Source organism: Apodemus sylvaticus, chromosome 1 (assembly GCF_947179515.1).
Source record: "Apodemus sylvaticus chromosome 1, mApoSyl1.1, whole genome shotgun sequence".
Taxonomy (NCBI): Eukaryota; Metazoa; Chordata; class Mammalia; order Rodentia; family Muridae; genus Apodemus; species Apodemus sylvaticus.
The window spans coordinates 101,963,416-102,035,504 of NC_067472.1; the positions used below are offsets into that span (position 1 = coordinate 101,963,416).

Genomic DNA, 72,089 nt, shown 5'->3' on the forward strand with positions numbered 1-72,089 from the left:
TAACTATGCATATAAATATTTATTTTATACAGCATGTAGTGCCCATTTGGCCTGTGAAATGAGATAAATGAACTTGTGTATACATTTTATTATGAGATATTTTAGTAATCTTGAAATTCATTTAATTTTGATGTTATAATTTAAGTTGTAAATAAATATATAAAGAAAACAATAATAATATATATCAAAACACATAGAATATGTAAAATCATTTTCTGTATCTATATTCATGTGACTAAATGACTTTGGGGGTAAGTTTTATTACAGAAAAGGAGAAAGTCCTGAATTTAAGGATTAAACTTAAGAACTTATGAAGGAATAAAGTTTTTTATAAATTTGTTGAAATAACTAAAAGAATTACAGTGTATGGAAAAGATGTCAAGTAATGTAACATTGCCTCTCTGATAAACTTGTAGATTAGGCCATCTTCTAGAAAATCTAATTAGATGGTAAAAAAAACCTTGGATTTTCTATACATTTCCATGGTGGAGATGATTCTTTTTAAAGATTTATTTATTTATTTATTTATTTATTTATTTATTTATTTATTTATTTATTTATTATATGTAATACACTGTGGCTGTCTTCACCACTCCAGAAGAGGGCATCAGAGCCACCATGTGGTTGCTGGGACTTGAACTCAGGACCTTCAGAAGAGCAGTCAGTGCTCTTTGACTGTATCTGGAGGTAGGCTGGTAACCAGAACACCCCTGAAATTCTCTTGTTCCTACAAGTTTCCCACTGAATTGCTAGGGTTACAGGTGTTCATAAAGCTGTGCTTGTGTTTTTAGAAATTAAAGTGATATAATCATTCATTCAACATTAATTTGGAAATTTGTCTGTCTTACTTTTAAAGTTTAAGATATTATATATGTGTACTCAATTTATATCATGTCATCCTCCCTATACTTCCGTTCATGTCTTTCCACTCTGCATATTCATGGTTTTCTAAAAATATTATTTTATATGCACTAATAAATATATACATACAACCTGTTGAATATGTAAGTGCTGCTCATGTGTCCCTCTGTATAGAACTGACCACTTGGTACTGAATGACAAATTGGGGGTTCATCTATGGAGAAGACAGATTCTTTCTCTCTCATAAGTCATTATATTTTTAACAGGTCTTCATGTAGTGTTGAGGCCCTGTGAGATTTTCGTCACCCACATTGGTTTTGTTTAGGTAGCCATATTGTTGGTGTTTACAGAAGACACAGTCTTGCAGTGGACATCTGATCTGATTTTTACAGTGCTTCCACCCTATCTTCTGCTCTATTCCGGATCCCTAGGTGTGAGAAATATGTGTAGCTGCCTGTGGCTACATTTGAACAGTTTACCGAGTCACCTGGAAGGAAAGCTGGGACTAGGAACAGAGTGGCAAGAGAAACATGGAGCCAAGATGAATTTCCTGTTCAAGGCTCAAAGTTTAATGAAGGTCTCCAAATATATATATATATGTGGGCAAAACTGCTCCCCCAAAAGCTGGAAACAGAGACTGGAAACAGGTCTGCAGAATTGGTTCTGCTTGCTCCTTAGGAGGATGGCAGTGGGTAGTGTCTCTTAGGAGGTGGTTATCCTTGGGGAACAATAGGCTTCACCTTGGTCTGAGCGCTCCACCCTAGATGAAGGGGATTATGGCTAGCACAGGAATTCCTGCTTGAAGGCTGGGACAGGAACTTTACCTTGATCAATGTCAAGTTGTGCCAGGTGGCATAGCACCCCAATATGGCTCTCTACAGTTATGTTGGATCAAATGGGTCTAGACATCCCATAGTCAATTTTGTTCTCTGCATTTCAACAAATTGTGGCTTTCTGTAGTGTCTCCATCTGTGGTGAAAAGGAGGTTCCTTAAGAAGGCATAAGTGTACCTATCTTTTCCATTGATGTTGCCAGTGACACTCAAGTCTTTATGCTTGAGCAGCAAGTGATTCTAACACACAGCTATCTATCCAGCTCCCGTTTTTTACATTATATTTTTGTCTTTATTTTTTTGGGTATTTCATGCATGTGTACAATATGATCATAAGAACCCTCCATTTCCCTCCTTTACCTCTGCCTGAGTCCCTCTCAACATATTCCTTTTCCAATTTTGTGTTTCTTTTTTCCTTTTGGATACTCCAGTAAATCCAATCAGTGCTGCTCATATGTGCATGGGTTTGGGCCATCCACTGGAGCATGGAAATCTTATCAGTGGCTATTCAAAAAGAATGATTTGCCCAGCCCCAACAGCTATCACAATGCCAGTAGCTTCCCTAGTGGTTGTGGGCACAGAAGATAACTTTCCCCTTCGGTGCAGGAATTTTGGCTGGCTTGATCTTTCATCCTTTTGCACATAACAAATATTAATAAAAATGTTCCTTTTAGGGCTGAGTACTTGGTCTTTTCTTTGTAGCACTTTGACCTCCTATGCATCTCTCTCTGTTGAATGCTAATTAATGTAAATAGGTTTTCTGACTAATTTGAGAGCAGCCTAAGTCTTAGTACATAGACACAAAATTTAGAAGACAATTCAACTCAATAAGAATAGAGCAAAATAACAAGAGGTTTTATTTTAGGGACTGTTTCCTCCTTACTGTGATCAGGACTATAGTATCAATCACGGAATCCCCTCTTTTGGAGCTGGTCTCAGCACTTAGTTACTTCATAACCATTGTTACCATAACCATACAGTCATTTGCATCATTGGGCATACATCCCTTTTTGCAGGCCAATATTATAGCATGGTGCTCTATGAATTCTTATGAATTGATATAACTCCTGGTTAAATTTATAGTGGTGGGAAAATAATAAAATGTAGACTTACTAAGAGTTAATTGGAAATTGAGGAAGAAGTCAAAAGTTATCAATTACAACACAGCTTACATCTAACATACTTTATTACAGATTAGTTTTAATTACTTTTCTACAAATATTGAGAAACTTATCGTTCTTGTCAGGGTACATATTTCTTAAAGTGTCATAGAAGGTAAAAAAGCTATGCAAAGTATAATCTTATTGAACTATACATAAATCACTCTATCAGCAAAACTTCTTGTGAAAATACCATGAATAAAATTAAAAATATAAAATATTGTATTTACCATGTGTATCTGTACATATACACATCTACACACACACACACACTCATCAAATGAGAGAAGATAGTAGGAAAAAGAGAGTGAGAGACAGGGAGACAAAGAGACAGACAGACACACACACAGAAACAGGACAGAGAGCCCTTCTTTATCTCCATAAGTGTTGGGTTTAAGAAATCTCTCTTTCTTTCTTTGGTCTTGGTGTCATTTTAGTATCAGCATGACTGTGACTTCCTAGAATAAATTGGGCAGTCTTCCATGTGTTTCTATTTTGTGAAATAGTTTAAAGAGTATTGGTATTAAGTCTTCTTTGAAGGGCTGATAGAATTGTGCACTAAACCCATATGGTTCTGGGCTTTTTTTTTTTGGTTGGGAGACTTTTAATGGATGCTTCTATTACTTTAGGGGTTATGGGACTGTTTAGATAATTTATCTAATCTTGATTTAAATTTGGTATTTGGTATCTGTCTAGAAAATTGTTCATTTCATCCAGATTTCCAGTTTTGTTGAGTGTAGGCTTTTGTAATAGGATCTGATGATTTTTTGAATTTCCTCAGTTTCTGTTCTTATATCTCCCTTTTCATTTCTGATTTTGTTAATTTGAATACTCTTTCTGTGACCTCTGTTTAGTTTGGCTAAGAGTCTATCTATCTTGTTGATTTTCTCAAAGAACCAGCTCCCAGTTTTGTTGATTCTTTGTATATTTCTCTTTGTTTCTACTTGGTTGATTTCAGCCCCGAGTTTGATAATTTCCTGTAGTCTACTCCTCCTTGGTGTATTTGTTTCTTTCTGTTCTAGAGCTTTCAGGTGTGCTCCTAAGCTGATAGTGTATGCTCTCTCCAGTTTCTTTTTGGAGGCACTCAGAGTATGAGTTTTCCTCTTAATACTACTTTCATTGTGTCCCATATGTTTGTGTATGTTGTTTTCATTTTCATTTAATTATAATTTTTTTTATTTTCATTAAATTATAAAAAGTCTTTATTTTCTTTCATTTCTTCCCAAGTTATCATTGAGTAGGGTTGTTCAGCTTCCATGTGTATGTGGGATTTCTGTTGTTTTTGCTGCCGTTGAAGACCAGCCTTTGTCAATGGCAATCTGATAGGATGCATGGGATCATTTCAATCTTCTAGTATCTGTTAAGACCTGTTTAGTGACAGATTATATGGTCAGTTTTGGAGAAGGTACCATGAGATACTGAGAAGTAGGCATATTCTTTTGTTTTAGGCTGAAATGTCTTATAGCTATCTGTTAAATCCATTTGGTCCATAATTTATTTGAGTTTCACTGTGTCTCTGTTAGTTTGTGTTTCCAGGATCTGTCCATTGATGAGAGTGGGATGTTGAAATCTCCCACTACTGTGTGAGGTGCAATGTGTCCTTTGAGATTTAGTAAAGTTTCTTTTATGAATGTGGGTGGCCTTGCATTTGGAGCATAGATGTTGAGAATTCAGAATTATTCCTGATAGATTTTTCCTTTGATGAATATGAAGTGTCCTTCTTTATCTTTTTGATAACATTTGACCACACAAAGACCCAACAAAGGAAGAGATCTTAGACCAATTTCCCTTATGAATATCAATGCAAAAATATTCAATAAAATACTCACAAACTGAATCCAAGAACACATTAAAATAATTCATCACGATCAAGTAGGCTTCATCCCAGGGATGAAGGGCTGGTTCAATATACAGAAATCCCTCAATGTAATCCACTACATAACAAACTTAAGGAAAAAACTCATATGATTATTTCATTAGATGCTGAGAAAGCATTTGGCAAAATTCAACATCCCCTCATGTTAAAAGTCTTAGAAAGATCAGGAAATCAAGACCCATACCTAAATATAGTAAAAGCAATATACAGCAAAACAATAGCCAACATCAAGCTAAATGAAGAGAAACTTGAGGCAATTCCTCTAAAATCAGGGAATAGACAAAGCTGCCCACTCCCTATCTATTCAATATAGTACTTGAAACAATTAGACAATAAAAGGAGGTCAAATGGATAGAAATTGGAAAAGAAAAAATAAAAATTTCGCTTGCAGATGATATTATAGTATACTTAAGTGACTCCAAAAATTCTACCAGAGAACTCCTACAGCTGATAAACAACTTCAGCAATGTGGCTGGATATAAAATTAACTCAAACAAAGCAGTAGCTTTCCTATACTAAAAGGATAAAGGGGCTAAAAAAGAAATTAGGGAAATGATTATCTCCATAATAGTCACAAACAATATAAAATATCTTGGTGTGACACTAACCAAACAAGTGAAAGTTCTGAACTTCAGTCAAGTGAAAGTTCATGTCATGAACTTCAAGTCTCTGAAGAAAGAAATTGAAGAAGACCTCAGAAGATGGAAAGATCTCCTATGCTAGTGGATTGGCTAGATTAATATAGTAAAACCCCCCCCCATCTTTCCAAAGAAATCTACAGATTCATTGTAATCTCTATCAAAATTCCAACTCAATTCTTCATACAGTTAGAAAGAGCAATTCTCAAATTCATTTGGAGTAACAAAAAATCCAGAATAATGAAAACTATTCTCCACAATAAAAGAACTTCTGGGGGAATCACCATCTTTGATCTCAAGCTGTACTACAGAGCAATAATGATAAAAACTGGATGGTATTGGTACAGTGACAGACAGGTAGATCAATGGAATACAATTGAACATCCAGAAATGTACCCACACACCTACAGTCACTTGATCTTTGACAAAGGAGCTAAAACCATCCAATAGAAAAAAGACAATATTTTCAATAAATGATGCTGGTTCAACTCAAAGTCAACATGTAGAAGAATGCAAATTGATTCATTCTTATCTCCCTGTACAAAGCTCAAGTTCAAGTGGATCAAGGACCTCTGCCTAAAACCTGATACACTGAATCTAATAGAAGAGAAAATAGGGAAAATCTTCAAACACGTGGGCACGGGCAAAGTTCATGAACAGAACATCAATGGATTTTACTCTAAGATCAAGAATCAACAAATGGAACCTCATACAATTGCAGATCTTCTGTAAGGCAAAGGACACTGCCAATAGGACAAAATGGCAAACAACAGTTTGGGAAAAGATCTTACCAATAGTACATCTGATAGAGAGCTAATATCCAAAATATACAAACAACCCAAGAAGTTAGACTCCAGAGAACCAAATAACCCTACTAAAAATGGGGAACAGAGCTAAACAGAGAATTCTCAACTGAGAAATACCAAATGGCCGAGAAGCATCTAAAGAAATGTTCAACATCCTTAGTCACCAGGGAAATGCCAACCAAAACGACACTGAGATTCCACCTCACACCAGTTAGAATGGCTAAAATCAAGAACTCAGGTGACAGCAGATGCTGGCAAGGATGTGGAGAAAGAAGAGTATTCTTCTATTGCTGGTGGGATTGAACACTGGTACAACTACTCTGGAAATCAGTCAGAGATTCCTCAGAAAACTGAACATAGTACTACTCTGAGGACCCAGCTATACCACTCCTGGGCATATACCCAGATAATACTTCAGCATCTAGCAAGGACACATGCTCCACTATGTTCAGAGCAGCCATATTTATAATAGCCAGTAGCTGCAAGTAATACAAATGTCCCTTAACAGAGGAATAGATACAGAAAATGTAGAACATTTACACAACAGAATACTACTCAACTATTAAAAACAATGACTTCATAAAATTCTTAGGCAAATGGATGGAACTTGAAAATATCCTGAGTGAGCTAACTGTATCACAAAAGGATACACACATTATGTACTCACTGATAAGTGGGTATTAGCCCACAAGTTTGGAATATCCAAGATACAATTCACAGACCATATGAAGCTCTGCAAGAAGAAAGTGTGGAAGTTTTAGTGCTCCTTAGAAAAGGAGGACATACGGAGGCAAAGTGTGGAGCAGAGACTGAAGGAAAGGCCATCTGAAGACTGCCCCACCTGGGGATCCATCCCATATACAGTTGCCAAACCCGGATTCTATTTTGGATGCTGGGATGTGCTTGCTGACAGGAACCTTATATGGCTGCCTCCTAAGAGGCTTTGTCAGAGACTTACAAATACAGAGGGGCATGCTCTCAACCAGCATTTGACTGAGCACCGGATCCCTGAAGGAGAAGTTGGAGAAGGGACTAATGAAGCTGGGGCGGGGGGCGTTTGCAGCCCCATGTGGGGAGCAACAGTGTCAACTAGTCTGATCTCTGGGACTCCAGAGGACAGGACTACCAACCAAAGAGTTCACATGGAGGAACCCATGGCTCAGGCCGCATAAGTGGCAGATTATGACCTTGTTGGACATCATTGGTAGGAGTGGCCCTTGGGGTTGAGGGGTTTTGATGCCCCAGTGTAGGGAAATGAATGCCAGGGTGGCAAAGCACGAATGGGTGGGTGGGTGGGGGAGCACACTCATAGAGGCAGGGGAAGGGGGAATGGGGATACAATTTGAAATGTAAATAAAGAAATTATCCAAAAAAAAAGAAATCTCTCAGTATAGTTTATATTTTGATAAGCAAAACAAAGAAATATATATGTAAACAACAGATCTAAAATACCTATTTCACAACAGACTTCTTTTGGTATACTTCCTAATTTGTTATATACTTTATTTAAAATAAGAAATTTAAAAATATTTAAATGAGCATTTACAAGTTTTTGGTGGTATGTTTGATTTGCATGAAACTTTCGAGCTCAAATACTTTGCATATCTCCATCTCTTTATCTGTAATTAATGATAACTGAAACAGCTTTCATTGAACTTTTATCTTACCTATTCATTACCACTAAAATTAATGTCAGACAGTGTTTATAGATTCTGACTTCTTTGTGACTTACAACTTTAACTATATATGTTATTGTTAAATATGTTTATGTTTTTTAAAAGAAATCTTTAGGATGATTAATAAATATATTATTAATTTAGAAGTAGTGTTTAGAAAGATGTAATTTCTATTCATGCAGAATCTATATTTTTTATTTTTGAAAACTGCATGTATCTCAATGAAATAAAATATGAGCTGAAGAGGAAAGGGAGCTAGATGGAGAAATGCAGGCTACCTAAGTGATGGGGAGGGTCTGGGGGCTCTAAAAAAAGTTCTCTGAGCACTGCTGCCCTGCTGGCTTCCAACTGTCCTGCTCTTCCAAGAACACCTGTCTTCTTTAGAGACAAGGATTTACCTTTCTTAGGAGGGCCATTAACTTCCACATATGTGCACTGCTCTATTGTGCTCTACCCCTACCCAGAGGGTCAAAAGGCCTCCTATTCTGTGTTCAATGAATTCAGGGAATATTGGGAATACTTCATACATTGTATCCTCTTTAAAAATAAATCTCCAAAGGACATTGCTGTTAAAATGTTTTCTCTGTAGCCAAAAAAAAAAAAAAAAAAAAAAAAGAGTAACAGGTAATTGATTTGATATAAAACAATAGAACAATTTCTGTATGACATTAATAAAACAGTGCTGCTAGCCCCATCAAATTTCTTCATGGATGCTCTTTTTGCAAGATCCAAAGTAATACTAACATTTCTTTATATATATATATATATATATATATATATAACCACTTTATTTACTTTATTGAACAGTGTGAAAATCTGTTCCTATTGAATTAGAAGCTAAATATATAATCATGAAAGTATTTTATAACATACACAATAAGAAAGATATCCATCATTTCTAAAAGTTCCCAGATATTCTTTTTATTTTTGCTTTCTTTGATAACACAACATGATATTGAACCTAAGTGTTGTACATAGCATAGTTACCTAACATGGGTTTTGGCTGTGTGTCAGAGTTTCAATGCTCAGGATGTAATAATATGTCCTGTACAAAAAAATCCAAGTCTTCAAATATTAGATAAAATTGGCTTGACGTCATACTGTAGATCTCTAGAATGTATTGTTGATACACAAATAAAATTTTGTGCCCTATGACCCATGTTTCCTGAATTTCTCCAAAACTTTTACTATGTTCCAGTTAAAGTTAAAAATATTTTATTATATAGCTATTATTTAAAATACATATTTTATAAATAAGTCTATGATGTATTTAAAATTATATTATTTTAGTCAAAGGCACTGAGGTGCCAGAATTTTATACCTTGTCCAGGATAATCAGACAGTAATTGGGAAGGCAGAGAAAAACTTACATAGACTGACACTTAAAGTTTCATCTGAGTTGGAGACGCTGCCTTGAAAATGATGAACTCTTGCCCCGTTTTAACAGTGTCTATAATCAAATGTGTCCAACAATTTCAGTTTTAGTTTAGAATAGGGACTTGAAAATCATCACATTACAGGGCAATGGTGGTGCATGCCTTTAAACCCAGCTCTTGGGAGGCAGAGGCAGGTGGATTTCTGAGTTTGAAGCTAGCCTGGTCTACAGAGTGAGTTCCAGGACAGCCAGGGCTATACAGAGAAACCCCATCAAAAAGAAAGGAAGAAAGAAAGAAAGAAAGAAAGAAAGAAAGAAAGAGCGAACAAGAAGAAAGAAAGAAAGAAAGAAAGAAAGAAAGAAAGAAAGAAAGAAAGAAAGAAAGAAAGAAAGAAAGACATCACATCTCACATCATAACCAATTCATTTGTTTTTTCCATGACTGTTTACAGAGCATCTGTGGCACCCTAGATCTCATGCTAGGCAGAATGGAGAAACGCCTGAAGAGAATGATAGACGGAGTATGTCTTTTGCCTTCTGAAGTTGAACTTGTGATAATTTCCAATCATGGTTTGATATCTAGGTTTAAATGCTGCTTCTAACATTTGCCTGTTATATAGAGACTATAGTAAAAATTACTTTAAAGTATTCTATTTTTACTTATGTGCCTGTGCCTGTGCAAGTGTTTGCAGGTGCCTACAGAAGCCAGAAGAGGGCATTTATTCTCCTGGAAATGTTATAAGTGATAGTGAACTGCATTGCATTGGATCTGGGAACCAGACTCTGGTCCTCTGGAGAAACAGTAAGAGAGCCATCATTCCAGCCCCAGTAAAGTTATCTGTCTCATTATACTTTGCTTTTATTAGATGACATATGTAGATAATAGCAGACTGCAAATTGAATCTGCAGTTTATATGGGTTAACACAATAAACTCATAGACACACCTCACAATGGAATTGCACAGTTATTATTACTTTAGGATAGGTGTGAAAAAACCACTGAGACATCTTTGTATCTATTTGTGGTACCACAGAAAAGGCAACACCAAGGTAGATGTCAGAGTTTGAGATCTCACTTGTGTGCACTGTCTTTGATTATATAAAGCAGAAATATGAGTCAATTACCCTAAGGTGCTTCATGTTGGCAATGACAAGAGCATGAACATCAAGTAAGGGCTGTGGATGTTTTCAACAGTAGAGAGGACATGCCTTCCATACATAGACCTTGGGTTCTATCTAATGAACCACACATGTATGTGTATATATGTACATATACATACATATGTACATATATAAACATACATACATACACACATACATACATACAGACACACACAGACATATACTTATATACATACGTGAATACATACAAACATACACACATATATCATACATAGACACACACATGCACATACACACATACACACACACTGTTCTTAATTTGTCTTGAGTGTTACTCTATTAGTCAGCATCGATCCTTTCAGATGTATTTGCCAGATTTATTTCCCTCCAAAGGGAAGCTATTCAGAGCTTGTTGGCTGAACACTTTAGTGACTCCATTCTTTATCATTGTACTATCAGTATTTAACCTTACAAAAGTTAACATAATGGCTAATCCCAGTGAGCATCACATGGCAGTCTATAGGTTGAATGATTCTCATGAACTTCTTTTTCAGTCATTCCTGTCACTTTATGATGCTTGTCATTATATATAGGAGAAAAATGAAGTTTATGGAGGTGCATTTGCTTCTCAATCAGTGAGTAGAGTACATCCAGAAATGGAAGTTCTTGGAATGTTTTCATCTATGGGTCTCTCATATCCTTGCTGTCTCCCTAACAGGAATTCCACAGGCATCTGAGAAGAACACAGGGTAATTTCCTCAGTACTTCCTTGCCAGGGCTGATGATATGATGTGATCTGCATTCACAGTCAGTGTGTGACCAGCATTATGAACTATTTCCTCTTTCCATAGTTCAGGCAGGTTCACTGATGATCAGGTGTGACTTACGTAAGTCATGATCAGATTAATGGTTGAAATTTATATGGGGTTTGCATGTTCTATTATAGAATTCAGTACTTTTGTAGCCATACACAGACACACATGTATACTGGAAAGGCTATCAAATATGTCAAAGAGGTAGGTTTAAACAATCCCTCATTATCAAGCTGTATAATTTGAGGATCATCATTTTCTCTCATCTCTGTGAATTAGGGGTGGGGCAGAATCATTGTACTGGCTGGTTTTGTGTGTCAACTTGACACAGGCTGGAGTTATCACAGAGAAAGGAGTTTCAGTTGGGGAAGTGCCTCCATGAGATCCAACTGTGAGGCATTTTCTCAATTAGTGATCAAGGGGGAGGACCCCTTGTGGGTGGTACCATCCCTGGGCTGGTATTCTTGGGTTCTATAAGACAACAGGCTGAGCAAGCCAGGAGAAGCAAGCCAGTAAGGAACATCCCTCCATCGCCTCTGTATCAACTCCTGCTTCCAACCCTGCTTGAGTTCCAGTCCTGACTTCCTTTTGTGATGAACAGCAATGCAGAAGTGTAATCTCAATAAACCCTTTCCTCCCCAACTTGTTTCTTGGTCATGATGTTTGTGCAGGAATAGAAACCCTGACTAAGACAATCATCTTAATGAGTCTTTTCCAATTCTGATCATTTCCACTCTGCCATAACCCCATGAGAGAGGACATATGAAGTCCAGGAGGTGTGCATGCTGCAGATGCTCTGTATTCCCAGAAGTCCACGAGCACCTGAGCTGGTTATAACCTAAGGGACTTTGCAGATCATATTGTTCGCAGGACAGAGCTGGAAGAAGCAGCAGGAGAATGTGCACAGGGCATGCTCCTGAATGATGCTCTTTCTCTCTTCACTCTGGTCAATCTTGTGAATCTCAGGTAGGTGATCTGAAACAACCAGTGCTCCAAAATCAAGTGCTAAGATTCCACCATTATCTTAGAAACCTAGCAGTACAGCATTTCAATTGGAAGGAGAGCCTCTGCTTCCCTCTCCTCTCCAATCATTTCCCCTTTCCTCTCCTCTCTTCTTTTTATTTTTCCTCTGCTTCTTGCCTTTCCACTTTTCTTTTTCCTTTTTTCATGCTTTCTTCATCATCTTTGCTCTCTGTTTTATCTCTGTTGTTCTTGGTCCAAGAAACATTGTCTGCTTTCTGCATCAGACATTACTTTCTCAGAAAGGATACACCATGACACTGCATTATGAATATAGATTTTCTGACTACAATATCCACCCTCCCATATTTTTCTAAGAAAAATCTAGAGTTTAGCAAAAAAAGGGAGAGGCATTAGCAGAGATGTATTCATAAAGGAGGGTCTGAGGGAGGGGAGATAGCACTACTTAAAATAATCTGCCATGTTTCACAGAAGATGGAATCTTCTTTTTTTTTTTTTTTGCCTTTCTGGTCCCCAAACTCTTTTTTTAAAAATATTTTTTAATTGATATATTTATTTACATTTCAAATGATTTCCCCTTTTCTGGACCCCCACTCCCCGAAAGTCCCATCAGTCCCCTTCCCTCCCCCTGTTTTCCCACCCAACCCTTCCCACTTCCCTGTTCTGATTTTGCTCTATACTGCTTCACTGAGTCTTTTCAGAACAAGGGGCCACTCCTCTGTTCTTCTTGTACCTCATTTGATGTGTGGATTATGTTTTGGGTATTCCAGTTTTCTAGGTTAATATCCACTTATTAGTGAGTGCATACCATGATTCATCTTTTGAGTCTGGGTTACCTCACTTAGTATGATATTCTCCTCTGATCAGAAAAAACATATACAATGAGTTTTTTCTTCAATGAGAATTGAAGAGGTAGTCATCATGGATGAATAATATGGTATCTTGGTTCTGAGGCATGGGCTGCAGTTGGAACAATATAAAAGAAGTGCTGAAAGGAGCAGTTTGGGCCAGCCATTTTATCTATTGTTACCTGGTAATGTAGTAAACAATGAAAAAGGTGTTGTGCAGACATTGTGAATGAGTCTTAACCTTTAGTGTAATGGTGAGGTCATTAAAAAAAGATAACTTTATATATGAAAAAAATGTTGTTGCTTAGAGAAGTGACTATTGATTTTATAACTTTCAGGAGCTAATTAAAAATTGATTTTGAACAAAATGTTTATGAATTTACATTCATTAAATCCTAATGTTCAGGGAGAAGAGTAGTCATTAGCTGAATGGATAGAATGATAAAGAGGTAGCAAGGGATCAAGAAAGTGCAAGTGTAATCAATGACTGCCTAAGTGGTTATCACTATGGATGGATGTTTTTAAAGATAGGGTCTTGCAGAAGGATTAATAATTCCCAGTACTTTCAGTCTCCCAGTCTCAGGAGATGGGATATCTATCCTTCTGGCCATTTATCTCCCATCTGGATGAATGGATGGAAGCCATGGGCACTGGTCTATAGGTCTTGGGAGCCTAGAGTGTAAAGTCTCAGTTCCATCTCACTGTAGATAGAATAAAAGATTGTGGTCTGATGAGTAAGTAATTTGCATCAAAAGAGGCTGTAATAATTGAAGATCTTTGGACTAATAGGTGTTATGTTAGTACTAGAAAAGACTAGTTCCAATATATTGACAAGCTGAGTTCACAGTCTTAAAGGTTAAAAAAAGCAATAGACACAGGTGAGAAGGGGGAAAATGTTTATTTCCAGGTAGGTTCAGTATCACAGCTCAGAGTTTTCAGAAATCTTTGGACAATGAGAGGCAATGTTGAGTACTATTGGAATCAATGCTTCTCTAAAACAAAAGGCTATATAGATATAAGAAAGAAAATAATATTGGACTCAGGCCATGCACAAAAATGTGAATTTGTTATCTTTATAGGACCAAGCATCTAAGAAGGAATTCCAGAATGGGAGGTGAAGCCCACAACAGCTCTGGGTTGCCTCCCTTCATCTTGACAGGGCTGCCAGGGATGGAGACCTCCCAGCACTGGCTGTTCCTGCTCCTTGGTGTCCTCTACACTGTCTCCATAGTGGGCAATGCCCTGATCCTGTTCATCATCAAGGAGGAAGAGAGCCTACACCAACCCATGTACTACTTCTTATCTCTGCTGTCACTCAATGACCTGGGTGTGTCTTTCTCCACACTGCCCACAGTCCTGGGTGTGTTTTGCTTCCACTTAAGAGTGATCAGTTTTAACTCTTGCATGTCCCAAATGTTCGTTATCCATCTTTTCTCTTTCATGGAGTCTGGGATTCTGCTGGCCATGAGCTTTGATCGCTATGTAGCCATCTGTAACCCACTGCGCTATTCCACAGTGCTCACTGATGCCCGGGTGGTGTGGATGGGCACATGTGTTTTCCTTCGAAGTTTCTGCATGATTTTTCCATTACCTTTCCTTCTAAAGAGGTTGCCTTTCTGCAAGGCTAATGTGCTCTCCCATGCCTACTGTCTGCATCCAGACATGATTCGCCTGCCCTGTGGTGATATTACCATCAATAACATATTTGGCTTGTTCATAGTCATCTCTACCTTTGGACTGGATTCTGCACTCATTCTCCTCTCTTACATTCTCATACTTCGTTCTGTGCTTGCTATTGCCTCCCAGGAAGAAAGGCTGAAGACTCTGAACACGTGTGTGTCACACCTGTGTGCTGTGCTCATTTTCTATGTGCCCATGGTAGGTGTGTCCATGGCGGCTCGCTATGGCAGGCATGCCCCCCGGTACGTGCATACGCTCCTATCACTTGTTTATCTGTTTGTTCCTCCAATGCTCAACCCTGTTATTTATTCCATCAAAACCAAGGAGATTCGTCGGAGGCTTCACAAAATCCTGCTGGGGACCAAGATTTGAGCTGGATAATATTCTAAAGTCTGGGTTCAGAGGATGCTTGCCCTGTCTGCACGAAGTTGTCTTCTGAGGTCCTTCTTAGACCTGGGATCTTTAACAACACCCCCAAATTCTACTTCTATTAGGATTTCTTTTAGGATTCTGGATATCAGATGCCATAAGTCAGCAGCAGAATAGTTAGGATTCACAACAAAGCACTCTCTCAAAATAAAACAAGTCATGTCATAATTTATTTAAAAAATCATGTTTCATTTCCTTCATTTTAAAATGAAAACTATATGTTGTTCCCTCATTTTCTTTATCAAAATCTTACATCACCTTGGATTTCTTAACATGGAAATATTGTATTAATGGACATTATATTGTTTCTCCTAAAGAGTTTGGTCAAGAGATATTATCTCAAATCTCTCTCTCTCTCTCTCTCTCTCTCTCTCTCTCTCTCTCTCTCTCTCTCTCTCTCTCCCTCTCTCTCTCTCACACACACATATCCACTAGAATTATGCATAACTATTTTATGTAGTATGATATTCATCTGTCCCATTGGAAGACATAAATATTATCTTATGTAAATTATATTAAAAAGCTCATTTTTAGTAATTGAAATTTAGTGAAAATTTAATATTTAACCAATACTGTATATTTAAATTGTATATAATCATATGTTCAACATCTGTTAATAATAGAATTAAAATTATAGGAAAATTTGTGTAACAAAGTACATGTAGTATATAGAGCGATTCAACTTAGGATCTGATAAAATAATGTGCTATTAAATGATTGAAATGTTTTAAAGAACCTAATCGGTGGGTATGGAAAGAGGGACAATCATTCGATTTCAATCCTTTAATAAACTTACAGAGTAGATCCACACCTCTACATAATGCACCCCAATTTAAAATGACACTTAAATATTTTATGTCTTCCCATGGTGGAGGTACAGTATTGTGTGTGTGTGTGAGTGTGTGTGTGTGTGTGTGTGTGTATGGTGAAATGTATATGTTTTATGTTGAGATACATGCCCAATTATATGTCCACGCATTAGGAGGTGACTATTGCTACATTTGTCAGGTTGATTCTCCTTCTTCAGCCCCCTTACTAGCTTGTCCTGCATCCATTATATCATTAAAATGCGTTCTGTTTTTAGAAATCTCTCATAGTAATGAGTAATATGATAAATACATCTGTAATTAGCACTAGCTTTAAATGGATGCCTCCCTCACAATCAGATGCAAGTTTCCCCAATTAATGACTTCATCTACTTTGCTGTTGATCATTGATCTTTTAATTTCCCTGCCAATGATGATTGGATGACTTTCTCTGAGTCTTTGATTCTCTCACTTTTCTACTGTAGTTTTCAATAAAAGAAGCTCTTGGCTTCTAAGGGGACACACACTAAATTTACTTTCATCAGAAACATCCAATTATAGTAAAAAGCATCAATATCATAAGGGGTAAAATTTTAAAAAATATTTCATGAATTCTTTGAAACTTTAATATATGCATACAATTCATTTTGATCATATTTATCCAACAATTTTCCCAATTTCTTCTCCCAGATCCATTCAACACCCCCAATTACCCTCTTGAATATATATGTGTTTATATAAAACAGGTTTTCATTTTTAGTTTGAGGACTTTATATAAGGGAACACTGTATTTGCAACATTCTTCCCATGTCCTTCCAACTAGTCCATCCTGAGTTCATGACTTCTATATCACACACACACACACACACACACACACACACACACACACACACACACACACTCTTTCTACTGAATCTTATTAATGCTATTCTTATTTTCCTGAGCTTAGGACTGTCTGTATAGAATTAGGGTCTCATCCCTAAAGCAGAAGAAAATAAATATGCAAACAAATATTGGTTCTTCCCTCAGCAACCATTGACTGATTGTATCTCTTCATCTAGGTGTAGACTCTTGTGAAACTTTCCTGTACCCATGGTGCAACATTTATAGGCATTGTCTTTTCAGGCAGTTATTTTGTTGAGAATCCACATGAACAACTCTTCTGTCCAGCTGGAGGCAGTATTCTTCAGTTGCTGCCCTTGTCTTTTCTCCCCCTTTCCTCCATGATGTTTCCCCGAGCCTTAGGTATAACAGTTGTGTCATAAATGTCTCCTTTGGGCCTGGGAACCTTTGGTCGATTATTCTCTGCATTTTGGCCAGCTGTGCATGTCTCTCTGCTAATCTCCATCTACCTCAAAATGATGCTTCTTTGATGACAAGTGACAGCTGCACTTATCAATGGGGATACAAGTGAGTGTTTGTTTAGAGGGTAGTTGGAAACTCTGTCATGTTGGTTATGTAAGAGTACTAGGGTTTTGTCCTCTAGGGCCCATGACAAATCCAGGCAAAGACAGTTGGTTACACCAAAGATTCAAGTGTCACTATTGTATTATTGGAGGTATTTTGCAGGTCTTCTCCTGGTTAAGGTTCTCCAGCTTTAGAGGTGGGTAACACTGTTGCTAACTTTTCTCCCTTGACAGCTTGCATAGTGCCTTCAGAGCACAGGTTGAGAATTAGACTTTAGTTAGGACATTTCCCGATCACTATCAGCTAGATGTCTACAACTCCTGTGACTGAAGTGTGAAATGCTTTTAACAATGGGTTCTTATTTTGATGTTCTGGTAGGCAACCAAGAACAACAGCAACAGTGTATGTGTGTGTGTGTGTGTGTGTGTGTCTTTGGGGGTAGTGATGGTGGTGATATTTTGGATTCTACCCTGACCAAAACTTGGAGGGAAGCTTTTATTTACTGATACTGGCTTTTGTTAAATTGTCTATAGATTCTGGGGGGTTGTATTATCCCACTGTGAGGAGATAACTGTATTAACAGTATACATGTGTATTTATGTATGCATCTTATGTTTATATTTTAATGTAAACATATAAAATAATGTTTCTCTATGGATTTTGAATGACTTCTGTGTTATGTATTATTTTCCTCTTTCTCATCTTGTCTATTATCCTCTTATACATCCCCAGTTAAGTTTGCTCCTGTTTCCCAGCATCTCCTTCTTAACACCCTTGTCCTCACCTTCCTAGAGATCTTCCCCCTCCTCCAATGGTCCTTTTATGCTTTATAGGTATATGTAGTTATTCCAGGTTACATACAGCCAAATAGAATTCTACTGTGTATATATACCGCCCATTTTCATTATGCGTTCATCAGTTGATGGTTATGTAGGCTAGGTCCGTGTTCATTGTATTGTGGGTAAAGCAGCATAGATTCTGAACACAGATGCACAAGTACTAGGGATTATGTGGTGTCTCCTGAGGACCATCAGGCAGCCTTGTGAGATGTGAGTCACCAGTTTGTGTTTGGATCTCAGTGAAACAGCTTTGTTTTAAGTCATTCATCTAAGTGATGTTGAACTAACACTTGTTTCCTCTTTGATTTTAAACAGGAAATAAAAGGGGTACACAGATTTTTTTTTTTAGTTTCCCTATTTCCATTTGGCATTGGAAATGGGAAAAAAAACAAACTAGTGTGCTTCAAATGAGGACATTAGAGAGATATTGTTCAGAATGTTTTACTTTCTAGTTGACAATTATGGTTTTGAGTTCTGATGGTTCTATTCCTTTGACACAATGTACTTTGTAATATTATTTAGTGTTATAGGAAAAACAAGATGTGATTTCTAGTGCGCAAGTTCAGTTCAATAAATAAAACAACACACCCTTTCATTTGTGCCTTTTGTTGGCACATATTCATTGTACATATAGGTGAATGTCATGAAGATATTTGTATAGAAGCATGCCATAAGTGTATTTTGAAGATATTCCTTTCTCCATTTTCTTCCACTCCATTGGGTCAATCTCCTTCATTCTCTAAGACTTACTTTTAGTTTCATGTCCTATATATATGTATCATTTTATATAGCTGTATGGAACATATTCACAACAAGAGAAAACATGATAATTTTATTTATCAGCAAGTTTTTTCAAGAGTTTCACAGGGTCTTGCGATGTGTTGTTGGATCACATGTGCCCATATCTACAGGAATTTGTCCTTCATTTTACATATATGGAATCTAAAAACCAAAAGAATTAAATAAACTTGATGGCTGGATTTTAAAAATGTGATTTTAATCGGCTGGAGGGGTGGCTCGGCAGTAAGAGTACAGACTGCTCTTCTAGAAGTTTCGAGTTCAATTCCCAGCAACTACATGGTGACTCACAGAAACCTCTAATGGAATCTGACACCCTCTTCTGGTGTGCCTGAAGACAGCAACTGTGGACTCAAATACATAAAATCAGTCTTTAAAAAAATGTAATTTTAAATGTATTTATTTTCTTATGAGTGTTGGCCCTACACAAATGCATGCACACCACTTGTGTAACTGGTACTCATGGAGACAAGAAGACACCATTAAACCTCACAAAACTTGAGTTACAGATGCTTGTGGGTCCTGACACTGAGTCTGGCTCATCTGCAAGAGCAGTCAGTACTTGTACCCTCTGAGCCATCTCTCCAGACTGACGAAGCTGGATTTGGATATAGGTCTGGCCACATAGCCACAAACTGTCAAGCAGATTCTTGTCTTGCAGGACTTTTAACAGTAAATAAGGGGACTTTTCACACAAACCAAGACAGTTACCCTGTTCGCTGACATCATGTAACTAAGATTTTGCTGGTTGTGTTAATCATTCCTTGAGCTCGTGTTTGAGTCGTGGGAGGGTTAGTGGAACAAGCTCTTCTGGGAACCAGGGGGAATCCACAGGTCTGAGAATCTGTCCAGCTCGGATGCTGGTTTACAGAATAAGCTGTTTCTGAGGCTCAGTTCTAGAAAATAAAGTGCTGAACTTACAGATCACACTTGGACAACCCCAGATGTGACTCTCAACTTCACTGACATCTTCAAGTGGGAGAAATGACAGAGCACAGGGGAGAACATTTACTCAAGAGTTTTCACACTTTTCCTCGCCTGTTCTTACTAGGCTCAGGGGACTCTTAAGGGACAGTGTCATAGATCCCAGAGCAGGAATGGATACAGACTGGCACAGTATGAAGAGCACACCTGCATTCTGAGGATATAGAGCGCTTGGTGTTTTTCTTGGCAAGTACCTGGGCTACTCTTTTCTCACAGCTACCAAATCCACCCTGTGAAGGTAAACAGGGACCTCAGCACTTTTCGCACAGGGATCCACAGGAACCTTTTCTCTAACTCTTGTATTCTGAGATGACCAGGGCACAAAGATTTCAGGAAGCCTATCAATGCAGCATCTAGTCCTAAGTAGTTGCAATCCCACTGTGCTGACCTGGTTTTCCATTTACTGCTCCTGGTATAAAGCCTCGAAGAGGCATCTATTTTGTTTGTTTGTTTGTTTGTTTGATTGATTGGCATGAATAATTTTAATTAGCATCAATGCTTCTGTGCTATTAACTTCAATATTCTCATCAGGTAGTAGACAAGAACTATACAAGAGAGCTTTTGGTTGGAAAATTGGTTGGAATTAGGAAAGCACTTTGGAGACCAAGTCAGGTATTCTCAAGCTCTAAGAAGCTGCTTTCATTGCTACTTTCCTATTTGTCATTCCTTTAGCATGTAACTTGCACTGGAAACCTAATATTTATATTAAATACTTTATTCTGTATTTTCATATTCTTTAAATGTGAAGATAGTTTATTAAAAAGTTAAATATACAGTTGGTCTGAACATTTGTGAGTTCAGATTTTCTAGGTATCAAAAGTGCCAGAGACTGAGGTTACTAAACTCTAGTGAATAAGAGAGGGGCTCAAACAACAAAGAAGGAGTGAGGTACTGGATGATATTTGAGTTCAGGAAAAAGAAGAGAGACAGTTGGAATCTAGTCAAATGGTGTCATAACGTGCATAGGAAAGGATAAAGCAGCCTTAATATATTAAGAACTGACTTCATTGAGCACTTATTTTATGATTATGTCTAAAATCAGAGGGAAGAAAGGCCAGATTATACAGATGCAAACTTCTGTAAATAAGATGGCACAAGAACAAAGGGAAATCTATTTTAAAAAGTGTCAAGGGATGTCTCTGCAGAATGGGAAATGGAAAGGGAATGGGTTTATCCAGTTAGGTTTTTCTAGAGCATTCCACGGCATTTGGTGTAAGAATCTAAGCATCAGTTCCCTCCTATCCTAAGACTCTTCCTGGTCCCACTCTTCACTTTTTCCATGGCCCTTTCTTACTTCACTCTGGTGCATCTCCCTCACAGCTCCTTAGCAACCCTGATGAGGAGCTTCCACACTAACACCTCAAGCACCTCAAGCTTCACACTGACAGGATTCCCAGAGATGGCGAGTCTGGAGCACTGGCTGGCTGCCCTCCTGATGCTGCTGTATGTTGTCTCCATAGTAGGCAATGCCCTGATTCTCTTCATCATAAAGGAGGAACAGAGTTTGCATCAGCCAATGTATTACTTCCTGTCCTTTCTATCTGTCAATGACCTGGGAGTGTCCTTTTCTACATTGCCTACGGTGCTTGCTTCTATGTGTTTTCATATCCCAGAGACTGCCTTCAGTGCCTGCCTGGCCCAGATGTTCTTCATACACTTTTTTTCCTGGACAGAGTCTGGGATTCTTCTGGCCATGAGTTTTGACCGGTATGTAGCCATCTGTAACCCTTTGCATTATTCCTCAGTGCTTACTGACGCCCGTGTGGCCCATATGGGTATGTCCATCGTCATCCGCAGTTTCTGCATGGTCTTCCCACTTCCTTTTCTACTGAAGAGGCTACCTTTCTGTAAGGCCAATGTTCTGACCCATTCCTACTGCTTACACCCAGACTTGATACGCTTACCTTGTGGAGATACCACCATCAACAGCATGTATGGGCTGTTCATTGTCATCTCTGCTTTTGGTGTAGATTCAGTGCTCATCCTCCTCTCCTATGTGCTCATTCTGCGCTCTGTGCTGGCCATTGCCTCCAGGGAAGAAAGGCTTAAGACACTCAACACATGCGTGTCACATATCTCAGCTGTGCTCATCTTCTATGTGCCAATGATTAGTGTGTCAATGGTTCACAGATTTGTAAAGCATGCCCCAGAGTATGTGCACAAGTTCACATCTCTGGTTTATCTCTTTGTGCCTCCAATGCTCAATCCTATTATCTATTCCATCAAGACAAAAGAGATTCGTAGGCGGCTACACAAGATGCTATTGGGTACCAAGTTCTGATCAATGATATGTTTTCTGAAACACTACATAGCTTAGAAATTTTTGTTATTGCTGATGTTTTAGTGTATCAACATAGCTTGTGATATGATATGATAATATATATGATATGGCCATATATAGATTTGGGAGTATGTGTTGCATGTAAGATACAGCCTAGACACAATCTGCAACTCAAAACATCATTTAATTAATTAGGTCATAGTTTGCTGCAAATTAATTCTCTCCAACCCATCAAAAAGTCCCTTTAATTAGATCTTTTTTTCCCAATATGTCAGGTAACATCTATGCTTTCAAGTAGTAAGTATATATATATATATGTATGTATATATAATGTGTGTGCATTATCTAATACAAGAATAATGATTTTGGATATCTTTAAATTTCATACAATAGTTATTTTACCATGGTTCCATGTACTGCATTCACTTAGGCACAGCTAAGAGAAAGAGTAAAAGTCTCTTCAGAAGATCATAAGCATGTGGAGTGGGAGATGAACTGATATTGGTGACGAATGGAGGGGGTAGTTCCCTTTACCAGTTACAGCAGTGGAGCCTACAGTGTATAAGAATATGGGTTCATGTTCCTACAATGGTAGCACTGCCAAAAGAGTATCTTGTAAGTTACAACAGAGACAGAGACCAAGAGATGAAACATGACAGGGAAGTCGTAGAATCACAGCCAAGAAGAGACAGAAACCTTCTTAGATCCATAAATGCAAACACAACCCACATGGCACAGGGAGGCAGATGCTAGTAGAATTAAGCACAATGGGTTCGAGACTTCTATTGGGCAATGAACAGGACATGGTCTAAGTCAAATTTGAAGGAGGGTAATGGAGAAAACACATACTTTGGGCAGAAGTCTTTTAAACGTTGTATCTCTTTACATTTTTTATAAGATGGTAAAACAAGTTTTAGAAGCTAAAGCTATACAGACAAAACAACAAAACAGTGACCTAAACACAAGAGAGTATAGACTTGAATTGCCCCAAATGTTAACCCTTGACTGCAAACAAAACAACAGAAAAGTAGAATTCAAACCTATAGATGACACAAGGTAGGTGACAGAGATATCATAGAAACACTTGTTGCCAATTGTAGATGACTTTGTGAAGGATTGGTAAAACTAGAAATGAAGTCAACACATCCCACAGTATCAGAGGCAGGAGATGGCTAAGCACTGTTACCATAGTCTCATAGTCTCTGGCAATCTCAAAAATGTGCAGCAAATGATCTCTTCCAAAAGAATGTAGCTGGATGTTAAGAAAATCACATTAAGTAATAGAGAGAGGATATGTGAGATAAAGAAGGTTTGGAATGTGTAGCGGGATAGTATAGTGAATCCGGTAGAAGAGAGTGCAATAGTTTTGCAACCATTGGAAGCAACTCCTGTAGATGTAGACCGGAGCAGAGATGGGATTGAACATCCCCCGAACACAGAATACATTGATCTCTGACTCAGAAACACATGCTACATTGAGCTGTTTGCAAAGCTACAGAATACCCTGAAGAACTTTTCTCCCAAGAATCTTCTTTGTCATCATGGGTCCCAAATGTATTAGTAGTACTTGGAAAGAGGGAAATAAGACAACTCTATACTCAGTTATGTGCAAGTGTGCAAAATGCCAATGATAACAAGTAACCCTCAGCTTTCAACTCATACTATAGGTGTTTTCTGCTCTCTCTCTCTCTCTCTCTCTCTCTCTCTCTCTCTCTCTCTCTCTCCCTCACCCTCTCTCCCTCTCTCTCTCTCTCTCTCTCTCTCACTAGAAAACATCTTTCTGAGTTCAGTATTTTTCAGGCTTTAAAAAGTTGAAATCCTGCTGTGGGGCAGCTGGTACCCATAGAGGTGTCTCCCTTTCTCTAAAGAGAAGGGGAGGAGGGAATGGGGGCAGGGAAGAATTGGGAGGACAGGAGGGAGGAGGCCTGTGGTCAGGACAGAAAGTGCATAAATAAATAAATTAATGAAAAAGGAAGATAAAAGTTGAAATTTTGGGCTAGTGAGTTCAGGTAGAGGAACTAGCACACACTTTTGATGACCTGTCTAAGATCCCCAAATCCTACAGAGTTTTGTAGGACAAAACCAGCTTCTGAGAGCTGTCCTCTGACCTTCCCTTGCTGGCTATGGCACAGACATGCTTGTGCTCACATACACATACACACAAACAAAATAAATACATTGAAAATGTTGAAGCTCAGTAGTAGCTGCACAATTTAGTTACATAATTGAGCAGAAGAATGGTGACTTAATGCTTGAATCATATTAATATGGGGTAAGTGCTATACCAATATTGAGCATGGGAATTGTTTGTTATTTATACTAATAAATGTATATTTTGCTTTGCTACTGCTTAAGAAATATGGACCAAATCCATAAATAATGGAGTGTAATTTTGCTTTCTGAGATAATGTATTTGTTCTTACTAGCAAAGTAAGTATTTTATATAGAGTATTAGCTTCTAACTCAATTAAGAACCTACTAATAATATTTTTTATTGACTGAGAAGATTCATTATTTTGAAAACAATCTATGTCTGATAATAAATGAAATAACATTGTACAATTTGTACCTGTTTCATTTCTAATAACTTTTCTTTATAGTCAGAAACAGTTATTTATATTATTTGTAAAAATATTCTTATAGACATTTGGATTTTAAATGCTGGGTTGCATTTCTTTGTTTTCTTCTTTTTTTCTTTTTAAAAATTTATTGATTGATTTAATGCATATTAATACACTGTAGCTGTCTTCAGACACAACAGAAGAGGACATCTGATCCCATTACAGATGGTCATGAGTTACCATGTGGTTGCTGGGGATTGAGCTCAAGATTTCTGGAAGAACAGTCAGTGTTCTTAACCACCGACCCATCTCTCCAGCCTAAGTTGTATTTCTTAAGAATAATGACAAATCTCCCTTTTTGCGGAATAATTGTATGAAATATTTCCAATCTACTACCTTTCACCCTCTTATATAAAGGCTTTGTATATGTCTACTTAACAGGAATTTGTTTGAGATTTAGAATTATTTTACTTTTATCTTTTAAAAAACTGGCTTTGTGTTGTGTGCAAAAGGCATTTGATGATCTGGTAAGCCATAACTTGATCATTATTTATAGAAAAACTCATCTCAGTTAATAATAGCAGTAGGAAATGGATGTCAAGTTCATAAAGAAATGGAGATGTAGTTCAGTATCCGAGTACTACTAGCCCAGCATGCATCTGGTCCTGGATTCAATTGCAAGCACCCAGGAATCTTGTTTCCTCATTTTGTATTTACCTTTACTATATGGTCTTGTAGTATACTCAGCCTTTGTTAAGCCTTCAAACAATTTATACGGAGTTTTACTTCACTAGTGACACTATTCCATTGCACTATACTTAATCACAATGAAAAAACAAACACCAAATGTTCTACCTTTACATGGAACTGAAGAATTACTATACACTATAAAGGAGAGGGTGAATAAAAGGCATATATAGAAGTCTTGAGATTGTACTTCACATTGCAGAGCTTTGGAAGTCCAAATAAATTTTAATGCAATAGCAAATCTTAAGTGCATGTAATTATACATGCACAGATGAAGTCAATAAATTAAAGATTCATTTAATGGATAATTATTTCCATTTTATCACATATATCTGATAAACTGATCCTCTATAATGGAAGGAATATATCTTTTATTTACTAAATATGAAGAAGATGCATAAGTAGCAACAGATAAATTCCTTCCTAGCTGAGAGTCACAGAGGTCTCTGAATTCATAGCTCAACACCATAGTTTAAGAACATATCCAGTTGGTAATGGAGCAGTGAATCCTCCCTTCTCTTTTTCGTCCCCCATATAGTACATCCCACCCAACAGTCTCGCCCCCTCATTTTCCCAGATCCACCTCCCCTCAGAAAAGAGCAGGGCTCTCAGGGACACCAACCAAACACCGCATAAAATAAGTACAGGCACATACTATCATATTAAGGTTGGAGAAGGCAGCTCAGTAAGAGAAAAAGTGTCTCACAAGTAGACAAAAGTGTCAGGGACAGAACTTGTTCCCACTGTTAGGGTTCCCACAAGCACACCGAGCTCCTCAGCCAGAACACATATGCAGAGGACTTAGGTCAGACCCCTCCAGGCTCCCCGATTTCTGTGAGTCCCTATGGATCCCAGTCATTTGACTCTGTGGGTCATGCTCTCAAGGTGTGCCCCTGATCACTCTGCTTCCTCTGATCCTTCCTCCTCTTCCCGAGTGCTTCCTAATGTTTGGCTGTGGCACTCCCAATCTGCTCCCCTTGGTGGCTAGATGAAGTCTTTCTGGTCTTTTTGATGACAATTCCACTAGGCTCCACTCCCAGAATACTCTGCTGACAGGACAAACTGTAGCTCATTTTGTGCCTGGCTTGATGTCCCAATCCCTCCATTTGAGGCCTTGCATAGTCACAGAAGATCGTCAGTTCAAGGCCCTGTGCCTCCCATTACTAGGAGTCTTTGCTCAGGTTACTCTCATAGATTTCATGGAGTTTCCATTGCACTAGTTTCTACCTTGATCCAAATACCCTCCTCCCCATTCCAGTCATTTCTTGGCGTATTTTCTTCTTCCCGCCATTCCACTTGATTCTTCCTGTTACCAACCCACCCTCTCGCAGTTTACCCACAAATCTATACTGTTTACCCTTCTCAAGGAGATCCTTTCATCCTCCTCTTGAGCCTTACTTATTACTTACCCTCTCTGAGTCTGTGGATTTTACTTTACAGATAATATCCTCTTACAAGTGAGTACAGGCCATGTTTGTCTTTCTGGGTTTAGGTTACCTCACTGAGGATAATTATTTCTAGCTCCATCTATTTGCCTGCAAATTTCATGATGGCATTGTTTTTAACATCTGAGAAATACTCCATTGTGTAAATCTAACACATTTTCTTTAGTAAAGTGAATCCTTGCTCGATGCGGAAATGCCCTTGGGGATATATAACCTGACTCAGAAGATGAATACATTGTGCTCTTCTTTGTATATTTTATAAAGACATGGTAGGTGAAGACCATTCCCAGGTCAGCAGAACTGCCTCTGTGGCTGAGAAGCTATGGTCTGAGAAGAGCTGGTCAGATTTCAAATCACTTCATTGATTTTGCTTCATGGTACATAGAAAATTAACCCGTTGGCCAGACACTGCTTGGGGCACAGATGCTCTTTTCTTCTGATGACTATTTTTCAGAAGAGTCTCTCCTTCTTGAGATCCTATGGAACTCTCTACAATGTGAATGGCAGGTTTCCTGTTTTACATGTTGATTTTATTTGTCATAGGTATCTTATGAGTCTTTTATTTTCTTTGAAGACAAACATGTCTATTATGAGGTGACAAAGTGCAGAGCATTTTAGTGTTATTTCAAGGGAACTTGCCAAATACTTTTTAGTAGGAATTTTTTTGATGAGAAAGGAAAATAAAATAGGAGAATCTTTTTAAGGTAATGTTTTATTGAACATTTGGAAATTCCACACAATGCACCCCTATCGCTTTCACTTCTCCATCTTCCCAAGTCCACCCCAAGTGTTGTAGCCTCCCAAAAAACAAGAAGATGAAAAAAAATCAATTCCAATTTGTGTTGCTCTTCTACTCACTGTAGCATGGTCAAACTCACAGTGTCAACCCTTTAAAGATAATGGAGTCCTTAACCACAAGGCAGGAGAGCAAGTCTTCTGTGCTATTGGAATTGTCCCTCTGAGCTTCTGTCCTTATCTCAATCCTTGCCATGGAGGGTGAGGCTCGCAGCCAAGACAAGGCAGGGCACATGTATGACCTTCCATACTCACACATTCTTTCTGTCAACTAAGAATTGTTTACAGTTTATCTTAGTTTGGATGCTGTCCAATACTTCATTTTCTTAAATTACCTAGGTCCAGGGGGATTTAAAAAGAAGAAGTAAAGGAATTGTCTTTTAAATATTTTTCCTGGTACTAACCTAGGTATTTCGTTATTTCAATATGAAAAGCCATTGAGTTTAAAGGAAACATTGTAACAAAACAACAATAAAACCCAGTGGTGGTTGGCTAAGATCTGCTAAGGGTTGTAATTTCAGGGGTAGCCTACCTATGGCTAAAACAGTTACTGTATGAGCAGCCACAACAGCAAAAACAAGCAAAACGAACCTCGGGCCTTTTCCCTGTGTTTCTGAAAAGCAGTAGAACTTGTATTTTATGGAGGAGAAAGAAGGGAGAAAGTGGACAGAGCTAGAGGCCATTTGAGGATCCTTCTAGTCTCCTACTCCTTGTTTTCTAGCTCCTTTTGTTCTTAAACATTTTACTTATAGCTATAATAAGGTAACACATTCACATAAGTATATTTATAAATATGTATATATGTGTATATATACATACACAAGTAGTGTGTTTATTTGCAACATTAATTTAAAATTTCCATTAATTGATTAATTAATTCACTTTACATCCTGATTGCAGCCCCCCTCTTCTCTCAGTCCCCCCCAAATAACTCCTTCCCCATCTTCTCTTTCACCCCTGAGAATGGGGTGGTTCCCTCTGGGTACTAACTCTCACCCTGCCACTTCAAGTCACTGCAGGCCCGCCCCTGTCTTCTGTTTGCCACCAGGAAGAATCTCTCTTACTTTTATTTAATGATTCCTTTTCTTTTCATCAATATATTTATTTAAAAAATAAAATCTTATGTAGTTAAAATTATTCTTTGTATCCTAAAGCAAAAATAAGAGTTTTTTAATATGACTTGCAAAAGCTATTTTTAAATGGACCATTATATTTGACTGTAGACTAAACATCCCTATTTATTTTCCCTTTGAAATAATTTTGATATAATATTATTTGACCATTCTCTAAAAAGCTAACTTAGTAGGCCAGTAAGCATATGTATTTCCTATTGATCTCCTTGGTGTGTTTTGAGATCTGGCTCACAAATACTAACACCATCAACATTCCAAAAAGCTCCTTCTCCTTTGACCTAACATTTGTCTTTAACATTTATCCAGTAGAGTTTTGCATACAAAGGAAAATGTTGTATCAATGGTGACCTCTGCTGCTGGTCTCTCGCTCAGTTTCCCTGGCAAGAAGATTCCATAGTCATCCCCACTTAAAATTTTCAGCTGGAAATAAGCAAAACCGTAGTCTGAGCTCATCAAAATTAGGTTAAGGAATTTCCCAGTATATGTTAGCACTCTGCTGTCAAAGAGATGACACATAAGAAAAAATCATTGTAAAAGAAGGTCAGAAAGAATTATTTTTAATTGTCTAATTGTAAATCATGAATGTTTTGTGTGGCATATTGCAGGATTTTTTTTTTTTTTAGCTAACTAACAATCCTAGAACATAATTTCTGACATCTCTTAGCATGGAATTGTATCAAAGAAAACTATTATTCCAAGAAGTTAAAAAAAAAAGAGAGAAACCAGACTTCTCACCCATCACCCACCCTATAGAAAGGTCTGTGATTTAGGTGTCTATGACATTTAGACATCTGAGTCCTGACCTTCTTGGAAAAAGATAAATGCTGTAGACTGAAAAGATGTAGAAAGCTCTCAGTGTCAGCAGCTGCCAGTTTTCTGAGGTAAATTTTGTTCATTCAAGTGAGTTCTGAAAGTATATCAGTTCATCCTTGAAGTTAAAGCAACCTGTGATCACTTAGATCAGTGTTGTAGGAGAAAACAAGACAGCAGTGGTGATTTTATGCAATGCAGATTAGACAATAAAATGGTCTGCATATAGATAATGAAGTGGTATTCTTACAGATGCTGCATTAGGATGGAAAACAGAAATGACTTTAATCTCAAAAATCTACATAATGTGCAATTCATTCTCTGTGCCTCATGTGATTAATATGAATATTAAGTCAATCAATGCATATAAAGATTTTAGAATACAACATGGCACATTTGATGACTCAGTAAAATTAATTGTTACAGGAAAAACTCTTACTTTATAAAAACATTTCCTAGCTTGTTAACTGCAAAACGTTACATAACTACTTAGTTGTCTCCAACCTTTACCTTTCTGCAGATGACACAGATATTACCTGAATACCTTATTGATTTGTATCCCCTTATTTTATGTTTTAAGTTTTGTGCCTTCATTTTTCTGGTCTCATGACTTGCCCTCTAATTACTTATGATATTGATACTGCTAATGCTGAAAATTCATCATAATGATGATATCATTATGAGAACCCATAGGCAGTATAATCATTAGAACCTAAAAAAAGATATGGAAGTCACAGTTTGATACGGCGAAACATGCGGAATACGGCACGACGGATCTCCTTTGTCTTGGCACTGTAAATGAGAGGGTTGAGAACAGGAGGCACAAAGAGGTAGACATTGGACATGAGGACATGTACGTATCGTGGGGCATGCTTCCCGAAGCGGTGGACTGTAGAAACCCCTATCATTGGCACATAAAATGCAAGTACAGCCAAAATATGTGACACACATGTGTTGAGAGCTTTAAGGCGTTCCTCATGAGAAGCAATGGCCATAACAGAACGCAGAATGAGCACATAGGAGAGGACGATTAAAAGCAGGTCCATGCCAAAGGTAGACACAAGAACAAAGAGCCCATAGATACTGTTGATGGTAATGTCGGCACAGGCAAGCTTCATCATGTCTGGGTGCAGGCAGTAGGAGTGGGACAGAACATTGGATCTGCAGATAGGTAGCCTCTTGATAAGGAAGGGCAGAGGGAAAAGGGTGATGAAGCTGCGAGCAATCACAGCTAACCCCACCCCAGCAATGAATTCATTGGTGAGAACAGTGGCATAGTGCAAGGGATCGCAAATGGCCACATAGCGGTCAAAACTCATAGCCAGCAGAATTCCTGACTCCATCATCGAGAAAGAATGAATGAGGAACATCTGGACCAGACAGGCTTCAAAAGCAATGCTGCGGGCATCCAAGCAGAATGTTCCGAGCACAGTGGGCAGTGTGGCCACGGACATGGCTACATCACTGAAAGACAACATGGACAGGAAGTAGTACATGGGAGCATGGAGGCTGGACTCCACCCACACAGCCTGCAGGATCACAGTATTTGCCCCGAGGGCCACAGCATACATCACGCAAAGGGGCCCTGCCAACCAGGGGTGGAGGCTTTCCAGACCAGGGATACCAGTCAGGAGAAAGGAGGCAGGGCGAGTGACATTGAACAGCGCCATCACAGAGGGAACCCAGGATGTGTCTCCGGGTCAGATTTTCTTGCTTGGAGAATTTCAAGATTTGTGCTTACTGCAAGACAAGAAACTCAAAATTCTCAGATACTGTGAAGCAGTGTTTACAATTAAAAGCTGGTACACTCATGAAAGCATTGGTTTGGAAGTAGTGCAGGCACACTGCCTTTCTTCTTATTTTATTAATACCATTTACAAACAAGGATAGCATTTCCCTGTTTTATGATGTAGAATAACATTGTCTAATACATTAGAAATAGCAGTTAGACTGAGACACATGTTTCTACCATGTTACTCACATTTCTCATAAATTTTATAAGTATCATTCAGGAGAAATATGTAAACAGTAATTCAAAAGGTGTGTTGTTGCAGAAGGGAAGCAGCTGTTGGAATCACCAAAAACTCTTGGAAGTACAAAAATATTTCCTTGACAGTTTAATTCAGATATTTCATTAATTATGGAGACAATTCCCCAGAGGGTGTCTGTTTTCTTTTTACAATTTTAGAGATTTATGTATTTTATTTATATGTGTGTGCTTGCTTGCATTTGTTTGCATACCATGGAAGACGTTATGGGTGTTTGTGAGCTGCCATGTAGGTGCTGGGAACCAAAGCAAGGTCCTTGCAAAAGCAGCAAGTGCTCTTAATGGCTGAGCCAACTCTCTAGACCCCAGAGGCAGCATTTATCATGAGTACTTGGGAGGTAAGGGGAAGAAACAATAAGAGATTGAGGTAGTTGAGTATCAGTTTTCATTGGAACAAAATTTAAAAAAAAAACAACAAAGTGGTTTTTAAAAAAATAGAAATAGTACACACCTTTTGTCAGGAGAAGACTGACTCTTCTGAACTGGGTGGAGCTTCAAAGCCTACTAGCCATAGTGAAACACTTCATTCAACAAGGCTACACCTAAGCCAATAACCACATTTCCATAGTGCCACACCTTGGGCCAAGCATATTCAAACCACCATACCTTGGAAGGCAAATATTAACTTTTATTAACATAAGATATATTAAATATGCAGAAATTTAAATATAATTAAAATAATAAGATATGGTATAGAGAAAAACAGAGCAATAATAAAACATAAGAAATTTTCCCATATATTTGTACAAAGTAGGTTCTATTTTTGGAAAAATCATAAATTCTAAATATCCAATAGGTATACTAATTTTCAGAGTATAGCATTCCATTATGTCAAAAAGAAACTTCTACACCTTCATTTAGTTGCAAGCACTTCCAAATATCTGCTGTTCAAAAAACACATTCATGTCTTTGCACATTAGATTCAGCTTGACTCCCATATGTCTCTAATGAAACAACCATTCCCACTTTCTTGTTCACAATCTTAATCTTGTCACACAATATAACCATGAATTCCTCTTCCACTATAACTGTGAGTTATTGGTGATTCCTACAACTGCTTCCCTTCTGGAACAATTACTGTTTACATATTTCTTCTGAATGATACTTATAAAATTTATAGAAAATGTGAATAACATTGTAGAAACATGGGTCTCTTGGCTGTTATTTCTGAAGTATTATATGATGTTTGTCTACTCAGGATATTGAGGAATCATTAAGACATTAGAGAAGGAAAAAAAATGGGAATAGTTTTCATCTCTGAGCAGAGGTTTCCCAGGAGCCTTTGAACAGGAGGGTTAATGACTCAAGCAGACACGTGTGAAGAAGCATGGCCACAGAGTCAAACATAGTTTCCTTTGCTTCTGGAAATTAGAATATTTGTTACTGTAGACATATAAAAGCTAATGTGATAGGGGAAGGGTGCCTTTGGCAGAGAGTCAGTGGTTTAACCCCAGCTCTGGTCCAAATTTACTTCAGGAAAAAAAATCACTGAATCTAATACATGCCTGTCTTGTTAAGGAACTCCATAAAAAAATTAAAAACTTTTTAAAAAGGCACTCCATAAATCCTTTTCAGCTTTAAAAATATCAATTAGGTAATGAATATCTATGAAGATTTTCTGGAAAGAAGTAAGAAATATGGAGAATTGGTTTCTAACGTTTGTTTGCAGGCTATAAGTTTCATCCTATAGCACAAATGAGAAAAGATTAGAAATGTCTTGCTACTTCTGTCTCATCTATAGTTAAATGCCCAGATGACTTCTCTTATCCTTTAAATATTCCAGGAACCTTTAAAACAATGTTTTTCAAAGATCATATTGAAATTTTCAGCAAAAATGATTTTCAGACTATGTGAGGTATTTATTAGTTTTTTCTTTTAAATTGATATTATAATAACACAATTTCTTCTATAGTTTTTCTGCTTCCAACCCACATATGTCCCCTCTTTTCTCTTTCAGATTTGTAGTACATTTTTATTGTTTTATATGCACGTATATACACATATGTACTACACATACATGTACACATATATGTACATATATATTCCTAAATATCACTTGTTTAGTCAGTATAATATTGCTTCTTTGCATGTTTCAGAACTGATCATTTGGTATTGGATGACTGACTGGTGTGTCTTCTTTGGGGAAGACTATTTCTACCACTTAAAATGGAAAATGGAAAAGCAAAGTTTGATTACCGGTACTTAAGCTTTTAGAACCAAGGATAGTGGATAGTTCTGAGTTCTGAGTCCTGCTTTGCTGCCTGACCTTGTAGCAATGTTGCTAAACCTTAGAAAGTTTGACTTTGGAAGCTTAGAAGTTGACCACACAAAATGAGCTACTTAGCTATATACAGGATATTGCAAAATGAGTGAGTAGGAACCCATTTTCCAACCCCTCATATTTCTGCCATCTCTGTTCATTCTTCTAGGATGCTGCTGTCAGGACACCATCTACCTAGTCCTCTTCACTCTCATCTACTCTTATTCAAATTGCCTATCAGAGCAGGATTTCAGAGATCAGCTGTCTCAGCCCCATGAAGTTTTAGAACTTACCAGAAGACCAGCAGATGAGAAACACTCAGAATATGTTCTTCTGTTTGCTGAAGTATTATTTTTTTATCTCACCCTAATCCCCACAGAGAGAGAACACTTATACTGACTCCAGGGACTTCTGGCCTCCTGAGGTCTGTAAATGGCAGTACAATTAAAGCATGAGCTCTGTTAGCTGAAAATGAGCTCGACTAATATTCTCACCCCAGCATGGCCTATCACCTGAAGATTGGTGGGTAGACTCTGTGGGGCTCAATACCCGGGGAAGCTCAAAAGTTATGTGATAAGTAATGTGCAAACCCAGGAAATAGTAAAAACAACATGTCTTTTAAAAAATTCTTATCCCTTTGAATATGTTGAGAGGTGTTATTTCCTCCTCAATCTTCATTTGAAACTCAGTTGTCTCAATTTTATGGATCATATCCAGATAATAAAGTATCCTCTGATGAACAGTAAGAATTTATGGTCTGATGTAACCACACAACTGCCCAGCTTTCAGAGTTACAGCCTCTGATTTTCTTCTATCCTTCACTTGTTAACATTGGTCTCTGGCTTTGTTTCCTGAAGACGGAAGTTCCATGGTTAATTAAGCACCTACTTTACCTATCCAATATTCATAGTTGATTTTTTATTTGGTGATCTCATATTTAAAGAAGATTCTCTTCATTGTTTTCTCATTCATATATTTGATTTTAGTGATTATGCCATTGATATTTATTTTGTGGATCCATCCAAATCACCAATTTCCCTTTGTAAGGGTCCTGCATTCATTTAGAGGACATACAAGTCAGAATCATGCAGCACTCTCTACAATGTGCCTCAACAATGAAATGCAAGGATTTTGCTCCATGAATACCCAATCTTAGTGCTTCAATCACTTCTCACTCAATCCTGAGAAGTGGCAGCTTCAAATTATATTGCCATTTGATGTTAAGTGCACACCAAGTTCCATGTTAAGTGCACACCATGTACTATTAGTGGATTGAATATGAGTAATATTACAGAAAGCAAGAAAATCAGAGTCCACTCAAAATATAAGAACCAAAACAATCCATTTTCAGAGTTATTAACCATATGTGAGAGGGCATGACAGACAAAAGAAAATTCAAAGGTACCATTGAAAGCAGCAAATTCAGGAAATGGCGTCTATCCCTAGGCCAGGATGAGGGAAAGGAGTGGTTAAGAATTATTAAATAGTACAGTCTTGAAAGAATGCCACAAAGCTGAAAGTCAAAATTTCAGGAGAGGGTAGGGAAACTTGGGCTCTCCTGAGTTTAGAGTAGAGGTTAATTTAGATTTACTACTAGAGAGAGGGGTTTGATGACATTTATCTGGTTTGTTCTGAGGAATTTCAGAACACAGAGTAACTTGTTTCAAGAAATGTTGGAAAACTGGAACCCTGGAACCAACTTAAGTTTCTGGTATTAGTCACTTGTGTTTAAGTGGAGAAGTATTGTTGGAATAACACCAGAAAATAAAACAAATATGGCCATACAAACCCCTTCCTGACCATGTTCTTAGTGTCCTATAACCTCAGGTACTGACAAAAAGAGATCACAGTTGGAAGTGCTTACATCTAAAATCACAAAAAACAGCACTGAAGATGGTACTGCAAGATAAATTACAATATAACGAGTATAATGATTCAAAATGAGTTTTGTAGAGAAATTGTTTAGGCAGGTCTCAAAGGAACTGAGGAAATGAAGAGCAGATGGTGATTCATCCTGGAGATTTACAATAGTCACATACCACTCCTGTGTAATGATGTGAGGCAGAGTTATCAGATTCCAGGAAAGGTCAGCCCAAACATTCATTCAGAAGTTATGAAACTCATGTGATCTATGTAAGAGACACTCCTAGGTAAGCCTGGGACAGAGAGATAACACCTCTGCATGCTTTCCACCAATTGAATTTATCTGAAAAGTAGCTCATTCAGGACTCTGGAATACTCCAAATATAACAATTGAGCACTTACTATATGGGGAATAGACATACAAGGGTAAGGAGTAGATTCTACCAAGGCATACAAGCCTTGCCTTGTTAGAATAGTAATATGTTTAATCCATCTTACTCGGATTGTGATGTTATTACTGTAGGATAAATGATCTCCCATGGATTTCCATATTTATAACCACTGTGCAAATTGGTAACTAACACACTGTCATACCATGACACATCACCAAGTAACTCATCAACTTCTGAGGAATAGAGGTTTAGTTGTAAATACCAATCTTCTCTTTAAAGTCAATCAGTTTTCTCTAGGAGGTACTTGAGCATTTATGTATTAGAAAACCCTCCTTTTGTCTTCAGAACCTGACCTGTCTGAGGAGGACTGATGGCTGTTTGTTCATAGCATTGTCTATGAAAAGGTGGTCATATGTGGTTTCTATCTACCCACATGCCCATCCTATTAACTACTTATGAACTCATCTTATCTTTTGGAAACTTTCCAAGTTGTGACATAATTATTCCTCCCCATAAATGTGTGAACATTTGTGTCATTTATTACAATTCAATGTTTATGTGGTTCTTTGATTTTCTGCATATGTAGAGAGTATAAATATTAGTAAATAACTGAGTGTCTAAGGACGTACTTGCGGGGTCTCAGGGTGACTCTACCTGTGTGTCTTATCCTGAATCATTTGAGTGTATTGACATTTCCAGTCAAGGACAAATTGACACACTAGTGTGTATAGATGACGGCATCAAAAATACTGAGGTCAAGAATGTGATCCTCTTGGGAGCAATTCTCATTTGTAACAGCTCCCTTATTCATTAATGCAACCCTGCTACTTATGTCACCTTCCTGCTCCTCTACTTTATACAGGTGTTTTGGGATTTGGAGACATTCATAAATTTATGTGCTAGAATACTGAGATGAAGCCGCTTTGCCGGCTGGACCCACAGCATAGTACATCCAGCTACCAAGAAAAGACACACCTTCTGTCCAGTGAGTGCTCCTCTTTGAGACTGACCATAGTGCTTCTTATCTAGATAGTGTCAGTGCTGTCATTTTTCTAATCTGCATATTTCCCTCCACAAATGGACCCAATATATTTTCTTTTTTAATTCCAAGGATCACAGGCAAAAGGATAGGTTCCTATCTGAATCAAAGCTCTAATAACAGACTACTTGCCATTGGGCTAAGAGGCTAATATATCCAATTAATATTTTGTCTGGAGGGTTTTCTAAACTTATTTGAAAAGCCTTTATTTAAATCCCTGTACACATCTATTGTGTATGCAGCTACACACACACACACACACACACACACACACACACACACACACACACAAATGTGACATTCAAAAGCATGCCTTTTAATTTTGACTGATTTCTGTGATGACTGTTTAATAAGAATATAATTAGGAAGATTAGTTGATGCATTTGTTATTCCTTGTATGTGTATGTATGGGGAGAGTGTACTTATAAGTAAAGGAGAATATAAAAATGATCAAATAATTGAAACACATATTATGTAGTACCAATAAGCAACCATAGGTTTTCCTAAATTTTGTAATACAGCAGTGTCAAGTGTGACAAAGGAGACTATTGTAGATCTATGTATCCCTATCACATTTATGGATATGAGATGCTGACTATAAATGCTTGAATATGTATGTATGGAAGTATAAATTTTATAGAGGCTTTCTATTTTGCAAGAGTTCTTATTCCTTGGAGTTGCCAATTTTTTCCATTTCTTTTGACCTTTTAGAGGTAGTCTAAAATAAAAATAATTTTACAAAGCAGATATTTATAGAGTGGATCATAATGATTTATTAGAGATATCATTCTTAATTCTATTTTAAAATAGAAAGAGAGAAGTTTGTAGAGAATAGATGACAAAGAGATCCCACTGGTGAAATGACAGCTCTCATTTCTTACTTGGAGGAGACAGAAATCAAGACATAGGTTTCCAACTCACATTCTGTACACTTTTAGGATTATGACTAATATGTCATAATCTTTCTCCAGACTCTTGTCACCACCAAATTTCAGTGTGCTTCCTGAGAGTACTAAGAATAGAAGGAAAACTCTAGAAATCACAAGTGATCTGAGGAGCTTTTTTCTTACGTTCCAAAGTAGAGTTTAATTTTGGGCTGTCCAGCACCATGGACGCATCTTGGGATAAATACTATAATGTTAGTCATTTATGATATGGCTTCTAGTGCTGTGTTCATGTTTCTGTTATTTCTTTTTGCTGGCATTAGTCTGCCTGCTTAAAGACAAAGACAAAGAAAAAATTTCCATAAAGATAAAATTAATGGAGAAGCTAATGTAGGAAGGAAATGAAGAAGCACTTCTGAAGAGAAATGGAAGGGAATATATTTGGGTGAGGGGGAGCTAAGGGGAGCTGGGCAGAATGAGAGAAGAATCTATGCTCAATAGGAAAAAAGTAGGTGTTTCCACAGGGGAGGAAAGCAGCTTTAATGAGATAAGCTATCAACAGTATTATGTTTGAAAGGGAAATCAATGTATACTAGGAAAATTCTTTCCTTACATTTAGGAACAAAGAGGCCATCACAAAAACATGTGGATGGGGAGGGTGTGATATCTGCAGTACAATGGAAGGAGCATCATTATCAGGTTGCTGGCATAGAGCGTTTCAGAATCATATTGAGGAAGATGATACTCAAGCAGATAACCTTCCCTGGTGTGGGTAGAGATTAAAAAAGAAGAAGAAACTTGACTGTGCGTGGGAAACATGACTAGAAGCCAGACAGGAAGATTACCAGTATTTTTGATGGGGTGCTTCTGTACACAGCTATTGTCTGAAGACAAAGAACCAGAAGAGGAATGAGATTGAAGGTACCATACAGCAGGCTGATAGAATCGGAGTCTGGGAGGAGCAAATAGTAATAATATCTGAAGGAGTGTGCCTGTGTTTGGAACAGGAGAGACTCCTGCTCAGAGACCTGAGGTAAGAATGGATAAAGGTAGGAATACATTTAATAATTTAAGTAGCGATAACAATATATGTAATTTCAGCCAAATATTTTATTTTGTTGGTTAGATGGGCCTAAATATATATATATGCCAGAGATCAGGGGAACTGTCTCAGCAGAGAGTGTATCAGGAAGGATATAAAATGAGGCAGGAGAATATGAAGCAATTATAATGTTTCCTAAACAGTGCACAAGCATTAGAGGGCTAATTGGGAAGTAGAAAATCACGGAATGTAAGATTTCAGAGCTAGAATTTTAATTTTTTTGTGATGACAATTTCAGGATGACCATAGCATTGGGAGATTGAGGCAAAGTCTGGTTAAAGTTATTTGATCTGAAGTTTGTGGCTGCATGTAGTTTATCTATGCTAGCAACTGGGAAGTTCCCAAAGGTATGGCCATTTTCCTATTTGGTCTATCTTAATTTCTATTTTTCTCTCCAATACCAAGGATATGATTTCTGGAGTGTATAGGGAAGTGGTAGAATATTGTACCTAATGGTAATGACCAGAGAGAAGGCTTTGTACATGTGGTCTACATTTGATTATCAGCTCTTCATATAGCTTCCCTCTGCCCTAGGCTATATACTGGACCTGACAGTACAGAAATAAAGGGAGATATGTTCCATTCTCAAAGAACTAATAGTCTTGTAGGCAGGGCAGAATGTAGGTACACATATTTTATCTGACATTTTGTGTTGGAGACAGGACATCTGAAAGAAGGAAAGTGAAGAACTTCCCTCACGTCCTCTCTTGAGGCTAATCCTCATCTGTCTTCTCTCACCTGCCTACCATGCTAGACTTGAATGGCACGCCCTTCCAGCCAGCCACACTACAGCTGACAGGCATTCCTGGGATGCACACAGGCCAAGCTTGGATTGCCCTGATTTTCTGTTTCCTCTACTTCATCTCCATTGCAGGCAACCTCTGCATCCTCGCTCTGGTCATCCGAGAACCTCCTCTACACCAACCCATGTACTATTTCCTCTCTATGCTCTCTCTCAATGATTTGGGAGTGTCCCTATCTACACTTCCCACTGTGCTTGCTACCTTCTGCTTCAATTACCGCCATGTTGGTTTTGATGCCTGTCTGGTCCAGATGTTCTTCATTCACACGTTTTCTTTCATGGAATCGGGCATACTACTCGCCATGAGCTTTGACCGTTTTGTAGCTATCTGTGACCCACTACGTTATTCCACTGTGCTTACCAATAGCCGCATCTTGGCTATGGGTCTGGGTATCCTTGCCAAAAGTTTCACTACCCTCTTTCCTTTCCCCTTTCTTGTAAAAAGATTGCCCTTTTGCAAGGGCAATGTGCTACATCACTCATATTGCCTGCATCCAGATCTGATGAAAGTGGCTTGTGGAGACATCCATGTTAACAATATCTATGGACTCTTTGTAGTAATTTTCACATATGGCGTGGACTCAGTTTTCATCCTTCTGTCTTATGCATTGATCTTGAGAGCTGTGTTGGTTATTGCATCACATGAACAGCGACTCAAGGCACTCAACACCTGCATATCTCACATCTGTGCAGTACTGGCATTTTATGTGCCCATAATTGCTGTCTCCATGATCCATCGCTTCTGGAAAAGTGCTCCAGCTGTTGTTCACGTTATGATGTCCAATGTCTATTTGTTTGTACCTCCCATGCTCAACCCCATTATCTATAGTGTGAAGACCAAGGAAATTCGAAAAGGGATGCTCAAAGTCTTTCAGAAATCCCAGACCTGAGGAATATAGCAGACCCTGAGAGAGCTCTGTTAGAGGAGGGAGTAAAGACTTGCCTCTTAAATTAAAAATTTTGCTAAAACAAAGTAGAGGCCTCAAACTTTCAGTAGTTGTGAATTTGGAATCAATAAAATAATAATTGGGGTAGACAGGGAAAAGGGATAACATTTGAAATGTACAAAAAAATCCAATAAAAAAGAAAAAAGAATAATCTAATTTATACAATCATGAACTTAGTAATTGGCCACTGACTGTGAGAGTCTTTCTACTAGATTCTGAGAATATAATAATGGTGAGTATAACACATTGTTAAGTGAACAGATGTACATGTGAAAAGATGTAGAAGCGTCAACTGATGTCCTGAAAAGTGTTGGCAAATTTTTTGAGGAATAACAAAGTCCTGCAGGATAGAATGTTCTATATATATCAGTTAAGTCTAATTGGTCCAAAGCTTCAATTAGTTTCATTGTGTCCTTGTTTAGTTTCTGTTTTCCTGATCGGTCCATTGAGGAAAGTGCAGTGTTGAAGTCACCCACAATTATTGTGTTAGGTGTAATGTGTGCTTTGAGTTTTAATAGAGTTTCTTTTATGAAAGAGGGTGCCCTTGCATTTGGAGCATAGATGTTCAGGATTGAGAGTTCTTCTTGTTGTATTTTTCCTTTGACCAGCAAGAAGTGTCCCTCAGAGTCTCTTTTGATGACTTTGGGTTGAAAGTCAATTTTATCTGATATTAAAATGGCTACTCCAGCTTGTTTCCTGAGACCATTTGCTTGTAAAATTGTCTTCCAGCCTTTTACTCTAAGGTAGTGTTTGTCTTTGACCCTGAGGTGTGTTTCCTGTAAGCAGCAAAATGTAGGGTCCTGTTTACGTATCCAGTCAGTTAGTCTGTGTCTTTTTATTGGGGCATTGAGTCCATTGATGTTAAGAGATATTAAGGAATAGTGATTGTTACTTCCTATCATTTTTGACGTTATTTTTTAAATTTGATTGCTTAACTTCTTTTGGGTTTGATGAAAGGTTACTATCTTGCTTTTTTCAGGGTGGAGTTTCCCTCCTTGTATTGGTGTTGTCCTCCTATTATCCTTTTTAGGGCTGGGTTTGTGGATAGATATTGGGTGAACTTGGTTTTGTCGTGAAATATCTTAGTTTCTCCATCTATGGTGATTGAGAGTTTTGCTGGATATAGTAGTTTTGGTTGGCATTTGTGTTCTCTTAGAGTCTGCATGAGATCTGCCCAGGACCTTCTAGCCTTCATAGTCTCAGGTGAAAAGTCTGCTGTGATTCTGATAGGTCTTCCTTTATATGTTACTTGGCCTTTTTCTCTTACTGCCTTTAGTATTCTTTCTTTGTTTAGAACATTTGGTGTTTTGATTATTATGTGACGGGAAGTATTTCTGTTCTGGTCCAGTCTGTTTGGAGTTCTGTAGGCTTCTTGTATATTCATGGGCATCTCTCTCTTTAGGTTAGGGAAGTTTTCTTCCATAATTTTATTGAAGATATTTGCTGGCCCTTTAAGTTGTAAATCTTCACTCTCATCTATGCCTATAATCCTTAGGTTTGGTCTTCTCATTGTGTCCTGGATTTCCTGGATATTTTGGGTTACAAGCTTTTTGCACTTTGCATTTTCTTTAACTGTTGAGTCCATGGTTTCTATGGAATCTTCAGCATCTGAGATTCTTTCTTCTATCTCTTGTATTCTGTTGTTGATATTTGCATCTCTGTCCCCTGATTTCTTCCCAAGGCTTTCTATCTCCAAAGTTGTCTCCCTTTGAGTTTTCTTAGTTGTTTCTACTTCTGATTTTAGATCCTGGATGGTTTTGCTTAGCTCCTTCCCTTGCATGTTTGTGTTTTCCTGTAATTCTTTAAGAGATTTTTGTGTTTCCTCTTTCATGAGCTCAGCCTGTTGACCAAAGTTCTCCTGTATTTCTTTAAGAGATTTTTGTGTTTCGTCTTTCATGACCTCAGCCTGTTGAACAAAGTTCTCCTGTATTTCTTTAAGTGTTTTTTGCATTTCCTCCTTGTTGGCTTTTGTATTCTCCTGGATTTCTTTCAATGATTTTTGTGTTTCCCTTGCAAGGGCTTCTAACTTTTGATCCATTTTCTCCTCAATGGCCTTCATGTGTTCCTGTACCAGCATCATGACCAGTGATTTTAAATCCAAATCTTGTTTTACTGGTGTGATGGGGTATCCAGGACTTGCTGGTAGAGGAGAATTTGGTTCAGATGTTGCCATATTGCCTTGATTTCTGTTAGTGACGTTTCTGCGTTTGCCTTTTGCCAAATCTGGGGGAATCAGTATCCCTGACCTCAAGCAATACTACAGAGCAATAGTGTTAAAAACTGCATGGTATTGGTACAGTGACAGGCAGGAGGATCAATGGAACAGGATTGAAGATCCAGAAATGAACCCACACACCTATGGCCACTTGATCCTCGACAAAGAGGCTGAAAACATCCAATGGAAAAAAGATAGCCTTTTCAACAAATGGTGCTGGTTCAACTGGAGGTCAGCATGCAGAAGAATGCGAATTGATCCATCCTTGTCTCCTTGTACTAAGCTCAAATCCAAATGGATCAAGGACCTCCACATAAAGCCAGACACTCTGAAGCTAATAGAAAAGAAACTGGGGAAGACCCTTGAGGACATCGGTACAGGGAGAAAGTTTCTGAACAGAACACCAATAGCGTATGCTCTAAGAGCAAGAATTGACAAATGGGACCTCATAAGGTTACAGAGTTTCTGTAAGGCAAAGGACACCATCAAGAGGACAGATCGGCAACCAACAAATTGGGAAAAGATCTTCACCAATCCTACATCAGATAGAGGGCTAATATCCAATATATATAAAGAACTCAAGAAGTTAGACACCAGAAAACCGAACAACCCTATTAAAAAATGGGGTACAGAGTTAAACAAAGAATTCTCACCTGAAGAACTTCGGATGGCGGAGAAGCATCTTAAAAAATGCTCCACTTCATTAGTCATTAGGGAAATGCAAATCAAAACAACCCTAAGATTTCATCTTACACCAGTCAGAATGGCTAAGATTAAAAATTCAGGAGACAGCAGGTGTTGGAGAGGGTGCGGAGAAAGAGGAACACTCCTCCACTGCTGGTGGGGTTGCAAATTGGTACAACCACTCTGGAAAGCAGTCTGGCGGTTCCTCCGAAAACTGGGCACCACACTTCCAGAAGATCCTGCTATACCACTCCTGGGCATATACCCAGAGGATTCCCCACCATGTAATAAGGATACATGCTCTACTATGTTCATAGCAGCCCTATTTATAATTGCCAGATGCTGGAAAGAACCCAGGTATCCCTCAACAGAAGAGTGGATACAAAAAATGTGGTATATCTACACAATGGAGTACTATTCAGCCATTAGAAACAATGAATTCATGAAATTCTTAGGCAAATGGATGGAGCTAGAGAACATCATACTAAGTGAGGTAACCCAGACTCAAAAGGTGAATCATGGTATGCACTCACTAATAAGTGGTTATTAACCTAGAAAACTGGAATACCCAAAACATAATCCACACATCAAATGAGATACAAGAAGAAAGCAGGAGTGGTCCCTGGTTCTGGAAAGACTCAGTGAAACAGTATTTGGCAAAACCAGAACGGGGAACTGGGAAGGGGTGGGAGGGAGGACAGGGGAAGAGAAGGGGGCTTACGGGACTTTCGGGGAGTGGGGGGGGGCTAGAAAAGGGGAAATCATTTGAAATGTAAATAAATTATATCAAATAAAAAAAAAAAGGCAAAAAAAAAAAAAAAAAAAAAAAAAAAAAAAAAAAAAGAAAAAAAAAAAAAAAAAAAAAAAAAAAAAAAAAAAAAAAAAAGAAAAAAAAAAAAAAAAAAAAAAAAAAAAAAAAAAAAACAAAGTCCTGCAGGGCAAACTGGCTTGAACACAGGGGATTCTAAACTCACAAAGAATGAGGCAGAAAATTTAAATACAGAATAACCTTATGGAGATTTGATGTTGATATATTTATAGAAATAAAGGCAGGTTATATTAAGTAGGTAGGTAATAGCTTCTGAAAGCTGACAGGAGTTAGGTAGAGTGTTACCTTCAGTATGGAAGGATGAAGGGACCACATAGGTCTTTTCAGAAAAAAAAATGCCTGAGACAAAATATTTACCCAGAAAAATTTGGAGCCTCAATTCTCCAGTTATGGTCCAATAAACAGCACAGTCATACCTCATAGCTTTTCAGAGGCCACAGTATCCTTGGTTCAAAATTCACCTTAACAAATGAGAACTGAATTAAGTAAAAACCTCATGACTATAGCTTAGGAAGCTTAGTGAGTATCTGAAAATTTTCCAGATGCTATGTGTTTTGTGTAAGGTAAGAGTGATAGGACACTAGCACTAAGTGTTTGGAAACACAGTTCTTGATGTGCGATTCTCACACCAGCATTGTGAACTCTACCTGGAAGATTGTGGGCCATACCAACTCAGGGACTCTTCTCTGAGTCCAAGAAACAGAGATTCTGGAGAGTGGGCATAGCGGTTTGTGTTACAATAAGTTCCCTCACTCTGCTACTGTTAACTTAGAACAGTATCCTAGAATATGTGGGCAAAGGCATAATTTTTTTGTTGTTCAGTTAGGAGGATTCCTCCTGAGAAGCATGGGGAACATGGTCTAAGGAAATCATTTAAGTCTAGTAGATGGTTTTTAAAAATTGGTGCAGACTGAGTTCATCCCAGGAGTGTAGTATCTGTGGTGAAGAAGGCAAAGAGAGATTGCCATCCACACCTCATGATGTGATGGAGGTTAGAAATAATCTTAGCTTCAGATGGGAGGCTGATGAGCATCCCTCAGTCATCACACCCTGGCTGCCGCATGATATATGCCTGCCTCACATCATAGTCTTCATCATCGTTATCTAAACCTACCCGACATGGAAAAATTTAGATGGGGCTTTCAAATAAGTAGATAGAATTAAAGAGAAAAATAAGTTAGCTTTTTCAAGTAGGTGAGGGATCAGAGAATTCCATATGTATAAGCGCCCTGACTAGGAAGTCCTCTGAGAAATCACTTACTCTACTGTATGACACTCTACTTATGCTTAAAAGGGTGGATCTATTTCTTCATTTAAACTTATAGCGGGGAGGAACCTCATGACTTCTTCACAAATGCTAAAATTTTAATACAATATTAAGTTAAATGTTTTATGAGTGTATATTTGTTTACTTATGTGTTTGTAATATTATTTTCATTCAAGTGTATCAAGTGCTTTGACCATCTTCCCCCATTACCCTCTCCTATTCTCCATTTCCCCTATGATAGTTCCTTAATAGTCCTTCTAGCTTAATTCATGTGTACGTATGTATTTGAATTACATGTGAGGAAAAATAATAAAGTTTTCTTTCTGAATCTGCACTACCTTGCAGTGAGCACATAAAATAGTTTATGACCTTTTTATACAGATGTATCATTTTATTTGCTTTCAGTCCCACACAACCTTCCCTTGTCTCTCCTCCTCCCTTCTATTTGTTTCTTTTTTCCCCCAAATATTCCCCTTTTGCTTTCATATTACACACAAACATGTGTACATGCATATGCACACACACATGTGGGCACACATGCACACAAGTGCATGTACATACTTATATGCTTACACAATGCACATAGGCATACACACCTATGTACAGATGTACAACAGACCATACAATATTTGTCTTTATTTTTTCTTGTCCCCTTGTCTACTTCCTTTTAGATTTCTTTCTCCTCTCACAGTTGCCTTTTTATTTTCATATTATCTATGCATTTCATTTCAATTCACACTTAAGTCTAGATTCTTTATGTGAGAAAGCCTATTTGTCCTTTTGGATCTGGATGATTTTGCTTTACAAGACAAACTCCAATTCAGCCCATTTTTTCTGAAAATTACACACGTTCGCTCTCTTTCTTTCTGATTAAAACCACATCACATGAATATAACATGCTTTCTTTATCCATTTATCTGTTGATGGGCATGTAGGAAAACTCATCTTGGCTATTGTGATTTGTGCTGCAATATGCATGAATGTGCAAGTGTCTTCCCATGGATTATCATTTACCAGAAAAATTTTGTGTCAAGACTTTCTTTTTTTTTTAAATTTTTTTATTCGATATAATTTATTTACATTTCAAGTGATTTCCCCTTTTCTAGCCCCCCCCCACTCTTCTCCGAAAGTCCCGTAAGCCCCCTTCTCTTCCCCTGTCCTCCCTCCCACCCCTTCCCAGTTCCCCGTTCTGGTTTTGCCGAATACTGTTTCACTGAGTCTTTCCAGAACCAGGGACCACTCCTCCTTTCTTCTTGTACCTCATTTGATGTGTGGATTATGTTTTGGGTATTCCAGTTTTCTAGGTTAATAACCACTTATTAGTGAGTGCATACCATGATTCACCTTTTGAGTCTGGGTTACCTCACTTAGTATGATGTTCTCTAGCTCCATCCATTTGCCTAAGAATTTCATGAATTCATTGTTTCTAATGGCTGAATAGTACTCCATTGTGTAGATATACCACATTTTTTGCATCCACTCTTCTGTTGAGGGATACCTGGGTTCTTTCCAGCATCTGGCAATTATAAATAGGGCTGCTATGAACATAGTAGAGCATGTATCCTTATTACATGGTGGGGAATCCTCTGGGTATATGCCCAGGAGTGGTATAGCAGGATCTTCTGGAAGTGAGGTGCCCAGTTTTCAGAGGAACCGCCAGACTGATTTCCAGAGTGGTTGTACCAATTTGCAACCCCACCAGCAGTGGAGGAGTGTTCCTCTTTCTCCACACCCTCTCCAACACCTGCTGTCTCCTGAATTTTTAATCTTAGCCATTCTGACTGGTGTAAGATGAAATCTTAGGGTTGTTTTGATTTGCATTTCCCTAATGACTAATGAAGTTGAGCATTTTTTAAGATGCTTCTCCGCCATCCGAAGTTCTTCAGGTGAGAATTCTTTGTTTAACTCTGTACCCCATTTTTTAATAGGGTTGTTCGGTTTTCTGGAGTCTAACTTCTTGAGTTCTTTATATATATTGGATATTAGCCCTCTATCTGATGTAGGATTGGTGAAGATCTTTTCCCAATTTGTTGGTTGCCGATCTGTCCTCTTGATGGTGTCCTTTGCCTTACAGAAACTCTGTAACCTTATGAGGTCCCAATTGTCAATTCTTGCTCTTAGAGCATACGCTATTGGTGTTCTGTTCAGAAACTTTCTCCCTGTACCAATGTCCTCAAGGGTCTTCCCCAGTTTCTTTTCTATTAGCTTCAGAGTGTCTGGCTTTATGTGGAGGTCCTTGATCCATTTGGATTTGAGCTTAGTACAAGGAGACAAGGATGGATCAATTCGCATTCTTCTGCATGCTACCCTCCAGTGTGTCAAGACTTTCAATGTATTGTGCTATGCTATATATGCCCTGATATTATAGTATTAGCACTACCTAAATAAATAAATATATGAGATTCTTTTGCTTATCTACTCACTTTATTGAGATCTTACAAAAGGAAAAAAGCTAAAATTCCTTAGGAACATGATAGGGTCACAACACTTTATGAAGTCACCACACTTCTATCTGCCAGTCTCTTGGCTGATATGAAACTCCTTTCCCCATGATTCTGTAACCTTACAATATTTTTCTGGGTCTAAGTTCTTTTGAATTATACATATAGGATTCAACCCTCATTATTTCAGCTGAACTAATAGTGTAACAACACTGGCAGCAGACATTATTTTCACCTGTTTTTTTCCCAATATTTTAGAACTTCAAAGGAGGAGAAATCTCTTTGCTAAGCTCCATATTCCTCTCCAGTCTTGTACAGTACTTGACAGAAAAGGTAGCCTTCCTTCCATTCTTTCCTTAACAAGGATTCAGTCCATCAGAAACCAAAATGAAGAGGTAACATGAAATATTTACTGAGAAGAACAGAAACTATGGGGAAAACATACTAGAGGTTGGGAAATTAGGACCTGCCTCAAAACTTATGGTAAGGTTATTGTGTACACTAGATTCAATTCAAACCAAACAAGCCTTTTACCTCTTCTCACTTGAGTATCTGTCTCTTGCAGATAAGTTACTTATTCTATGAAAAACAAGTTCCAAGTAGAAAGTTAATTTACTACTATCATGATATAATAAGATTACTTACATGGGTAAGACTCAATCAATATGTGTGTAAGTTTGAATCTTATGTTCCTGCATGGCCCTGAAATGACCCTGAACTAGGAGAAGTTGGTGGAGGGTTCAGTGAGAGATGGAAGTATTGAATAGGGAATTGAATCAGGAAAAGAAGTGATACATGGAAGAAGGTAGCCAAGATCATATTCTTTATTGCTAAAATCCTGAGGTTGGCCTTGGACTCCAAGTTTTGTGCCCTCATAAGCTTTATGTTTAGCCTAGAAACTATTTAAAGCTCACTAGTCAAAGATCATGCCTCTAGATTCCAGATCCAGTTTTCCTTTTAAGCTGGCTTTTGAGCAGGAAGGGGAGTTACAGGTAGTGAGATCAGAAACTTTTTTCCCTATTTTCATCATAGGGAAGGAGTTGAATTTCTCTAGATCTCTGGGGAGATAGGGCAATCTTGATTACTTTCCCCAAGGTGAGATCTCACCCTCTCCACTTTCCAGCACACTTCACTATCACACTGGGACAAAACAGAACCCCAAAGGCCCAGGTCTTGGAAGCTCTTGTTTACATATATAAAGTCCATCTTTGGTTTGTGTCCAGAGGCTGCTTGAGATGACTGTGGAGTCGTTTTGAACTTTGGCCAACTGTAAACCTAAGAATTCCTTCATATAGCCCTCTCAGGTGATGCTGAACCCATGCTTTCTTGATATGTGTACAAGAAGTGTGCTTTTGTCCATCATTCTATTGGCTTCTTAGGTTCTATAATTGTAGTCCTGTATATTTAAATGCCTGTGTGTATATGAATAGATGCAACAAGTTATTTAGTCCGTGATAGAGAGTTTTAAGACAATAAACAAGTCAACAAATCTCATTGTTATATAGGTTTTCTTTAGAAAGAGTAATACAGATTCAAATGCCCTATAGTTTCCCAGGTGCCTTCAGTTGGGATAACCAGAGGTTGTCTTAGTAATATAGGTGGTGCAATGATGATGATGATGATGATGATGATGACAATGATGAAGACAATATGGGTCTGTCATGTCTCACATTGATCCACAGCCATGAAATTCTGTCACAGAATGGGTAAGAATTCGTTTGCCTGAAACCTCAGGCCTGGGGTTTGGCAGAGCTGAAAGAAACTTTAATCCCAGTTCAGCAAGTGCAGCCAGCACGCCTCCTCATGCCCACATGTGCTTGTTCTGCCTTTGAATATCTTCACTGCCTCTAAGTAAGCAGCGTAGCTTTAACTCTGGGAAAAACATTCCTTGCATAAGCTTCAAACTGCTTTGCGGTTCCTTTTCATTCCTCTCATCCTTGGCCCTACTCATCTTCACTGAGCCCCCTCTGTTCTCCAAAGCTCCCCTATGGCAGTTGTTGCTTTGATGACTGTCTAGAATGTGGAACCCAGGACTTCCAGCTTTGACTGAGCATCACATCAGAGCTTCTGTCCATCCAGTTATGCTTTTAGTTTTCCAAAAGCATACTTTGGAGTCACAGTCACAGGAAGTGCATTGGAGGTGCCTGGTCAGACAGAAGCATGACGTCAAAAGAGCTGAGCCCAACAGGAAGGACAGAGGTACAAATGCAGCGTGTGTCAGTCATTTTAGTAGGGGTGGGTTACCGGATCTATTTGTTTGTTTTGTTTTGTTTGAGACAGGGCGTCTGTATATAACTCTTCCTGGAACTTGCTGTGTAGATCAGGCTAGCCCTAAACTCAGAGATCTACTGCTTGCCTTTGCTTCCCAAGTGCTGGGGTTAAAGGTGGTGCATGCACCACCATGACTGGCTAGGAAGTCAATTTTTTTTTATTGAATATCATTAGTTTTCTTAACAATCTCATTGAATACATATTCACAGGTTTTGACACTCAGTCAGATAGCATAGCACTGTATAATATAAATGATAAAAAAGCAAAAGCAAAGGAAGACCAGTTGCTAGGAATTACCCACCTCTAGAGTATAAACTCCATAGCCAGCACAGAATTGCCTCTCAGCTCCACATGATACCATAGTAAGCTTTCCTAAAGAAAAGTGTGTGGCAATACTGGAAAAGAATAAGATCCTCAGTACAAGAAACCTGAATGATGTTTTAGAAACATTTCCCTTTGTGGAAATCAACAGTATTAGAATAATTTTAGAATGAAACAGAGAATCAATTGTAGAATGCCACAGTTCTAAACTGTAGACTGTCCTAAGAATGATGCGAAATCCGTACAGTATTAAGAAGTAACTTTGAAAGAGATTCACTGCATGGGCACTATGTGAGCTCAAGAATTTAGGCTTTAAATATAAAGGAATACTTGTTTTTAAGAATTTCAAGCATTCTTCTTAGTAGAAATAATTGTCACAGTATATTATGAATACTGTAGCATTCTGCTGAAGGAAGAATGTCACTGTTGAATTATCAAAAATCTATATAATAATATAGAGGTTAGGATTGAGGTAACTTTTTATTTATGCTTACGCAGTATTATGAAAAGCCGTCACCATGCAAAATATGATTGCACATTATTGATCTGTGTTACATTTATTAACCAGTGGAGTCTTGACAAGAAAATCTGGGTGTTAAAAGTAAGATATTTGAGAAGTAGAGAAAGTAATTTAGTATTAGAAATATGCAATATGGAGAAAAATTATAAAGCACTATATTAAAACTTTTATTTGTTGCTTATATATTAAAGTATTTATTCATCTGGTATTTTTACACAAACCTAGTGTGCATTTAAACTTGGGCAATTATTAGGATTTATTGGAGACTTTATTTTTTATATTTATTGAATTAGCACTCTCCCTTTTTTCTGATGGAGTTTCAGTCTAGTAGGAGGTATAAATATTAAATTAACAAATACACAAGAAAATATATACTCATAGATTAAGATTAATGTTTGCATGGATATTCAGACCCAGAAGACATTTCTCTGTAAGACAATAAGATAAGATGAAGTCAGTGTTTCAGGGTGCAGTAAATATTCAATTATTGAGCATAATTAAGTGGACCATGAATGACAGTTTGGTAGCAAAATGTCATAACAAGATTATGAACAAAACATACAAGCCAATATAGTATATTTCAAGTTAAGCAGATATAAAGAAATACATAATAAAGACAAGAAAAATGTAAAGGAAGATTATCTATTTCCTTTTCTTGTACTGAGAATTTATTTTTCCATTATTGGCTTCAGGCTTCCATTAGACAAACTAGTCTAACTGGACTCCAAGAAGGTATAAAACTAATGCCTTATCTAGGCTGCATTTGTGGGTGAAATTTGAGCATCATGAGCTTATTAAAGGGCCAGGCAGATGCTTAAGGGTGAGTCCAGCAGATGATGAACAACAAAGAAATGTGAAGTTGCAATCCAGAATGAAAACTTATTGCAATGCAAGGGAGTGGATGGAGATTTGAGGGTTGATTGAAAGTGCCACTGTAGTGTAAAAGACTGCCATTGCACAGTGTAAGAATGAGGCATTTTTGCATCCTATAATCACCCCAGGAAATAAAGGTAATTATATTCTGTACTTGATTTAGTTGGCATGGGATGTTACTCAAATCACTGAGATTCTTCTGTATTAATATGTAATAAATGTTGAGAATGTAATGTGCAAAGTAGAAACAAGAGGACTTATGAATAAGAGACATAGGAAGAATATTTCACCTGTCAGGAGAGCTTTTTGTTTTTAGGAAAACGCAAGATGAGTTGTGTGGGACTTCACCAGAGCTCTCCAGAAAGACTGCAGGCAATGTGCAAACAGGCTCTCTGGCCAGTCTCCCTGCTGTCTAGCTCCTTTCTCTATGGTCATTGCTCTTCACATTCCCTTGGCTGGCTATACGTGGCTCTAATTGTTCATCTGTCCAGCAGAGGAGTTCTAAAAGCTTTTCAGATATGTGGACAATTTTTATGTCAGCTATGGGTTATCATGTAGGATCCACACAGAAGCTCTGATGTATACATCTATTCTGGTGTGAATGACTAAATGCATGCCTAAAGTTTACTCAACTTGTATATCAATTATATTTGTCATTTCTACTATTTACATTTCTTTTATTACAAATTTGATTTACTATGCTATCTTCCATTTATTACGTTACATTATATCAAGCCACATCACATAATTCGAAACTTTAGTAAAAGCTCTGAGTAGTCCCTTGATGGTCAATTGATCCGTTTATCTGCATCTTCAGTCAGTTAATGGATTCTGGGTCAAACCTCATTTCACAGCACTGCATCATTAACAGGTTTGATGAAATATGTTATCCATTCAGAGGTAGCTTGTGCATTTTCACACAGAATGGTAATTTCTAGCCTTCTAAAGTCAGAATCTCAACTTAATCAATGTATTTCTTCTTGTCTGGAAAAGAGTGAGAACCCATGTGTGTGCTTACTTAGGTGTTCTGGTCTCCTCAGATTTACAGTTGCAGTTACAGATTTACAGTGACAGAGTGACAATTCAACTCTGTGATTACTAACCTAGAGCAAACTGGGATTCACTTTTACCACCTTAGAAAACCAGAAATATGAGCCCTGAATAGCAATTTTCTCTACCTTCTACACATCTAAGTATGAGAATAGTATATCTTCATTTTGTAAGTGAACAAACAAAACAGCAATCTCTCTTAGGACTGAGAAATCTGAAATACCTCTTTGATATATAACAGGTGAGTACTAGGAACTCAGGGGACCATGGAGAAAGATGAGAGTGTCTACTATGATACTTCACACATCAGCTTTCTTACCTCCTTTCTTCAGTTTTTAGAGTGGATGCTAATCAGCATGACTCAAAAGGTTTGAGCTAACTTCAGTTTGTTTCATATGCAGGTGAAAACTTTACCTCTACTGTTGGTGTCATGGGAGCAGAGAACAATGAAAGTCTTGACCTCCTATCAGTCTTCCTGACTGGCATTCCAGGACTGGAGGCCCAACATGGCTGGCTCTCCATTCTGTTTTTCACTATGTACATGGTTGCCATTGTGGGCAACAGCCTAATCATGGCAGCAGTGCAGGAAGACTCAGCTCTCCATGAGCCAATGTACTTGTTCCTCTCCATGCTAGCCATCACTGAGGTGGGAGTCTCTATGTCCACCCTACCCACTGTTATGGGCATTCTTTGGTTTGATGCCTACAGAATTGACTTTGATGGCTGTTTGGCACAAATGTTCTTCATTCACACTTTCTCTGGCATGGAGTCAGGAGTTCTGCTGGCCATGAGTTATGACCGCTTTGTAGCCATCTATAATCCTCTGCGCTATACAGCCATTCTAACTCTTCCTCGGATCATATCCATGGGTCTGGGTATTACACTAAAGAGTGTTGCACTCATGGCCCCACTTCCAATTCTTTTAAAACAACTTCCATATTGTCACATAAATATTCTCTCCCATTCCTACTGCCTCCACTCAGACTTGATCCAACTGCCTTGTGCAGACACTAGACTGAACAGCATCCTGGGGTTGGCCATTGTCCTGGCCACTTTTGGGCTGGACTCATTGCTCATTGTGGTCTCTTATGGGCTCATTCTCTACACAGTGATGGGTATTACATCTGGTGAGGGTCGGAAGAAGGCACTCAACACATGTGTGTCACACATCTGTGCAGTGCTTATATATTATGTGCCTATGATTGGTGTCTCTGTGATGCATCGCGTTGCCAAGCATGCATCACCAGTGGTCCACACACTCATGTCAAGCATCTATCTGTTTGTGCCACCAGTGCTCAATCCCATCATATACAGTGTCAAGACCCGTCCAATTCAACAGGGAATTACCAACTTGTTCTCCTGCAAGAAGGGATTGATCTGAGTCACACACTCAGAAAGCAGGGATTATTCTTAAATCTATAAACCCTGGCTGTAATTCTCCCACAAGGAACATTTTCTGTTAGGTATTTTGATAAGGAAGAGAGGAATTCAAATCCTTACTACAAGCTTGCTTCTGAATGATAAATGTCATATTCATAGCTTATATTTTACTGACATACATGTATGTATCTAACTTTTCTTCTTTAACCAGATATATTAATTCAATGTACAAGTAGTAAATCCATACTGTCACAAAATAGCCAGTTAACATTAGTTTTGAAATTTAATGATATTTAAATTAAAATGAACAAAAAATTAATTTTTAAATGAAATTCTTGGGGATGAAGTGTTTTCCCTAAGGATAGTGATTCTGGAAATGTTCCTTTGAATTTGTATAGTTTTGTGTTTGCCATCAGATATTCATGATTTTAACATCTTCTTCCTTATGAAAGAACCTCATTTCACTCTGAAAACTGTCTATGTTTAAACAATAAATTGCTTGATAACCTATCTATGAAGACAAATTGCTATATAAGGAACTGATTCTTCATCCTATCCACCATGCAAGAGTTTCCACATGTAGATTTTATGTATTTCTAAAGACTCTGGGATGTACATTGACTAAATGATTTCAACTGAGGGATATAGTAAAATATGAAGAGCCTCAGCTGCCCAGGCATCATGTGTGGGCATCCTTTCTTCCCCCTGTCTTCCTTCTCTTCCCTCAGCCTCCCTCAGCCTCAGCATACTGTGAGGTCTGCTCTGTTCTCTTCCCTGACCCCTTCTCTCAACTCCATCAGCACAGGTCTAATTGTTACTTCCTCCTTCTACTTGTGTTTTAATAGAAAGTGTCATAAAATGGGGATGACCACACTCTTGTCTCCTAAACTACAGTACCAGGTTCTTATCCTTTCTCACCTCAAGGGTTCCAATTGCAATGACAATATTTTCTATTTTGTAGTATCAGTTCATCAGTCAGCTATACACAGTAATGTTTTAAAGTGCTCATTTGGTTTGAAACAGCAATTATAAACATTTAATTTATATATTCTCTTAGACAACAGAAATCTGTCTAGGTTCAGTATTTTTAGGTTGATAGCTAATATTATATAATATATGTATATAGTTGGTGAGAACTTTTATCAGAGATGATATATCAGGTTTATAGCAGTTCACCATACATTTCATGCATCTACATTTATAATGACTTAATAATTGATGTCAGTCATTTGAGAATATATTCTTTAATGGATATTTACATCAACACATTTGTTGCTGCTAAGTTATTTTTTGAAATTTTTGCCTCCAACAAAGTTTTGACTATGAAACATACTTTTGTGTTTAAAATTATTTTAATGTTTATTCTATTATAAATGTATGCAATAAAACATACATACATATTTAAATCTTTGTTTCTAAAATAGCTATCCTGTGTTATATGAATTTGAAAGAGAGTAAGTCAGTTATATAGGAGGGTTTGGAGGAATGAAAATGAAGGGCAGAATGATATAATAATAATCTCAAAAGTAAAAGAAATGGTTTTTATAAATTGAAAAATGCATTGAGTATATAATTTATGAAAATAATAGACGCATTGAAAATGTATATATTACATAAAAATCTGAGTAGGAACTAATCTTTTAATGAGATGAATAGATTGTGATCCCAGATAAGTATTTGTTAATACATGATACCTACTTCGGCCTGCATTTTACTTTCTTTTTTTACCCTGTAAATGTTAATCCTACAAAGCTTGATAACAGAAACAAGAAAGTGACATCTGTGTTCTTCTGTTACTGCCCAGAGACATTGCTGAGTGGATGTTTCTGGAACCAAATCCCAGAGCTTATGTGGACTCAAAGCTACAGCAAAAGCTATAGCTTCAGAGAGCATTATAAGAATTTTGAGTTTGTAAAATGAGATCATGTAGTTTATAATATGTTCAAAACACTGTGGTGAGAAAAGAATTTTATATTTTAAAAATGTTTTTTTTCTCAATTTCAAAGGCAAGTGTTTAGAGAATAGCAAACCTAAGCTTTAAAAACTATCTCTTTTAATTTCTAGTTGAGCAATAATATCGCTTTTATTAGCTGGGATTATCTATTAAGCAGATATTCCACTCCATATCCTTGCTTTGCACAGTTTTATGGCAGGAATATTTATGCTTGACACCATGTTACAATTATAAAATTATTCCTTTCTATATAAACTTCAGATTTCAGTGTACTTTTCTCTGCAAAAAGAGACGAGTGATTCCTTGGCGGATCTGCTTGGTTTTTGCACTGTAAATGATGGGGTTCATCACAGGAGGTGCCAGCAGGTAGATATTGGCCATGAGAACATGGACCAGTGGAGAGGCATGCTTGACAAAGCGGTGAGTCATAGACACACCAACCATGGGGACATAGAGAACCAGAACAGCCAACATGTGGGACAGACAGTTGTTGAGAGCCCGGAGTCGTTCAGTCCAAGTGGCTGTGTTCAAGACACTTTTCAGGATAAGTGCATAGGAGAGTACAATGAGCAGAGGGTCTAATACAATAATGAGCAGGACCAGAGCAAATCCATACCAGCTGTTGACCCTGATGTCCGCACAGACCAGGTGAATCATATCCTGGTGGAGGCAGTAGGAGTGAGAAAGAAGGTGGGAATGGCAGAAGGGCAGGCGCTTGAGCAGGAAAAGGCAGGGAAGTACAGCCAAGACACAGCGGCAAATGATGGCCAACCCTATTCTACCAATGACCTCAGTGGTGAGGATGGAGGCATAGTGGAGTGGGCGGCAGATGGCCACATAACGGTCAAAGGACATGGCCAATAGAACAGATGACTCCATAAAGGAGAACCCATGGAGGAAGAAGAACTGGGCAAAGCAGGCCTCAAAGCTGATTTCCCGGATGCTGAACCAGAGGAGCTGCATGACGGTAGGAAGCGTGGTGAGAGTGAGACCCAAGTCAGTAAGGGCCAGCATGGAGAGGAAGAGGTACATGGGCTGGTGGAGAGATGGCTCTGTGCGGATGACGATGAGGATGGTGATGTTGCCCATGATGGAGACGGTATAGAAGCAGAAGAAGGGGATGGAGATCCAGAGATGGATATCCTCAAATCCAGGGATGCCCGTGAGGATGAAGTAGAAAGGACTGTGAGTGGTATTGGCTACTTCTGACATGCTTGATAAATGCAACATATGAAATCTGCATTCCACATTAAAAATAGCATTAGTATACCATTTTTCATTCGATCACTATAATCAAGAAATAATATGCTACAGATTGCCACTGAGAAACACAATACTGGGCCATTAAACAGCCAGAAGCTGAACACTGAGGATTGTTCTCTTATAGATTTTTATTCAAGACAAGCTCATTTCTTTCAACTTGTTTTCCTTCAACTGTGTTTTAAAATATATCTATATATTTTCTCTGGTAGGATATACTCTGATGACTGTTGCATCTGTCCATATGCATCTATACATACATTTTTACTAACTTAAAATTGATCTTATTAGAATTTTAAAGAAGCAAACAAACAAAAGCAAAATTTTTGCTTCTTTTCTATCTGACGAATAGCACAGAAAGATGATTTGTTTAGTGCTCTGTGATATTTACTCAGATGAATTAGTGTTTAAATTGGAAAGTATCAAGATTACTTCTAGATATCTTGCTTTAGCAATTGTGTGGATTATAATATTCTCTTATGGAGCATAGAAGTAGGAAAGAATTCTGGAGGCAACATGACACATAGGTTTGTCTTGTGCATTAAGAGTTTAATATTCATAGGGATAGTTCACAAGGACTGGCTCATAGATGAATGTACAATGAGGAAATCATGGGATCTTATAATCATTTTCAAGTAGGTGAGAAGCTAGGAGTTAATATGATAAAACAGACCAGAACTTCAGTTAAGGGAGAAAGAAGGGAGAGTAGAAAGGAAGAAAAATTTAGATAGGTTAAAGTCCATTTTTAAGGAAATCTAAAATCTAGAGATAAAATACAAATGGAAGAGGAAGCAAAAGGCATTGTATAAAAAGAACGTTTCAGATATTTTGTAAGAGAAACATTTATGAAGGCATTTTAGTGTTAGTAATGGGACGTGAAGCCAAGATGAAGTGGTCTGAGGGAAGAATTAATGAACAACTTTGGAGAGCTTTGATAGATAAACTAGGCTCAAAGGTCTCTATACTGCCTCTAGAGGGTTTTATTCTTTAAATCTAAGCAATGAATGGGTCTTAACTATTGGAACGTTCTATGAATAAAAATTATGGATAGTTTATCAGGAACCCATGAATATAGAATTATTTCTTATAATTATACCATCTTACACTTCCTAAGAGATCCATAATGTCCAAATTACAACTCTGGAAAACCCACGTAAGAATTTGAACAGTAGCAGCCATAGCAACAGCAACAACAACAACATAAAATTGGGGGAAATAGGAAAAAATAAAAACAGAAATGAATTTCTTTCAATTAGGTAAGAAAAGATTAAAATATTTACAAGTGGATATTAGCCTAGAAATTTGGAATACCCAAGATACAATTCACATATCAAGTGATGCCCAAGAAGAAGGAAGAACAAAGTATGAATACTCTGGTCCTTCTTAGAAGGGGGAACAAGATACCCACAGAAGGAGATACAGAGACAAAGTGTGGAGCAGAGTCTGAGGGAAAGACCATCCAGAGACTACCCCACCTAGGGATCCATCCCATATACAGTTACAAAACCCAGACACTATTATCAATGCCCACAAATACTTGCTGAGTGGAGCTGGATATAGCTGTCACCTGGGAGGCTCTGCTAGTGCATGGCAAATACAGAGGGAGACACTCTCAGCCAGCCATTGAACTGAGCACAGGGTACCCAATGGGGGAGTTAGAGAAAGGACCCAAGGAGCTTAAGGTGTTACCAGTGCCATAGGAAGAACAATGATATGAGTCATCCAGTACTCCCAGAACTCCCAGGGACAAAACCATCAGCCAAAGAGTACACATGGAGTTACTCATGACTCCAGACACATCGGCAGCAGAGGATGGTCTTGTTAGACACCAAAGGGAGGAGAGGCCCTTGGTCCTGGAAAGACTTGATGCCTTAGTGTAGAGGAATACCAGGACAGGGAAGCGGAGGAGGGTTGATTGGGGAAGATTTTCGGGGGTGGGTGGGAGGTGGAAACCAGGAAAGGGGACAACATTTAAAATGCAAATAAAAATATACCTAATTTAAAAAGTAATAAAATAAAATAAGAAAAAAAATATTTACAAGTATTTTTTCCCTTTAAGTTAATATAATTTAAAACCCAGAAACTGCTCCATAAAAAATAAATATAGGCATGTATTTAGGAATGAAATTTTCATAAGAAAAAAAATTATACAGAAGTTATAGATACCAGTGAGTATGTCCAAATGAACAGTAAAGAGTAAGAACACCCATAAATCATAAGTCAAAAGACAATCCACCATGGCTAAGGTTTGTAAAGCTCTTCTAGTACTAAGTATTAATAATCTACATTAATATTCACTATTAATATTTAACAACTTAGAAAATATTCTAAGAAAAGCATGCTAATTATAGATGTAGTTGGTCATTTATGAAACTGGAAAGGAAAGAAATCTGAGAAGAATCATGTTGGTTCCTCCATCCCCTAGCACTTTGCAAGGACAAGATTGCTCTCCCAACCAGGAAATGAGCACAGTATAGTGGATTCTTGAGGATGTCTAGCCTGAGTTTCGAACAGTGCTGATTGAGGCACATTTATCTGTCATCTATCTATCTATCTATCTATCTATCTATCTATCTATCTATCTATCTATCTATCTATTTGAGACAGAATTTCTCTGTGTAGACCTGGCTGTTCTGGAAGTCAGTTTATAAACCAGGCTGGCCTTGAACTCACAGAGATCTTCGTGTTCTCTGCCTCTGGAGTACTAGGATTAAAGGTGTATACCACTACTATATCAGTCCCAGGCACTCTTGAATAGAGTTAGATATAGACTCAATACCTCTTTATTTTTTCTAGATGCTAGACACACAATTTCATTTTAAATGTATGTGATAGTTCTGTCTGTTTTTATATTTCTGCTTGCTTTGATTGGTCAGTGCAAATAGACATAGAGGAATATATTTTGTTTTGAAAGACTTACGTTTATGAGATGACAGAGCTCAATGAAAACCACAGAGAGTGACAAGCTGCATGGAGAAGACCACCGAACGCCAGGGATCAGGCTCACTGTTTGATTTCCAGACCCTTGATGAACAGTCAGGAGGTAACTCTCCGAGAAGACAGACAGTATATCCAACAACGTGGTATACCTCAATTTCCACAGTGATTTCTTTTGAAAACCTTCTATGCAGCTTCATAAAGAGAATCTTTGATGGTGTTGTAATTAAGTACTACCTGGACAGTCTGTGTGGTAATGTAATAATTGCTGGGATGGCAGAGAACAGGAGAGAACTATGACATTCGCAGGAAATTGACTGTCCTAGAATATTACAATTTTAACTCACTTACCAACTGCATAATTTCTGTTCATCATTCTTAATAGGAAAGAGTGTTTACTCTGAAAAATATTTTTCTTTGAAAAGCCAGTGAGTTGTTTTGTTTAATTCAGCTAAAATAAAGTTTAGTGAGTGCTCATACAAAGGAGCTGGCCAGTCCAGTGACGAAGTGTCACATATATACACTGCTGTGAATTTGAGATTTTTCTTCTGCTTCTTAAAGTTAGTATAAAACAATAGGTTTATTATGATATGTTCATATGTATGTGTACATCATACATTACTCATTCACTTCCTGTATAACTCTATCACTCCTTTCTTGGTCCCCTTTTACTCATAAGTTTTATATATATACATACACACACACATACACACACGTGTATATATATATATATATATATATATATATATATATATATATGTCTTGTGATTGTCTTTTGTTTTGTTTTTCCATTCATACCCCTTGCTTCACTTCATATCCCTCTCAGCTTTCCTGTCATTCTTGCCTGTACACACACACACACACACACACACACACACACATACACACACACACACACACACCACATATGCACAAAGGTTCTGAATATGGTATGGAAAGCCAGGAAACCTGAGGACAGTAGTCTACTACATTCTCTGTAGTTTGAGTAACAATTTGAAAGGTTGGAGAAAGGTTAAGATGGGACAACAGCATATGCTATGAAAATGAAGCCTCTGTAACACCGCAGAAGGGGGCCTAGTTGTAGGTATGGTGGGAACTGAGGCAGAAAGGGGGTGAAAACCAATGCCCTGGAGGGAGAATGGAGTTTTCACAAGGCCTTAACCCAAGGAGAGACACCATTAGCACATGTGTTAGCAGAGGGGCTGTGGGCAGAGGGATCTCTGGAAAAAGGATTAAATGAGTGGACAGCATACTTTCTGAAGGTAAGAATGTATTTGTGTGCATCTACAAATTTGTGAGTGTGTGTGAATACAGGTATGCAAGTGAAAACATGCTTTTGGGCATGAGTATCTATGCATGTGTGACATCCCAGGGAGTACCTAAAGTCAGTGGATATATATTAAGAAGATACAAAGACAGACTGAAGAATAGAATTAAGGGAGAGGAGGAGGAGAGTGGAGAGAACCAGGCTTAGTATTGAGAAAATGTGGCAGTGTTCCTCCTTTTCTGCACATAATACAGATAATAATTGAGTAATTCTCCAGATGGATCAATTTCTTATCCAATCCTGGCAGAAGAGACAATGATGCCCGCATGCTTGTGGGATCCTTTATTTAGCTCTTCATGCCCTCTCTAGCCCTGCTTTTTCTCTACCCATCCCCAGAGGGAGCTTGCTAGTTTCTGTACACTCCTTTCATCTATTGTTTTCCTCGAAGCCATCATCTCTTTCAGAGACATCTGATAAGCCTTTTGTAGAACAGACAAGATGAACACAATAGGGGCATCAGAGGGGAGCAACAGCGACATCATCCAACAAAAGCCACTTTTTTGATGCCAAGATACTGATGACAGAGACCAGCACACCAAGGTGCCATGAAGCATGGAATGAGAGGCACCTGGGCCACTCTTAGCATCAGTGACAGTGTGTGATAAATCTCTACATAACTGCTTCATGTTTCCTACCTGGCACTCAGTTTTCCCTCCAGTCCCACCTCCCCGTGACACACCTCTGAAACAGGTCTGCTTAATTTCCCCTTTGATCCTATGGAATATCCTCTCTCTCAGTCACCAGCTTTTCCTCCTCTTATTGCTATCCATGTTACTACTATCCACTTCGGGAGAAGTCCAGCCTCACTGGGTACTCACTGTGTTCTCTCAGTCGTCTTTAGTGTCTGTTCTCTAGCCCGTGTCTGCATGTGGTTTTTATGTTACTGATGATTCCAGGCTAAAATGTAGGAGACCAGTGGGGAGATGCCTCCAGGATCTTACAGGGCTATGCAGATTGTGCTTTGAGACCTCAGTCCTCAAGGGAGAGAATCAGGAAGCCTCTCTTGTTCAGGAGATGTTTCTGCACTGCACTGTTAAGCTGGAAACCTGAACATCTAGTCCTGAGAGCACAAGGTTTGGCGATCGTTGGAAAGCATACTCTATGGAAAATTAGTGCAAAGTTCTATAAAGATGTGCTACCATAGGGGTCAAGGTTAGAGGTTAAATCTTAAGTCTTATGCATGCCAGGGAAGGGTTGTGTTCATTCCTTAGAAGAAATTCTGCCATTTTGAACCTCAGATTTATGTTCAATTTATTGAAAAAAGCTCTTATCATTCAGGTTTAAGTTAGGATTAGGGTTAGGGTATACTTATATGTATGAGTATGCTGTTGTTGTCTTCAGACACACTAGAAGAAGGCATCAGAATGAACTTATCATAGGATTAGGATATATTTATATGTATGAGTACCCTGTTTCTGTCTTCAGACACACCAGAAGAGGGCATTAGATCTCATTACAGATGGTTGTGAGCCACCATATGGTTGCTGGGAATTGAACCCAGGACCTCTGGAAGAGCAGTCAGTGGTCTTAACCACTGAGCCATCTCTAGCTCAAAGTATTAGTTTTTTTCAATTTTAGTTCACCTTTTAAACAATTTTATTATTCATTTTTTACTTATTTACTTTACACCCCACTCACTGCCCCCTCCCAGTCATACTCTCCCATAATTCCCTTCTTCCATGCCCCTCCCCTTCTCCTCTGCACAGGTGGCAGCCCCTGGGTATCCTCCCACCCTGACACAACAAGTCTCTGTGAGGCTAAGCACATCCTTTCCTTTTGAGACCAGACAAGGCAGCTCAGGTAGAAGAACATATCCCACAGACAGGCAACAGCTTTTGAACAGCCTCAGTTGTTGAGGGACCCACATGAGACCAAGCTGCACATCTGCTATATATATGCAGGGAGGCCTAGGTCCAGTCCAAGTATGTTCTTTGGTTGGTGGTTCAGTCTCTGAGAAGCCCAAGGGTCCAGGTTAGTTGATTCTTTTGGTCTTCCTGTAACCCTTCCCACTATTCTTCCATAAGAGTCCCTAAGCTCCATCTACTGTTTGGCTGTCAGTATCTGCATCTGTCTGAGCCAGCTACTGGGTGTGGCCTCTCAGAGGGCAGCCAGAAGCACTAGGATATTTATCTAAAGAATAAACATTATGTTAACACTCCCTGAAGCTTTGGAAGTAATCACTACAAGATTGCTGTATTTGCTATATATATTTGTTTCTTAATAATATTAAGTCCAAAGCACTTTAATTATTTAAAGTATCTGTGGAATCACATGCAACAATATAAAAAGTGTATAAAGAGGAGGCTCGTTTCTTTGCATCTGTGTAGAACAACTTCAATATCCTGTATAATGTGTGGGATTTGTAATTGTAAAGAACCCTGGTGTGGGGCCTTGGCAAAGCTGGGAAAATGACACATCAACATCTGTGTGGGGAATCTCTTTGGACAGCTTGTAACTCAAGGATCAGTTTACCTACTGTGGAATTCAGAGATTCTAGAAGATATAACACTGTTTAGTTTCCTTCTTCCTAGTGTAGGGAGTGCAGCAGATTTCTCAGATATCTTTAAAATGTCAGTTTCATTTTCCCTTGAAGAATCAGTTGTTTTAAAAAAAACAATCTTTCTTGCATTTCTGCCCCTGCTTTACAAGGCAATCAATGTATTTAGGCATGCATGCCACATGACATGGCATGTAATACCATTGGTTTTGTGAACTGCTTTATCACAAATAATCTACATCTACTTGTCATACCATTCTAGTTAATGAACCAGACTCTAATTACCTTCTACTTGACACTGTACTTTTGAAGAAATATTTATTTTGTTTTAATTATGTGTATGGTTTTTTTTTTGTTGATTTACATGTGCCAGTTGAGGCCAGAGGAGTCTGTTCCCCTTTGACTTGGAATTGAAGGCAGTTGGAAAGTGCTCAGTGTGGGAAACAGAATATGGATTCTGAATGAGGGAAGTATGTATCCTTTACCCCTGACCATCTCCACAATTAGATATTGGGTTTTAAGTTATATTAGGTATAGCACATAAACTGGATGACATATGATGATAGAAACCAACTAAACTTCTTCCTGTTTTAACATCTTCCACTAAACTCTGAACCTCTTCTCTGACAGCATTCGGAAAATCCCACGACGGATCTCCTTAGTCTTAATGCTGTAGACAATGGGGTTGATGACAGGGGGGAAGAAGAGATAAGCGTTGGCCATCATGGTCTGTACCAGAGGAGACACATGATGTGCAAAGCGATGTACCATAGACAGGCCAATCATTGGTACATAATAAGCAAGCACAGCACAGACATGTGAGCCACAGGTGCTGAGTGCTTTCTTCCTTCCATCTCCAGTGGCAATTCCAAGCACAGTGTGGAGTATAAGCCCATAAGACACCACAATGAGCAGTGAATCTAGTCCAAAAGTGGAGGTCACAATGAAAAGTCCGTAGATATTGTTGATAGAAATGTCCCCACAAGGTAGATGGATAAGATTGGGGTGGAGACAATAGGAATGAGAGAGGGCATTGTGGCCACAGAATGGCAGTCTCCTTAACAGTATAGGCAATGGGGCCATTAGTATGACACTTTTCAGTCCAATGACAGCTCCTGTGCCAAAGATGCGAGGCAGTGTCAAGATAGTTGTATACCGCAGTGGGCTGTAGATAGCCACAAAGCGGTCCACAGACATGGCCAGCAACACAGCTGACTCCATAATAGAGAAAGAATGGATGAAAAACATTTGCAGAAGGCATGCTTCAAAGGTAATCTCTAAAATATCAAAAAGTAAGATCCCTAGCACGGTTGGTAGAGTGGAGGCAGAGACACCAACCTCAGCCAATGCCAGCATGGCAAGGAAAAAATACATGGGCTGATGCAGGGAAGCATCTGTTCTGATGACATGAAGAATGGTGCCATTCCCAAGGAAGATGATGATGTACATCAGGCAGAAGGGGATGGATATCCAGATGTGCTCTGTCTCCAGTCCTGGGATGCCAACCAAAATGAATGTCGTAGGTAAGAACCCTACAGAGCTATTGGAATTCTTCATGCCGAAATCTCATCCTGTGGGGGAAGTACCACCTCAGAAGTCACAAACTGTTGAGATTATATGATGTTGGGAAAAATAATTGGGAATCAACAAAAGAGAAGAAAACAAACTTTGATTAATGTGATCAAAGATCTTATTTTTCAAAACTGACAGCTGATTCCCATCCAGATGTTTTCATTGTAAAGGAGTTTCTTTCTCTGTCACGAAGAAAAAGTATGCATCCAAATTACTAAGAAGGAAATAGCTGTCTTGTGCTCATGTGGCCACTCCTGGCTGTAGGAAGCTACTTGGGAGACAATTTATATGCAATCTAAGAATAAGGCATTGACTAATGTTTGCAATATGTGAATAGATAATTAGGTGAATAAATATTTAAGTACAAGATAACTACTTTTAAAATCCCAATGAGTAGGTAGTGAATGATGGGGGAACAAGGCAAGGCTGAGATGGAGGCACTGAATACAGCCTGGAACAAGTAACTAGAAATACTATGACCAATTGACCAGATGACCAAGAAGGTGTCAGAAGCCAGGTTCGCTTATTTGTAAAAGACTTTATAGCTTATGAAAATATTGTGATGATAGCATCCAGAATATTTTGACTGATGGTCTTAAAAAACTGCTAACCTTCTTTGTTAGGAATTTTTTATTTTTGTTATCTTAGAGCATCGCTGAACTCACAACAGAAACAATACTAATAGTCTAAGCAAATTTTCAGTAAATGTTTTCCTGTCATCAGATGAAAAACCACCTTCCTAGCAGAATGTTGTTTGGGTTAATACAGCATCACGACAACATCCTGGACAGGGAGAATAGGAAGGACTCGTCATGGTGGATTTTTGACTCATTTATCAATGCATGCTTTCCCCTCCCACTCTCTGCTTATCTACTGACACATGCACCAGTCTAAATTATAAATTATCTGGTGTGAATTTTTTTGCAGCCATTGTAATAGAGAAAATTCATTATTTTAAGTGAGGCATTATTAAGTTCTATCTTTAGTACTTGCCTAAAGCCAAATATCATTTTTTCCAACCATCACCCACATGAAGAAAGTATTTCTGGACTTACTCTGGAAATTTCTGCAACTTTTGGCCATAAAACAGAGAACATGCGTACTCTTCTGCAGTTCAGACACAGTCATTAAGTATTCTGAAGTCTTCTTCTCAGTTATATTTCATTCTGGGATGGAAAAGTTCAGGACTCTTTGAGAAAGTCCTAAAAGAAATTGATTTAGTTTTAAAAGTCATAGAAAGCTTTACTTACAAAAAAAACCCATTTCATCTCAGATGCAAAGATCAGCAGGAAGTTTCCAGGCTGTGTGTAGAAGTTAGGTGTATCATGCCAGGGTATCTAACTTTCTGCCTGTGGGATGCATGCAGCTGAGGGTAACTATGCATGTGAACCAACTTAAAAACATAAACCATCTTAAAATATTACATTGTTTTTCGTAGTTTTTTGGCAAACTAACTTTGCAGTTTTAACTATCAACTTTGTAGGTAATGATACTGTGGGCAATGTCAATGGGGTGAACGTTCCTGACAGGAAAAAGAAATCACTGCCACAGTCCATGTGACAGAGCATTCTGAGAAAATGAAAACTGTGAATACATTGGGATCTTAAAAATTCTTGGCTTTATAACCTTTTATGAAAATATCAAAGATAGCAATGAAAAAGCATAGCTTTCATTTTCCCTCTGCACACAGGATCCTGGTACTCATCAATCTCTGATGCAGTTTAACTTAGTACGGACCACATTTGGGCAAGGTCTACATGGTGGGCTGTGCTGCAGCTTAAGGTAGAGTCAGGAGCAAATCAATGCCCCAGAGCAAGTGATGGTACACACAGCAGAGCGTGTTAAAACACAAGTCGCAACTTTTAGTTTCTTAAGTGGACTATGCTCTCATCTCCTGGACTGAAAAGCTCTTCCTCTTGACTTACTTTACTGAATCCTAGATCCTATTGCAGCTGTATCTTGCCTGCCACACCTCAAGAAACCTGAGAGTGAGCAGATCGATCGATCTTGGTAGATTCTGGGCACAAGGGGCCCTCGTTCCTTACTTTCCACGCCCTTTGTTCTCTGCTGACATTTTTCTATTGTACTTGCTTTTTTTTTTGTTTTTTTTTCTCATCCCTGTTCTCCTATCTCTGCAGTCATGCAGTGGCACTTGTTCTTGAAAGACATCTTAACACAGTTGTTCTCCTGAGTTGAGGATGTGTTTCAAAGGATGGGAGGTGATAAAAGGAATCGCTTAGTTGTAGAGATTAAAAACAAACAGCATAGAATAGAATAATAATTTAGAAAATATCAACAGAAAGACAAGAATGTGATAGACTAAGTCCCATAGTCCTGGAACTGGACAGGATGGGAGGCGCCTCCTATGTAAAGCACATCTTTTACCTGTATGTATATTTGTTTCTTTACTGTTAAAGATAGCAATGTTACTCTCTACCTCAGACAATATGTCTTAGTATTTATCGTAAGCTCTTAGCAACAAGTAAATGTTAATATTTCTTGCCCACAATCTTTTTTCCTGATGAAAATTACTAATTTATTCATTGCTTTCTGTGGAAACTTTATTGAAATATAATTCATCTATGTATACAGCTCACTCATTTAAAGTGCAAAGTGTGACAGTCATTAGTATCTTCCCAGAGATGTTCAATCATACATTCTTCTCCATATAAGTTACGTGTTATGTTAGCCATTGGTACTTATTTCTCCTGTCCCCATCACCCATATTCTCTGAGAGATTAGTTTATCCCCAGTTATCTAATTATACTATTCTTTCCTATTACTGTCTGACTGAATTTATGTGGGAAACAAGAAAACGAGCAGTTTCCGTTAACAGATCAGCACCTGACAAGATGCATGAATTGCATGAGGTACCCTAAGTGATATACTACAAGAACTATTTCTGGAATCTAATACCTCTGACCTTGTTTTGTTAACTTGCCCATAGCCATATTTAGGCTTTTTGTCATCCAACCTCCCATGTTCAGGGGGTTAAAGTGGTGCCTATCAGTAGGAAAAATCTACAGAGCTTTGACCAGGGATGGAAGTTGAAATCTTTCTGAAGCTGCTTTAGGATATAGGACTGGGAGACCATAAGCTTGACCACTTACCACTTAATATTTCATGTGACCAGAGAAAAGGTTACTTCTGCAAGTTCTTGGTGACCATCGTTAGCTTCATAGATCTGTGGCTAGGATGATGCCTTGCATCTTTTAAAGCCAATCAGAAGCTCCATCAGTGGAGTAAAAGAGACAGAGTCAGGCTCCCTGAAGAGCAATTATCTAAGTAATCATACTGCTTTCTCAATATCAGATGTCCCTAAGGAAATAAAACATGGGTATGAAAATGAATATGGATGTAGTTATCTTCTATGATGATTAAATAAAGAATATATGAAAATTAGAAAAATTTTACATCCTTATAATGGAAAATGAGAGCAAACATTTGGAGGACATTATGTTATCCAAAAATAGTCATACAGAAATTAAAGTAAGAATAAAAATTACAAAAGGCTAAGGAAAGCAATGGAATGGTGGGGGGATGAGAAGAGCTTTGTCAGATATATCATTTTATATTTAAAAAGGAAGAACAAATCCTGGTGTTCTATTATTGCATAATAGGTAACTATAGTAACCTATTTTAATGCATTGCTTCTTTTAAAATAGACAGCAAAGAGGATTGTGAATACTATCACCACACAGAAATGCTAAGGGATAGATATGCTACATTATCTTGATTCAATCATCTAGTTTGTAACTGTGTTGAAAGATCATTTAAGTATGTTTAATTATTGTATCAGTTACAGATAAAATACTGTTTAAACATATGTTGACTTAAAAATTCATCTTATTCCAATTTTAAGATTTACTAAGATTGGTTGGGAAGTGTTCGCTTTGTGCACTTTTACAAGAGAGAAGAAGGCTGTGTATAGTTGTATAGTTAGCAAAAATTCTTTAAATGATAGGTAAACACAAATGTATAAAAAATCTAGATATTATAAATCAAGAGTGGCCTGAAAGACTTAGAAAAAGTGGAAAAATTAGATGAAAGTCTTTAATAAGTATAAGAACACAGCAAATATGAAGAGATATTCTAATATCTTACAGATTCAAGGCAGCAAACTCTATCATCCTGGAAAGAAAAGGTATTTAAAGACCATATTGAAACTGAATTCGGTTGATGGGTAGAGATGATAACAGAAAAGTACTCAACAGGTGCTACTGGAGAAGATATGTTGCATCTTACAAAGACTGACATAAATGTGAGCATCAGTTGAGTCTTCCAAGAAATGTTCCTTCATAAATGCAAGGAAATGCTGGGATGTTTTCTAGCTAGGAAAATATTTAGCTGACACACTTAAGTGGTTTGAAGAATAAACAATGGAGGCATAGTACCTAGACAACACTTTGAATAATAGCTCATCACATTTAGCAGATCTCATACTAAATAGGAATTTGTCTGACATACTAAGTAGGTTGTTAAAAGAGCTTTGCATTTGTTGAGTACCATGTACTCAAAACTAGGTATGTATCTTAGACAGGGCTCAATCACTCCAGAGAACAACATCAAAGTGTAGAATGTACTCTCTTTCAACTCTTAAACGCATAAGTTCATGGGCAGGCTGAAAGGAAAGTCATTGTGATTAACTCATTTTCAGGACAGATTATCAGACACAATGACAGCAGCAACAAGAAGAAGACATGTAGATTTCTAGAGTAAATTATGGGTTATAAAAGAAAAATACAGCCTACTTTTATTGTTCTCTTTCTTAGAAGCTCCTAATCTGAGCTTGAGAGAAAGCAAGTAAATAAGAGAATGTTAGCATGGATTTCAGTGTGTCAGAGGAAGGGAGAAAAGAATGTTTGAATTCTTCAGGTTTCTTCACTGCAGGTTTTTTTTTTTATTCGATATATTTTTTACTTACATTTCAAATGATTTCCCCTTTTCTGGTTTCCCCATTCACCAAAAGTCACATAAGCCCCCTTTCCTCCCCCTGTTCTCCCACCCACCCCTTCCCACTTCCCTGTTCTGGTTTTGCCTTATACTGCTACACTGAGTCTTTTCAGAACCAGGGGCCACTCCTCCGTTCTTGTACCTCATTTGATGTGTGGATTATGTTTTGGGTATTCCAGTTTTCCAGACTAATATCCACTTATTAGTGAGTGCATACCATGACTGATCTTTTGAGACTGGGTTACCTCACTTAGTATGATGTTCTCCAGCTCCTTTGCCTAAGAATTTCATGAATTCATTGTTTCTAATGGCTGAATAGTACTCCATTGTGTATATATACCACATTTTTTGCATCCATTCTTCTGTTGAGGGATACCTTGGGTTCTTTCCAGCTTCTGGGTATTATAAATAGGGCTGCTATGAACATAGTGGAGCATATATCCTTATTACATGCTGGGGAATCCTCTGGGTATGGGCCCAGGAGTGGTATTGTAGGATCTTTTGGAAGTGAGGTGCCCAGTTTTCTGAAGAACTGCCAGACTGATTTCCAGAGTGGTTGTACCAATTTGCAACCCCACCAGCAGTGGAGGAGTGTTCCTCTTTCTCCACATCCTCGCCAACACCTGCTGTCTCCTGAGTTTTTAATCTTAGCCATTCTGACTGGTGTAAGGTGAAATCTCAGGGTTGTTTTGATTTGCAT

The 72,089-nt window shown here is 38.1% G+C and overlaps 7 protein-coding genes across 7 annotated transcripts; 4 read left to right on the forward strand and 3 right to left on the reverse strand.

Moving 5' to 3' along the window:
- Window positions 1–14,094: 14,094 nt before the first annotated feature.
- On the forward strand, window positions 14,095–15,039 carry LOC127680725 (olfactory receptor 51I2-like). The gene has a single exon (XM_052176370.1). It carries the CDS (start codon window positions 14,095–14,097, stop codon window positions 15,037–15,039), a length of 945 nt encoding a protein of 314 aa, XP_052032330.1.
- Window positions 15,040–21,266: 6,227 nt separating this feature from the next.
- Window positions 21,267–22,211, forward strand: LOC127680733 (olfactory receptor 51I2-like). The gene has a single exon (XM_052176381.1). It carries the CDS (start codon window positions 21,267–21,269, stop codon window positions 22,209–22,211), a length of 945 nt encoding a protein of 314 aa, XP_052032341.1.
- Window positions 22,212–30,433: 8,222 nt separating this feature from the next.
- LOC127680737 (olfactory receptor 51I2) lies at window positions 30,434–31,372 on the reverse strand. Its single transcript, XM_052176396.1, has one exon. The coding sequence runs from the start codon at window positions 31,370–31,372 to the stop codon at window positions 30,434–30,436; it is 939 nt and encodes a 312-aa protein (XP_052032356.1).
- Window positions 31,373–40,036: 8,664 nt separating this feature from the next.
- On the forward strand, window positions 40,037–40,981 carry LOC127680742 (olfactory receptor 51I1). The gene has a single exon (XM_052176405.1). It carries the CDS (start codon window positions 40,037–40,039, stop codon window positions 40,979–40,981), a length of 945 nt encoding a protein of 314 aa, XP_052032365.1.
- A 12,958-nt stretch (window positions 40,982–53,939) lies between these two features.
- On the forward strand, window positions 53,940–54,890 carry LOC127680748 (olfactory receptor 51L1-like). The gene has a single exon (XM_052176417.1). The coding sequence runs from the start codon at window positions 53,940–53,942 to the stop codon at window positions 54,888–54,890; it is 951 nt and encodes a 316-aa protein (XP_052032377.1).
- A 2,217-nt stretch (window positions 54,891–57,107) lies between these two features.
- LOC127680756 (olfactory receptor 51Q1) lies at window positions 57,108–58,073 on the reverse strand. The gene has a single exon (XM_052176430.1). It carries the CDS (start codon window positions 58,071–58,073, stop codon window positions 57,108–57,110), a length of 966 nt encoding a protein of 321 aa, XP_052032390.1.
- Window positions 58,074–65,467: 7,394 nt separating this feature from the next.
- Window positions 65,468–66,421, reverse strand: LOC127680763 (olfactory receptor 51J1-like). Its single transcript, XM_052176444.1, has one exon. It carries the CDS (start codon window positions 66,419–66,421, stop codon window positions 65,468–65,470), a length of 954 nt encoding a protein of 317 aa, XP_052032404.1.
- Window positions 66,422–72,089: the final 5,668 nt, after the last annotated feature.

What these genes read in the sequence shown, in the direction of transcription:
- LOC127680733 (XM_052176381.1), top strand. Translation starts at nt 21,267, where the DNA reads ATGAGGAGCTTCCACACTAACACCTCAAGCACCTCAAGCTTCACACTG.
- LOC127680756 (XM_052176430.1), bottom strand. Translation starts at nt 58,073, where the DNA reads ATGTTGCATTTATCAAGCATGTCAGAAGTAGCCAATACCACTCACAGT.
- LOC127680742 (XM_052176405.1), top strand. Translation starts at nt 40,037, where the DNA reads ATGCTAGACTTGAATGGCACGCCCTTCCAGCCAGCCACACTACAGCTG.
- LOC127680737 (XM_052176396.1), bottom strand. Translation starts at nt 31,372, where the DNA reads ATGGCGCTGTTCAATGTCACTCGCCCTGCCTCCTTTCTCCTGACTGGT.
- LOC127680725 (XM_052176370.1), top strand. Translation starts at nt 14,095, where the DNA reads ATGGGAGGTGAAGCCCACAACAGCTCTGGGTTGCCTCCCTTCATCTTG.
- LOC127680748 (XM_052176417.1), top strand. Translation starts at nt 53,940, where the DNA reads ATGGGAGCAGAGAACAATGAAAGTCTTGACCTCCTATCAGTCTTCCTG.
- LOC127680763 (XM_052176444.1), bottom strand. Translation starts at nt 66,421, where the DNA reads ATGAAGAATTCCAATAGCTCTGTAGGGTTCTTACCTACGACATTCATT.